Raw genomic sequence first — 72,089 nt, forward strand, 5'->3', positions numbered from 1 at the left:
TAGGATGTGGTAGCGGAAAGGCCCACCGAGCAAGTTGATAATGTGCCAAGATTTCATGGAAGGTGTGAAGCGAATCCCTGTACAGTCCTAAGTCGCCGCCCGAGAGTCCACCGGAACCGCCGCGGTGTGTAAGACCTCGGGCACAGTCATGGACTACTCATTGGCGTTAACAACCTCAGAGTGCACAATGATTCCCACATGGGCAGGGAACCATTTGATAATATGAAAACCAGCAGCCCCCTCGCTGCCGAGAATGGCCGCCGCCTCCTTTGAGATCGAGCTGCAGGCGAAGGCTCGGGCTCCAGACCTGGTGCCTGTAAAGATATTGGGACGTAGAGGATCCTTCAGTGCTATTGCTATAGGAACCTGCTCGGCTACTGTTGCAGATACCTTCCGCACGGATGCTGAGTTAATGAGAGTGCCATTGGAGTCAACCTAAACTACGGCATAGTGATCAGAGCGCCCGCACTGGGCGGCGTCAACGAAACATGCCAGATTCGCAGTGGCCGCAGCCACTTTTAACAGGTAACGAGCCCGGGCTACCCGGCGCCCTGCATTGTATCGAGGGTGGACGTTACGTGGCATGGGATCTACTTTGAACGTATCTCGGACCATGGGTGATAAGGTCACGTTGAGTTCCGTGATTTCCTGGTGACCGCATCCAACTGATTCGAGGATGCGTCTCCCCGCTCGCGATGATGATGATGATGAGAATCATATTATTTGGGCCACTCGTTGGGCCTCGATCACCTCTGAGAGGGTGTTGTACATGCCAGTTGTATGAAACGCGCGGTGCTAGTAGTGAGTGGTAAACCCGGCACGAGCTTGATGATTTTGCGCAAGAGGGAGTCCATTTTGGCCTCAACCCGTTTAGCCCAGCATAACGCGGAGGTTACATATTTAATGTGGCTCATAAGAAACGCGTGGTAGAGTCTGAGGAGATTGCTCTCGGTTAACCCCCCCACCCTGCGGTTCGAGACACTGAGGATAAGCCGTAGCATAGTCTCCGTCTTGGAGGTAATGCGGGCTATAGTCTGTGAGTTGCCCCCGCGAGATTCTAGCAAGAGTCCGAGGACCCTGATGGTATCCACTCTGTGGATTTGTTGTCCGTCCCTCGTATAGGGCAATGGGAACTTGATCCAAGGGTGTGGAGCACCTAACCTCCCGTCTGGTGGGCCTATACAATAGAAGTTCGGCCTTTGTTGGTGACTTACTCAGGCCCGTGTCTAGTAGGAAGTGTTCTGTGATGTCGAGCGCCTCTTGAAGCGCACTCTCAACTGCAGCGTGAGACCCTCTCATGCACCACACGGTAACATCATCCGCGTAGAGGGCATGACCTGTTCCTTTTACTATGGCCAGTCTGTCCGAGAGGCTCTTCATGGCAATGCTAAACAGTAGGGGAGAGATGACCCCCCCTTGCAGGGTGCCTCTCGCTCCCAATGCAAATTCCTTGGGTTTGATTTGCCCTATTTTGACAGTGGCCTTTCGATGAAGGGCTACTGTCAACAGTGAAAGTGGATGAAAAAATTTTCCGCCGGTGGGGAACTATCCCACGTCTTCGCATTACGCGCGCGATGCTCTTTCCAACTGAGCTACCGCAGCGCCGCTTTCCGATCCACCTTCTGTGGCATTTATGTTTTGCTACTAGAACCCACCCTGGGAGTGTTAGCCAGCGCCACAAGATATATATATATATATATATATATATATATATATATATATATATATATATACATATATATATATATATATATATATATAGTCATATCATGAGAAGCCAACAAACACTGACACCAAGGACAACATAGGGGAAATTACTTGCGCTTAATAAATGAAATAAGGTAACGGTAAATTAATGGAAATTAAAGTGGACGAAAAAACAACTTGCCGCAGGTGGGAACCGAACCCACAACCTTCGCATTTCGCGAAGGCTGTGGGTTCGGTTCCCAGGTGCGGCGAGTTGTTTTTTCCTCCACTTTAATTTCCATTAATTTATCGTTACTTTATTTCATTTATTAAGCACAAGTAATTTCCCCTATGTTGTCCTTGGTGTCAGTGTTTGTTGGCTTCTCATGATATGACTAATAAAATCGGGCCCCTCGGTTAACCCCCTTTGTTCTCGTATATATATATATATATATATATATATATATATATATTGTGCAATTGATTGCGGCCTTCTCTGTTGCACCGTCAGTTTCACTTTGCAAAGTGGAGCACAGGTTTTAAATTAGGAACCCTGGCCCTCATAAAGGTGCGACGGTTCTTTGGCATTCACCGCACAATCGCCACAGCATTTTCGTAGAGACTATGAGCCTTTAAACGCAAATCCTACTTTGTACTGTTGTTAGCATCCGCCTTTCCTTCTGGGTGCACCAAAATTCCTTCAAATTCGTTAAGCGGTTGTTTAATGAGATGATTTCTAAGTTTAACGTAGGTGTGAACAGAAAGATCGAAGTTAGACTCCAGGCCACTTAAGCCTGTAAAGTGGTAATCGCCAGCTTTCCCCTATAAAAGAGACACCACCACACCTTCATTGCATTCACTTGCGCGCAGTATCACAGCCACCGTTGCATCGTTTTCGCCACGAGATGCTTCCGCTGAGCGTTCTGAAGGTCCACAATTGACGCCGCACGGATTAATGACGACACACAGAGCATACGGCCGGCTGCCGAATTAACATCGGGACGACACACCGTCTTCTACATTTATCTGTGGCTTCTCATCGCTGACATGTTGTTGCGTTCTATGCCGCTTCCTCGCATTTCCGCCTCCGCCGACAAGTCTGGTGAAAATGAATTTGCTCAGGGCACCTGTTGGAGCTTCACATGCAAGGAAAGCCAGGTAGGCCAGCAGGTAGCTCCACGCGAGAACTGCGATGAAAATCATGGTCTGGAAAAAAACAATGGCGGTACGTGAAAGTGCGCACTTAGACGTGTTATATATTAACGTCTCAAAATTTTCAGCATCGTAGAAGCAATAAAGGCGCGGCAAGTAAGCGATATTTTGTAACTTCACTCTTGTAAGAAGGCAAGAAATTTAATTATTTGACAAAGGATGAACTCATGATCCACTTTGACTGAACCACATTTGGTGAAAGATAGCGTGACAGGGAACAGGAATGTGTTTTTTTACTAGTGCGCAATAACAATAACCTGTGCAACTGCTCTGGTCGAGAGTGCTGCTACGCCAGTTCTGTTGTAAGGTACTACTATACAAAATTTTCATTGTACGGTGGGCTAGATTACTCTGTGACAAGGGCTCGTGACGATGCTATCAGAGACTTTCAATATTACGGGTTCAAGGAACGAAATTTAGGCATCAATTTGTGCCTAAAATTGGCGTATTGTCTAGCTTACCGTTCATTTCGTAAGTTATTACTCGATATCGGAAACGTACTTTTTTAACCCACTATACCACACAATGCGCTTGACAGAATAACAAGCCCCACACGAACAGTGCGGCAAATTTAATGCCGTCACAGTTCCTTAGGCTCCAAATGAAGGGGAATGTAAAGCACTTGGCCCAATCTTCTCATAAATTTACTTTTCAAGAACAACACGCCAGTAAGGAAGCGCTGGAATATAGAAAATGATAATCAATCACAAATATGTCCGAAACGTTGACATACTGGCAATTCGAATAGAAATAAGAAGATAACCTGTACCTACAGCGAAATATGTACACAAAGAATGAATATAGCCAGCTAGCAAGCAAAGGAACCGAAGACTAAGATGTAGTGAACATAGAAAAACAAATACTGGCGTCAATCAATACTCAGGCACATCACTGATTGTTAATAAACGCGCTAAAATTTTCAGGACTGTGCTTCATGCTTGTAGAGCATTCCATAGTCCAAGAACTCATGTTGATCCAAACCGTCTTGTATTTATAACTCAGCAAACTCTTTAAATATTGAAATGGGGCGATGCATGAAAGATGCTCAAGTTTCTTCCATAAATTATCACATTACGATTAAACTGATACAGGAAGTCACCTTAGTGTGCGCCTTCCTAGATGAGCCGCGGTTATCCCGACTTTATGATTACGCCAAATCAATGCATGCTGCCATAATTCCTTTGTTAAATGATAAAATCTTCACTCCCAAGGCGCCTTTCAAACACTCCACTTCAAGTAGTTACTGCCGAAGCACAAGAAACAATCTGCTAACTCACAATTACAGAGAAAGCCGGAAATCTGACCAGATGATTTAGCTCATGCCTAGCACACCGTCTGTGCGCACACCGACTGCACTGTGCTTTGAAGTCCCATGCTAGGAAGGACTGATTACTGGCTAGTGTAGAGTTCAAGGTTCATGTCCCTCGAAGAGAGAATTATACCCACACATAATAGTGCTGCACGGAATTTGCAACAGCAGACAGCACAGCACCTTTGTACCTGCGATAGGAACTTACCAAATGAAATATTGACCAGAATACGCGCTCCCTGGAGGCATGTAGGTAAAGTTCGATGAAAGGTACATGGATCAGGTACACACCAAATGAGAGCTTGCTCAGCGGCACGAATACATTGCACGACAGAAACTTGCTGACAAGCCCTGAAATGAAGGGAGTAGAACATCATATAAATATATATATATATATATATATATATATATATATATATATATATATATATATATTCTGTAACAGTGTTTAACAAGAGTGCATCATCAGTGTTTCTAGCTGATTTTACGCGCAATTCACGCTTTGACAAATAGCCCTGACTAAAATTGTCATCCACCCGTATGTAGCACGAAGTTAGAAAGAAAGGACATGTGGGTGTCAAAGAAAGCTTCGCAGTTCCCGAAACATTTGATCTGGTCAGAGATTTGAATCCTGGACCAACGCCTTCCAGGAGAGGTCACCTTTAGCATTTGATCCAACCAAACGATGACTTGTCTGCGTGTTTACTCAGCCATCATAAAACAACTGGAAGACATGTGCAAGTGGCAGCAAAATTCAGAAGTCATTATCACCCCCTAGCTGTTTATAATAAGTCGACCAACGTATTCTCGACGACTCGGCACCTTCACTGCTACGGGGATATTCGAGATGCCAATGCACAGACGTCAACATCTGCACATTGCTTTTAAATCTGTTCGACCACACTTTAGATTGTGCACTCCGAAATAAAGATAAAAGCAAAACTTATTTATGTAATCCGCATTTTTTTTCGGTAATACCTTAAAATTTATAGCAATTGCCGAAACACAATTGCCCACCTAAAATGTTCCGTCATATTAATATGAAAAAGCACATTCTTAAACCCCGAAACCACTCCCCAGGACAATTTATGTTTCATTTCATTGCAGCAATTTCAAGGGTACCTTTTCGCAAAGCAAGGCAAAAGTTGGGCACAATCTTACTAAGGCCTTTGCCTCACTCATGCAGCACAAGTAACCGTTTGCGCGTTAAAAAAAAGGGTAGGTATCGTGTCTAATTCCACACGTTGAAACAGATCAGTCATTTTATTGTAAAAGATATTCGCCAGCAATAATCTGCATTGACAATACTTTGATAACACACGACAGCTTGATTGATTCAAACAGCTGGGAGGAATCCACAGTCACTGTTTCGGCTCTAGTTTCCTGGTCATCGCATTCACGTGCTTCAGCTTCAAGAAAACAAAACAATTGACAGAAGTACCCAAAGGCCTTATTCAAGCATTTGTGCTAATTATTCTTATCACATCTATCATAACCAGGAACATGCGCGATAAGCACAAAGCTTGTGCCGTATTAACTAAATAACATGTGCGAGGATACTTCCACTTTTGAGCCAGCTAACGTCATTCAAGTCGGCTTCGCGCGAATTGAATGAAGGTGGCTATGCTGACTTTGATAATAGGCGCACACGAAACGCTCGATCTTATAGTGGTAGCGAAAGAAATGTCACCAAAGGAGGTCAGCAGCGAATTTAAGGCCTCGTCATGGTGAAGACAATGGCGTTTTTTTTTTTAATTTAAATGTGCAATCACCACTTTCGCTTTCTTCCGTGAGAGTCATTGTATCGTTTGCGGTCGTTGCCATGATGCATAGCTGAAAGTGATAATTCTCGAGAATCTGACACAATACTAAGTGTTAGTGTAATCACATAGAAAATATGGTGCTCTAAAGGCATCGCGTGTGTTTTGATAAACTGGTACAATGAAATGATTATTTTTCTCCATTTTTCTTTTATTTTCAGATCATCGACGGCTCACAGAGGGCCGTTCCATGTAATAACAAGGGCAGTGTTCTGCTCTGATTACTGAGTAAGCGCGAAAACAACAACGTTGAACTAAATTTCTTTAAGTATTGCAGCCGAAGTCTGCAGTAAACGGCCCAGCATCTTAAACAGTGAGAGCTTAGCATGTAATTTTTTTTTGCTTTCCTCTGCGTTACTAAACGCCAATTGTCACTATTATGTGCGCGTGCGAATCGGTGATTGGAGGGTCCTCGACTCTGTATTCTTGAGAGGATAACAGAGGTGTGATCATTTTTGCCACATAATATTGTCGCGGGGTCAGTGTGCCTTTGGCCAACTGTGTAGCCTATACCTTCGAACAAACATAAAGCACGTATAGAAGACATGTGCTGAAGTATGTGGTAAGATATACGATGAATGCTGACTGCTTACTTCAGTAGATCTGTTCTCTGCCTCATACTGAATCGCGTATATTACTGATTCTAAAGGATGGGGAGCATGTGGCAAATTTAGGAGGTCTCAATTTTGGGACGTTATTCTACACAGTGAAAAGTTTAGCAGGGTGAATGAACATCTCATGATGCTTGGGTATACAAATGAACACATGCTATAGGTGTTCAAAAAGTTTGTCACCCATACTACATTATAAGTCCGTTGATGGTATCAATGTGACGGGATTATGCCAGTATAAAGTATTCACGGTGACAAACAGCAACCGAAGAAGAAACTATTCGAGCAGCCTCACCGCCTCTTCCAGAAGCGCAGGCCAATGTGATCCAAATGAGGGACACCGACCACAGGATCCGATCAAAAAATGCCGCGAGCAGCTTTACTGCTTCCGACGTGGGGTCAGGGCTTCGGTACCAGGCGAGCTTCATGAATATGCAGAGCAAGGCGCAGCTCACATAGACGCACCAGCCTGTCACCTGAACGGTCTGAAAAGAAAAAAAATAAATTGATCAATGGGTGAAACATCATTAACTAAACCTTTTAGTGGTCATGGCTTCAGCAGACTATTATCAAATAAAATCTTCTGCCTATTCTCTTCGCAGTCGTCCTGGGCACGAATTCGAATAGAAGGCCATTGCAAACGTACGACACCGCATTTTTGAAAGGTAGAGTAATTCAAATACTCCTTACTTACTAGCAGTATTACCCACCGCGCTTCTTCGCGTTTTTCGACCCGAGGGAATCCAAGTCACCGGGTTCTTATTACATTTTCCCCCATTTACAAGAGTGCGCGTTGACATCGCAAATTCTAAATGGCACTAGCGTGCATATATACACATAATGTTACCGAGCGCATTATGTGATTGCCTATATCAATGTTTATTTAATAACAGAAACAGCGTGTATAGCGTCAGTGTCTTTCTCTAAATTTCACTTCTTTTCCTCTGTGGTTGCGAAAGTGTGTTTTAGAAACATTTTCTACTAACGGGTGTTCCATCACTTCACCCTTGTCTATTATGCAACATATATTGTGGGAATATAAGTCTTTAAGTTAGAAAGGACGCCCTAGTACCAGCGCTTTCCTAGTGAAACACATGTAAATACCGAAACCATTTCATAAATCAAGTGCGATGAGGTGATTTCAATTAAATTTGTGCTTATGAAAAAGCTGATGTAGTTACAGCAACCAAATGAGAATAATTATTTAAGCTTCAAATTTCTGCAAAGATTGCCCGAGATCAATAACAAATTATGATATTTACAAATCTTTAACTCAGCACCAACTCTGAAGCACCAGTTCAGCACCAGTTCTCTGAAGTGCGTTTGTTGGACGCACAAAAAAAAAGATCAATTTAATATATCACACCTTATGTGACGTTGTTACAGCGTTTACGGGTGTTTTGCAAAAGCCGCACTCAGAAATTGGTCGTCTGTTTGAGAACAGTGAATAATGCATGAGCTTTGCGCCCTCTAGATGTATCAAGAGGCGCAGTTGTCTCAATTGGCAGCTTAAATAAAGTATCTGCTTCCTACAATCCTTAGATTGAACCTTTTTTCTTTTATACGCATGAAACCTCCTCCCATTCAGTGCAGGGTATGTCGAGCAAAAGATTTCACCTTTTCCACGTACTCAGAAAAGGACTGCTGTGCTGAGGTTCTCTGCTGAAAGGCAAGTCTACTTTACCAACGTTGAATGAACGAAATTTGCTTGTCCTCTGCTTGGCAGGTTTTGTTAAGTTTATAGGGCAATGAGTAGCCATTGACAGCAATTTAGCGCATAATATCATGATAGTTGAGTTAATGATATGGTGTGCAGCATGAATGTGACTACCAGCACCACACTAGTAACTAAATGAAGTGGTGGCGAGTTCCTATATTGAAGCCGCGCCGGTCAATCTGTTCAAAAATAAAACGAAACGAGGCATGCACAGAAATTATATACGGTGCACTGCATTGTTATTGCATTGGCTTTTCATGTTGAATGTTATAAACGTTCATCAGCTTTTCAGGGTAATTAGAAAAAGCAATGGATGTACAGGAAAATGGAAGGACGTCCAGCTTGCTCTTATGCTAAAAAATTCTTTTTGTTTTGTTGGTCTGTCAGTTTTAAAGTGCAGACTGAAATAAATAAAGCTGCGAAGCTCTTTGTAACACTTCGGTGAATGGGCATGATTTCAATCCATAGAACACTCATGTTGTTGTCGTGTTAATTAACACGACAAATTTATACGGCATTCACCGCTAAATGTCTTTTGATGGAAACAAGGTACCTTGAAAAAATACGTGTTGATTGCGGACATTAGCAGACTCGCTGCTCGGTTCTTGCTGGTCGTCAATATATTTGCCAGTTTTTAAGCAAGCTTTTTAATTTTTCACAAAATAGTAACGGCGGTAAGGCCATTTCAAGCAGCAGCAGGTAATGACGATGTTGAATTCGTTACTCTCACGTCCACTTGTACGATGCCTTTTAATATTATTATTATCATTTTTGCGTAATATTTCGCTATACGTACTGTATTTGCATGTATCTGAGTAATGTCAAAGTTATCAATAACTAAACTACTTAGATGGCTCATAAATTACCTTGCTAATTTTTCGCTGCCTGAAGTCTTCCATAAGGAGGTATGTCAAACACCCGCTGAAGTAGCACACGGCGTGATAGTATGGCCGAAGGTAGTATTCGTTCACAGTTTTGGACATCACTCTGCAAGAAAGAAAGAAAAAAAATAACTCTTAGATCAACAAAAGTAAGTAGTGCATTGTTATACTTTAGGCAAGAAGTGTTGCGATGTCTTTTTTTTCTTTTTGGTTCAGTGGAGCAGACCGCAATACACCTGACATCCTAAAGTACGTTGAGTTCCTTAAAAATCCTAAACCGTGGGTGGTTTGCATAAGTAATATTTTCGGTAATTTAAAGGAACACTAAAGAGAAACTCCTAATGAGATTAGACTGATAATATTCTAAAACATTTATTTCGGTAATGTTGCTGTTTTGCTTATTTATGAGAAGAGAAACTGCATAGTTCCATTTCTTGATTAGAGTGCTCGAAACTCCGTGCCAGTATCTCATTGCAACGTAAGAAAGTTCAAAAGTATACTTTTGAGCAAAACAAGGAGAAGCTAAACGCGGGAGTCAACGTTTCGACAATTGGACTTGTCCTTTTCAAGGCGACATAAGCTTCGTCGCCTTGAAAGGGACAAGTCCACTTGTCTGAACGTTGGCTCCCGCTTTTAGCTTGTTCTCGTTTTGCTCATGGTCTTGAACTAACATCTCCCGACTTCCCCGTGTTTTCCCTAAAAGTTTACTTTTGTATGTTCTGTCGCGTCGGCTGAGTAAAAGTTCCCGAAACTTGCCACGTTTAACCCTGTAATTCGCTACGTATTACAATACTGCGCTGAGTTAGTGCTTAAGATGCTTATTTAACCGCGGCAGACTTTATACAATGCCTATAACTGCTTTATTTGTATGCGAGAGTAAAGTTTCAGCTGTAGGTAGATTAACAGACCAATTGGGAATTCATCAGTGCGCGCTCCATTGAAAACAAATAAATTTCCACCATTAGTTACAGAATCTCCTGGATGCAGAACTGTGTAAGCATCTTAGGGGTAATCGTCGTCTCTTTCAGAACACCATGTAGTCCATTTTTGCCGGTAAACAATTAAGTAGGCCCTGGAAGATGCCGTCAAAATAAATGATGTCTCGGCGAGAACGTACGAGAACGTGAACTGAGGTGAAACAGCGCGAAAAAGACGAGGACACAAGGAAACAAATACCACAAATACACAGCGCTTGTCTGTGGTATTTGTTTCCTTGTGTCCTCGTCTTTTTCGCGCTGTTTCACCTCCGTTCTAAGTATGAACCAACTAGCCCTCATCAAGGTCTTACTAATTAGAACGTGATCGCTGCGCAGCAGCCTCTGTTTTTTTGTTCTTTTTTTTTCGTCGCGTTTTCTGCCTTGGCAAGCGTCTTATTGCGGTAAAAGGGGAGTTTTGGGTATCGTAGAAGACCTTTTACTAACGCCAGAGAAATGATTTTTCTCTTTAGTGTCCCTTTATGATCTTGAAATCAGGGTTGCAAATGAAACACAAATTATAAAAAAAAAACTCTCCATTCAGGCTCTGTGAAAGTGGATGTCCAGCGAAGCTGCTGAGTACTACCACTACAACTGCTTAGTGGGGTATCCAATGCGTCGTGGCTTTATAGTAATGGCAGTAGTGATGTTTGACAGTAACGGTAATAATGGGAGCAATGCCAATTTTGACAGCATACTACCGTCCATAGCGGTGCTGCAACAACATTGAAATCAGTTGCTAGGCTGGTAATTTTAGATACGAAAGGCTGGGGACCTGATATCCCACGTCGCGAGCTGGCGTCACCGCGGTAGCTTCCGCAAGCGTAATCTTTACCGGGGAACGTATGCTACGTGCTTTGCATAGGTATTACGAGCACCTTATCACCAATTATGTGTTTCCGATGCTTGTTTTGAGCTTATTCTTTATTGAAAGGTATGCTGTTCTGTATGCTGTACGCGTGATTATAAAGAATGTATGCACTGTTCCGTTCTCTTTCCTAAGTGGTAGTAGCCTCGGCCAGATGGGGTATGAGTGAGTGCATTTTTTTGCTTGAAACTTAGTGGGGTTTGAACCGTTGATGTTGGTAGTTTTCGACACGCTGTTCTGCATGTTGTATGGATAATTGCAAAGAATCCAAGCACTGCTCGCTTCACTTTGCTGTGTGCTTGTATCCTCTGTGTCACGGGGCTACAGGCCATTGCATTTATTGCCTGCTTACGTGGGTATGAGTGCGTAGTGCTTACGGAGGTATGAGCCATTGATGACGATAGTTTTCTCTCGACGGACGCGAAAGAATTCGCGCGTACTATAGCGGCATCCAGCTTCGCTGTAAAAATGAGACATGGCTGCAACCATACTCGTCATGAACAATCAGAGCAGAAGCGTTGTGGATGGCTCCTTGTAAACAAACCACCAGACATGCGTCCTGTGCGTGATGCACAGGTACAGTCACTTGCCTGCGTGTGTGCAATACTAATTTTCGCACCTGTGCACTTTCTTCCTGTAACCTGAAGCTTTCAGGAGACCCTCCACCCACACTGCTCTCCCGCCTTTTATAGTAAGTGTAATTCATAAATACAATTTTATGTGCTAATCTTTCACTGAACTAGGCACGCGGCGAAAACGCGTTTAGGAAACTTGTCGCTTATATTTCGATTTGCTAGCGCCTGTTCGGCGCATTTAATATCATATCTGTGTAATTTTGTTGTCCCGCGTTCTACTGCACGTAATGGAGGTGGTCTATGCGGCGCCTTCTAATTGGCCAACGCGCCGTTATATAGGTACGGATATAATAAGCACTTCACTATTATTTTGCATCTTCTCTAGAATAAAGCGTCAGAACAAACGTCAATTATTTTGATGTTGCAGTCTTACCCTGAAACATTCCACACTTTTGCCCTCGCGCTAAGGAGGAATTGCGTTGCGAATGCAGTCCGTGTCTCAACTATGTCTCTTCAAAATGATTGTACTCTGTGAGGTAGGCATGCTGGAGATATTCATACGTAACATGCCAACTAATACGTACGAATTGTCTAAGGCCTTCCGGAGAGACTCACGGCGAAAATGCGTAAATGTAGACAACCCTTTTCGTAACTGTTACGAATTCAAACTAGTTACATTTTATCAACTCATTGTTGGCAATAAACATTTCATAATTTAGGCACTCCCCCTCGCAGCAGCCTAAGCAATGCACATCTCTGATAGTTCTCATCGTTTCAAAATTTAAATTTGGAAGCTCACCCATGGTTATAAAAAGTCGCATCGTACGCCGTCTTTGGCATGCATGAACTAAAATATGCGTTGTTCACGCACTGAAGAAAAACTCGATCTGAGTAACGTAATAACCGTGGCTTTAATTGCGTAGGCGGCAACGGTATGCTTCGACCTCAGGCTTTTCTGTGTCCCAAATGCGCACTTTGTTTTTTTTTTTCAACACTTACTGTAGAACGGGCCCGGGAAACACCATGAAAGGCAGCAAGTCAGAACTGGCCACTGCCCATGTTCCGATGGCACAGCCCAGGAAGGACAACAGAATGAATGCGCCCACGGCCAGCATCTTCCGACTGGACAGAGACATTATACCATAGGTACAAAGAAAAAAATTGCTGGAAGCTTGATAAGAAACTCTTCCCTACAGTTATGCGTCAAAGTGAGCCCTTTGGTAGAGAATTAGTTTCCCTAACAGAGCACGAGAAAACAGCCACACAAGAAAAGACAAGTTTATACATGCGCAAAAGCGCACAATGCTCCTATTGACGCTTTTCATGCGTCTTCTTTCGCTCTTTAGTTGTTCGCGACGTATTAAGAAAACGAACAATTTGCCTGAAAGCACAACATAAACAACGAAGGAGCTGCTTAGAATGAAATAGTCAGTTCGTCTTTTTTCACCGTTGATGCTATTACCAATTTTATCATTTGTCAACACGTGCTGAATAGGTTCAGTTATGCTCGGTTCTAATGGTTGATTGATTGCGTACATTTCATTACGATAGCAAGTATGTAAACACTCCTGGCGAATTGTTGCCTTAGGCGTCAGCGTCGCCATCTACGCGATATTTAGAACATATTTATGTATATGTAGGCAACATTTTTATCCATTCCGTATATGCCGAGAACACGCGATGCTATGCAACCGCCAAAGTCGCTCAAACCGAGATTATATTGATTATATTACACTGATATACTCCTTAGAATTTCTTTAAGAGTTGCAGCGCGCGGACAAAACTCATAAGAAACTAAATCACAGCGCATGCTTTTTCTACTAAATATTCTTAGACTGTAAAAAGTGCAAAACAGTGTCACTGGTCACAATCTAAAACTGATGTAATTTCGCTGACGCCGCTTTTACTCGACTACAATGGTGTTTGTGTGATTCCTTTACAGGAATTTTAAACTAGGGCTCTAATGCTTTACAATTCAAAGCTTTTAACGGAGCCAGAAATATGTCGCATCCGTCTATATTCGCGTCCGTGTAAGTTTAAAACACCCTTTCCCCTTCAACCCCTCCAGAGGAATTCAGGAGCAACTTTACACTTTGCTATCGCTCTCAGCGCTTCACACTTTTGGCGAAACTACCATTTTTCGTTTGTGTCTTCTTTCACATTTACCAACGCTCTCAAGTCAACCTTAACAAAGGAAGTGTTGTGGCCTCTCTTGGTGAGAATAGCACGTTCTCGCAAGTTTGACTACTTTGCCCAGGCTTTCCTTGTACCCACGGACTTAGAACGCCCGTTCGACAGACTGAACGTTCAAGCAGAGCGAACGCAACCAATTGGAAGGCACGATAGTTCTAAGAAAAGGAGTTATAAGTTGTCCCTGTTGGGACATTCTCGATTATAAATTCTTGCTTGCGTTAGAGGAACATCTTGGACCTCGAAATCCAAGAAAAAATATTGGTAATTAGGCCTCATATAGCACCCTACAAAATTTATTATGCGCCATTTATTTCGATGAACCACTTTCTTTTTTTTTTTCTAGGAGTAGCATTCCTTATGACGTCATACAGGGACGTTTGTCACGTAGGAGCAGAAAGTCCCGACGTTTTGGCATTCACTCCTTCTAGCTGGGGCTTTTGCGTAGCTTAATCTAGCAGTGTGGCAGACTACACAGCGTGTGCTGAAACACGGCGATTTTCTATTTCCAAGTGACTGGCTGCTGCGTCGATGTTGCGATAGCTACACCTCCTACAGAATTAAATCGAAGCTGATTCGTGGAAAGGCTATTATAGTGATTTACGTTTACACTTTGAGGCTTGCGAGCATCTTGATACAGTTCTGACGCCCAAGATCTTGATTTCGTGTAATACATTCAGCGAAAAAGTATGTTCTTTCAGCACCTCCATGAGTGTGGGAGAAGCGCTGACTACCAAAGAGAGTTAGCAGCACAGCCTGTCTATTTAGTGGGGTACAGCTCGTGGTCGGCATGTATATGACTCACCTTTTGAAAACTAGTAGTATCACAAGGGAGGTGCTGAAGAGCTGGAAATCCGTGGACAGGTACCACGTGTGCGGAAGCATATCCTGTAATCACGAAGAAGTTCGTTCCTTGCAGCAGATTCAGTTCAGTCGCTATATTCTTGGCAAGATTACTGCACTAATACTTGTGCGCGTGCAGCAGATGCAAAAGCTGAAACTTCGGAACATTTTTAGTGTTGTCTTGGCCACAAATTTTTTTCTTTCATCTTAGCTGTGTCTGAAATGTCACGCATCAGTAATGTGGTCCATTATACAACGGGAAAAAATGTTTTGTGTATTTAATCGTGTTTGGCAGCTACAATATGCACATTATAGAACATATAACAGAATAACGTCTGCAGCCCTGAAAGTCTCCCATCTTACGCTCTCTTGGCCAGAGGTTCTGAGCTGAGACAATGCAAAAATAACGACCTCACTCACATACATGTGAATGTGTGACTGTTGCTTCATTCAGCATTACAAAAAAGGGATCGTAGCGCTGGCATTCGAACTTGCCCTACCAGGATAAATATTGTCTGATACATAAATACGAGCGCCCACGCATACACGGCATTTTCTCCTCTACCGCTGGGCCATACGCGCCGGAAATTTACGCAGAGCAGTAGCGTTATCCAATAATTTCTGCATATTACCACGTTTCTGACCAGTGTACCGGTTTCATGCACATTCCAGTCAAAGTGGGTGCCGTCTGTCGCTATGCCACTCAAAACATGCCGATTTCACTGCAACGGAACGATTATGCCATCTGGAGCGGCTACGGTGAACACCGTGGTTCTGCTGTAGCAGCGTCACACATGGTTCATCGTTCCGTCGCAACCGCGGAGATTGGGAACTTTTGAGCAACATTGCCACATGCAACACCCCCTCCCCTTCGTAAATATTCTTGATTACACTTCTGAGCATAATACTAGCAATTGGGATAATTAAAATAAGTTACTGTGCGCAATTCTAGAGCAAACAACTTAGTAGTTTAGCTTCACCAGCCCTATGTACACCTGGTGCTCTTATTAATGCAACGCACAATATAACGGCCACAATGACTCCAGCACTGAAGTGGCGCTCGTAACCACAACAGTGAAAAACATAGCATGCCTCACCCACGCTGTGATCTCAACAAAATTCCTGATCATCAGAAGCAGGTGCCACCAATGACTGCCGACATCGTTGTACAGCTTGAGGAAGAAAGCCTTCGTGTCCGGTCCGAATACGATGCGTGGCATCAGGTATAAGCACATGATGATGAAGAACAGTGGAATGGCAGTTCTGCAGGTATTGAAACACAAACAAAAGGGGTGAAGGGGTATTGAGGTAATTAGCAGTGGTAGGCGTACATTGGCCGCACTTTTGATGCGAAAACGTTACACGGTCGTTTGAGCGGAAGAGCCGGTATCTGTCATCTGGACAAGCGAATAACGGCACATAAATTCTTATTTGCTGTGAGGCCACGTCACGAGCTCGCCTCAACGGAACAGAACGGGCGAAAGCGAACACCTACTGCTGTGTTAGCGAACCAGGGACTGAGTGAGGGTAGAGGGCATCGCCGCAACGGCACGTCATACTCGGTGTCCGGAAGACTCTGTTATCCGCACGTTGCTTGTCCACGCAAGCCCTCGCCTACGTTCTAAGTGTGCCTTGGTAACTGCTAAAAAGAAATTGTTGTTTAAGAATACAATAGATTCGAAAGAAAAATGTTAGCGGTAATGAGTTTCGAGGGTCCCGTTGCAGTCATTGACTTTGGGACACTCGTCTGCATACTATTTGTTGTTCACTCATTATTTCTTGAATGACGAATAAACTGAATCTGTAACTGAAACGGAACCTACGAACCGCGGATGTGTTACTTAATGCAATAAACCAGCGCCTCTTAGATAGCTGTACTGCGCTCTCTGCTTTATGACGTCATGCTACTTGGACCAAAATTTCCTTTGCCAAGCCCGTCGTGATGAAAGTAATGGCGTCAAAATCACTGCGGCGTACTCGGGGGACAGAAGACAGAGAAAGATAGAATCCACTCATATAGACCGTTGACCCTTACATAGGTAAAATACAGGTTAGAAATGGAAGCAAATAAATTAAACCTGCAAGCATGGGCAGGAAATAATGTCATTTTCGGAAAACTTCAGACTGCCTTCAGAATAGGTAGGCTTCTGGATGATAACTTATTTGTCCTTACTCAATGTATTGAAATATTCAGAACAGAAAGGAGACCATTAGATTCGGGCTTTTTAGACATTTCAGGAGTGTATGACAACGTAGGCCGCAACATTTTGTGGGATATTCTGGATGGTGAAGGCATCGGCGGCGATTCTATACAGCTTTTGAGAGAAATTTGCCTAGAAAATACCGTTTGTGTGGATTGGGAAGGGATGAGGAGCGAGGAGAAAATTGATATTGACAAGGGACTGAGGCAGGTGTGCCCTTTACCCCCCTGCTGTTTATGATGTACATGGTGAGGAAGGAGAGGGTGCTAGGAGGAGGTAATATCGGGTTTCACATTTTATATAAACAGCGGGTACAGTAGTAGAGCAGCAGCTTCCAGTTTTCTTTTATCCGGACGAACTTGTGTTGCTAGCTAATAAGCAAAATGATATGCAACGTCTTGCTAAAACATGTGGGCAGGAAAGCGAGAATTTATCTTTGAAATTAGTGTTAAAAAGTCAGGTGTTAGGATATTCAATGAAAACAGTGCACCGACAATGTCCATATGGCGCCAGGAAATACCTCGCGTGAAAAAATATAATTACCTTGGTACATGAATAAACTAAAACAATAGATATATAGAAATGCAGTAAAGGGGAAGAGAAATGCGGCCATAATGAAACATAGAGCGCTATGGGGATAAAATACACAGGAAGTGCTCCGGGGTATGTGGAAAGGTGTATTGGTTCCAAGACTTACATTTAGAAATGCGATTGTTTGCTTGAAATGAGGGGTACAATCAGGACTTGATGGCAATCAAAAGTCAGTAGGACAATTCGCAATGGGCGATCACAGGAACACCACAAATGAAGCTGTGCAGGGCGATCTGGGGTGGAAAAGCTTTTAAAGGAGAAAAGCTCACAGTAAAATTGATTATAAAGAACGACTAAAGAAAATGGAAGAAAGTAAACGGGCTGGGAGATTCACAGCGGAGCAAAAGGACTAGGAAGCTTACCAGCAAGTATACGACCTGTAGAGTGAGCAACATGGCTACAAAGAACCTCAAGCACAAAGTCAGAGAGGCTGAAGTAATCTCATGGGTGGCGGCAATGGAACAGAAATCTGCTATGAGTACCTACTTAAGAGGAAAAAACGAAACAAGGAAAGAAACAAATTATGATAACTCAAAGGGACGCTCATTACTTTTCGATGCGAGGTTAGGATGCCTTAGAACGCGCACTTATAAAGCGAGGTATAGGAAGGAAGAAGAAGCGTGTGCTTGGTTGCGGTGAAGCTAGTGAAGCGATGGAGCATGTTCTGTTAGAATGTGAAGATATCTGCCCAGCGACTGATTTAGGCACTTCTGGCCTTCTTGCAGTCCTTGGGTTCAGCAAAAGCAGGGGGAAACTAAACATGTCCGCAATAGCGTTTAGTAAGAGGAAATTGGAAGATTGCTGGAAGAAAAGTAGGTAAACGACAAACAACGGAGGCTTACAAAACAAAGTTCACAATAGGGGTTAAGAAAGTTTGGTTGTGGCAACTCATCTTGGTATTTTTTTTCCTTCTTTAACATAGCTAGGACATTAACCAAAATATTAACAAGAGCTTTTGACGCAACCGACCAGCATGTTGCAAAGCGGACGCTCATAGAATCCATCCATGCATCTATTCGATGCTATGCCTGTCGGGCAGGGTAGCATGAGGTCACGGATCGAAATGCATCGTCCTTGTGCTATTTAGGAGGCTTTGGCCAAGCGTCTCAACGCGCTCGCTTGCCCGCGAGGAGTTCCTAAATCGAAGGACCGCTCAGGGGCGTTCAAGTGGACATTATTGCTTTCCCAATCGCAGCTCCTAAAAAGTCTTAGGTGTCCTCGGGTTTTCTTCTTCCTAGCCTTCCCACTTCCGGATTTTCATTGCCGTACCGCTTATATGGATCAAAAACCTAATGCCCAGCCTTAAGGGATTACCTATGCTATGCGAAAATGCACGCGGTCGTAACACTGCGGTTTGAAGGCGGTAGTAATTGTAGCGGTGTTGGAGCAGGAGGGTTTAACCTGGTTTGCCTCACCGATAATTGTTCCGCCTGAACGTGTTGCGCTATCACTAAGGGGCGAGTATTGTCGAAGCCTGAGCATATCTTACACTAGTAGTACGTAATAGGGGATCGAATTGCTATTTTTTCGTCTTAATATTATAGCTCACATAATACTGGGCAGCGAACGAACATATAAAGAAGCAGGCTTTTTTTTGTGAAAGCTGGATAACAGCCCAGTGATAGTGCGTATCTAATTTTTAGCCAGCCCATTAACTATGGCTATATTTTACCGATTGTTCTTGCACAGCTACGTGCACATTCATTGATGTATATTTGCTGAACGCGTCCAGTATAGTCTCCAGCGAACCTGAATAAATTCACTCAAATTGGTGACTAGAGACATGAGGCGAAACCTGATTGTGGCTTCATGGATGACATTTTTGAATGTTTATCATCAGAGTGTTGAACTTGCTTTCACCTTTGCGCATCCCTCTTGCTATGTCATCATCATCCCTCATCATATCTTTATGTCCCCGTTCCCCCTCCCTCTGTGCAGAGTAGCAAGCTAGAGCACCTTAGCTCAGGCCGACCTCTCTGCCTTCTTTCAATTAAATTATCTCTCTCTCTCTCTCTATGAATAAACAGCGGCAGCTGTCCACTCCGGGTTGCATTTATGTAATGTCCTAACAGCCGCTTCGCCCGGTCGGCTTTCTAGCTCTGAACGGCTCCTCGTGGGCATATAGACATCAACCGCTCCTCTGCTTTGTTGGGAAGAAGTCCCTGCTATGGGCACTAGCTCAGTCGTGATGTTATCCCAAGCCGTATTTTTCAAAAAAAAAAATGATTACATCAGTTTTTTTACGTGTCAAAACCACAATCAGGCTAAGACGTGCGCCGTAGAACTGTAGGTATGCCTTAGCGGATTAATTTTGAACACCTGAAGTTCCTTAGCGATTTTGAATTACGCTCTCATGGAAATGCGGCTGCTTCGGCCGTAATCAAATCCGCAACTTGGAGTTTAGCAACGCAGCGCCATGCCCTCTGAGCTATAGGGCATTTTCTCTCGTACAAATACTGAGGTATCTTGTACAAGAGCCGTAAGTGATGACGTAAGGTACGCGTACCATCGATAACTGAGAACCATGCTAGCCGGCGGAGAGCGCTTTCTCATAGCACTGGCCAAATAACCTGAGCCCGAGGGGTACAGTATGCTCATACTCATAATCGTATCGTCGCCTTTTTTACCTGTTTGTTTTGATGTTCAGAATAAAAAAGGCCAAATCATATGAGTGTGCGTGTTGTCGGTCACGATCGAATAATGTCCGGTGCTGGAGGTTGGACATACAGCCTTTATTAAGAAACAGCAGTAATACAACCAAACGGCCTGGCCGTTTTGAGGAAAATATTGATTCTTTCCGGCGATTATTATGCGTAAATCATTATATATATTCAGTTCATGATTACGTTATTTTGTGAACTCGACAGATATAAACATCAAAATAGTAAACAAGCAGAAGCCTACTTAGAATTTGCAACATTTTGGATTTGGAGCTTCATCTGGCGCAACCTATCTGGCGGAACCTCGCCAATGGCATGTGGAACTAGGCCTAGGAACTTTAAAGGCCTCGTGTAATATCAGGAGAGAAGACAGTGTGTTTCGCAAACGCTGCCGTTAAAGTGATACAGTGGCAGAACACACTCAGCAGAATCAGTGTTGTGATTGTAGCACGCAATGCAAGAACATCGTCCACTTCATGGTGACGCGAGCAGCTGCTGCTTACATGAACACCATCACGCTTTCCTGGTCAGTGTGATTGCAACATTGCTTTCGTTTTTCCATTCTGCTGATGGCAAAGCATTCTGCCCAGGTGCATTTCAGCTTTCGTTGCGTATAGGCGGGGGGGGGGGGGGGGGGGGGGGGAGCATGACGCTAACACATTTATGAAAAACACTTTAAAAAAGAATTCGTGGTTTTTGCGTCACTGTTTCTGCTCGGTCAGTAGACGATGGTCACAGTTGTTACTATCTTTATATCTCTAGTAAAGCGAAGCACTGTGCAGGTCACCTGATAAGTCGTTGTATAAGGCCAATGATGAAAACGATGGGCCCGCCTCTCTTCTCCCTGCTCATAGTGAGGCACAAGAAAAATCCACTGCAAGAGAATTTGACGAAACCGATATCTGAAATCAGGGTTATGAAAACCTCGCCATGAACTAATAAAGGCCAACGAGAGACAGTTGCTTATTTTTCAGTTAATTTAATGAGAGCCACTAAGTCCAATGCAACCGATTATAACGTCCTTAAAGAAAAGGAGAGACTATGTTCATGTTACCAATAATGTATCTGGGCTTGGTACTCTGTATTGTACACTCTCCTCGACAATCAGACAATATGCAAATGCGCAGACACAGTTTTTTATCCGCATCTTTGGAACTTTATCTCTTTTGCACAGGTCTCATTGCAGTGCGTATACAAACAATTACAGTCGCTTGCGGAACAGCTTTCTTGCTTTATCTGTAGCTTGTACGTCTTTAAAGGTGCATTAAACACATATAATAATTCAAGCTGTATCCGTAACTTGCGCATATCAAAGACCAAATTGCTATACCGCCTGAGCATGGTTGGTAAGCAAGAAACAAAAGAAAAGCGAGAGTTATTTACTGGCGGTGGCCTGAACTTCCCGCAATCTCTCGGCCTAACTAGATGTACTTTTACAGTGCCTGCTTGGACTTAGGTTGTCGTTTATTATTAAATTAACGGACGCGTTGAGTGCGCATGCGCCAATGGGAGGGGTGACGCCCGTACTCTGCGGACCACTACCGAAGGTGATTCTCGGTTACAATATTCAAGCCATAGCACGAGAGCCACTCTTGCCTGTTTATGCCAGCTGCAGTACATGCATAGCAGGCTTTTTTTTTTTTAGCTATGAGGTGGCGGTGCTATCGCGGAAGCGCGCACATCAGACCGAAACTAGGTTGTAGACAAAAACGAAGACAGGAATGTAAGGACCAAACTAAGAGCGCATTTGTAATTATCCGTGTCACTTTCTTGTGTTCCGAATAACCGAAAACGAACCGCTGTGTTCGTTTTATGATATATAAAAAAAAAATATTACGACTCCCTTGCTTTCTATGTTACCGATACCAAACTAAGAGCGCATTTGTAATTATCCGTGTCACTTTCTTGTGTTCCGAATAACCGAAAACGAACCGCTGTGTTCGTTTTATGATATATAAGAAAAATATTACGACTCCCTTGCTTTCTATGTTACCGATATTTCATAAATTTGAAATAAATAAATGCAATTTCCGCTTCATTCGGTCTCTACAACTATGGCTCCACAAAACCGTCGCATTCAGAGAATAGTACACCCATATGGTTATATTGTCATTCAGTATAGTAATATTACGTCTCTACAGCCACATTTTGGAATTTTTGACGGTTTGACCCACCTACCTGAGGAAAAAGAAGGTTCCAACGCTGCTGAACCCGGCGCTTAGGATCATGTATGACCATTTGTCAGAGGCGATGAGCAAATTCAGGTAACGTGCTAGAAAATGATATAAAAGTTTGGCTTCACCGCTACAAGCAACAGAGCAATACACTATTCATTTGTGGCGATGTTCCGTGCTGAGGGAATGGTAGCATAGAGGCATAGACACGTCTACAGATAGAACGCATTTGAATTTAATCCCTTGAGAATTAGCCAGTAGAATGAAAGTGCCCCTATGCAGCTTGGTTCTTAAGGAATGCGCAAAACATGCCTCGAATCCGTATAATTTTTATTTTTCCACTCGTGGTTTTGCTTTTTAAGGAGTGAAAAAGGAACTGACACAAAATATTTGTCTCGCTTTTCTTGCTCTTTTATATAGCCGCGTATTCCATCATCGCGGTAGATGACTCCCCAATTCCTCGAACGTTCCATGAATAATAATTTATAACATCTTTTATTCTGATGAAGTCAAAATTCTCTGGCGTAGGGTTCGTTTAAAAGTGATATGCGTGTGTCACAAAAATTTAAGGTTCGGAGAAGGAGGGGGGTGTCACGTGATATCCCTGGTGTTTGCGTTGGTGCAGTAGTCGAAGCCGCATTGTGAACTTCACGACGACAATTTTAGAGGAAGGAATAATAGAGAAGAAAAGGTGAGAAAGATGAAGGGTGCTGCACGTTCATACAGAAGCGACCGCCAATTCCCCATAACTTTTATGAGGCATGAGTTCAGAGGATAAAAGCAGCAGGTCACCGGCGCCGCGATTTTGTAGCGACGTTTCTTCCGGTGATACTACCTTTCGCGCTTCGTCAGTGGTCAGAACGACTCTACGCCCGCGTTATCGTTAGGATCAGCCGCCAGTGAGTGGTACACGATAAAAGCGGCATATAATCGAGTGCAAGGCATTACTACAAAATCACGGCCTGAGGTTATCCTGTGTGGAATGCGGAGAAGCATGCTGTGATAGACGAAACAATTGCTTACGTGGCACGCGTACAGCTTCAGGCAAGACGTGATCACTGTCCAACTTCCTACCACTGGGCCAGGTTGACCCGTGCATGCTTCAGCGGTTTGACACCACTACCTTTGATTTTCATGACGCACTAGAATAACTTGTACACAAGCCCTACACGAAAAAGCTGTGCTTGATTTCTTGCTTTGGCACACATTTTTAAACGGTCGCCTTAAAGGAGGATAGCATTGGTCATTATTTTTTCTGTTCAAGGATTCTGGACACGACACCGTAGTTGCAGGGCCGGCAGCTATCGTTTAAAGTAACAGAAGAAAAGCGGGATAGGAATCTTTTGTGTGAGTGTCCTTTCAAATAAACACCAGTGAAGAAACGTATAATTCTGGCTCGAACTTCAACAGGCCTCTGACCTGTTTTTTATCGGTTGAGCTTTATAGTAGCCCATTTTTTATCACTTACGTCACATGGTTAATAGTTGTGGAAGAAAGTGTCGCGCGGAGTTGTTCGCTGTCAGTATAAGATCCTTTAACTCTAACGTTCAAGGATACTAGAAGACAAGCGAAGTTTGTGGTTAAATAATGTTTCTAGACAGCGTTACCCGCGTAGCACGCAAATACATGAGACATACAAATTTTCACCACTGTTGCTTACAGATTACAGGGAAATCAACCGCTTGTCTTAGCAGTTTCTTACTAATGTTACGAGACAGCGCTTTCGACTGTGACTTTTAGCCGCCATAGTTTTTATAGGACATGCCTCTTTATTCGGAATGACTTTTTGAGGCTTCTTGACACCACACTGGGGCATCTTTTAAGTTTCATTCGCGTGCAGTTTCATCAAACGCCACATATTAAATGCTATCACCGCTTTTCAAACTTTAACATTCTGCAAACATTACTGCGAAATTTTCAGTGCAATAAATAAATTTAACCTGCTTATTATGGACAACATTAGCTAGGACGGCCATGACCATTGGTGTTAATAATAAACATTTTAGGAATCATTTCTTTCCTGCAGAAAGTTATGGAATCAAATTGAAAAGAACTACCAGCAAGGCTAAAGCAAATTGATAAGTGTCAGGCAGCAAACTTTTAATGAAAGTTTAGATAAACAATTCTATTGCAAGAATCCACAAGGAGTTAGAAGTCAAGGCAGACTTTTCAAAAATTACGTGCAATAACTATGGCCATCAGGTTATTAAAATCACCGCAGGCATATTAGTGGACCCTTACAGATTACCTTGAAGTTTCCCTGCAACAGTTTCTTGAACGGCTGTATCGATTTCTTGAGAAGTCATTAAAGCCGGCAGTGGCACCGACAGCAGTTCAAGGCTACCGCATGTGCTTAGTTAAAGCAGTAAAGATATGCGGTTACAAATTTTCTTGTTCTCGGAGAACCGAGCAGAGCTAAATAAACGATAGCTTTGGTAGTAAATTATGGTTCAGCGGCAAGAACTACGCAGAGCAACAAACATGACTTGAAAATGCGTCATTTGAACTTCAACAACCAACAAGTGGACCTGCTTTACAGAAGAGGTATGGAGAACGTTACAAGTGCGAGTGAGATCCCTTCCCGTGTTAGGCCGGCATGCAGCTCACACTCGCGCGCGGAAGTTGTGACAAGTGTGGTGTACGCTCTGGCGATCACAACTTTTGACGCATGCAGAACGTTACTTCTGTCGACAGCTGTTCTCGGGTGGCACGCCAGGGCCCATGCATCCGAATTCATCTACAGCGCGTATCATTTTTTTAGACTCAACTCTGCACGAATCGCCACCATAAAGACAATGAACATGCACGGTAATGTCGATATCCGTGAATAACGGATTCACGAGATGACACATGGATAGCTCATCTCTTTTTCTGAGGAATGTGTTCGCGTGGGTGGGGTGCAGCACAATTATTGCCGATCGTTTAGGCCCAATTTGTGGCAGTGTTTTAGCACTGTGATCAACAGTTATGCGCAGCTTTGCGATTGCGACAATCGTTTTTTTCTTCGTGATTGAAGTACGAACTTGGCATACATTGCTACATAACCATACCGTAAGGGCCAATCGACCCTTACTGCAATAAGCTGAGATGCGCAAGCACAACGAACGCATACACACAAAAAGCAAGGGTGTCCATGCCATGTCAAAATGCATGCGCCAGATACCCCTGCGGCTATAGATTTTGACAGATTCTGTTTGACGCTCTACTTAGCTTATAACAAAAAAAAACTGTAGTCACCTTTAACACAAATTTAGTTTAATACTGAACATGGATACTATAGAACGCACGACAACATCCTGACGTAAATGGTGAAGCTCAAACACTGAATGTTTGTCTTGATTTCTTGGCTCATAACCTACCCTGCTTTTCCCTAAGAAAGGCAAATGTAGTTTCCTAAGTGCAAATGTGCGAAACCTTATTTCGGTATTCTATTGAGCATCCAGTTAACATCGTTTCTTGTAATTCTAAGCTACACTATAGCCGAAAGCTGTGAAATTGAAGCGTGCACAACAGGAAGAAAAACGAAGCATGTTTGTAATCTACTCACACCAATTGTCGGACATCGTTTGACCGCAATGGCAAAACACTATGTGGATGATGGAGAAGAACCTCATGCCGTGCAGGAACTGCAGGGCGTAATGGTCAGTGTTTGACTTCTCGGCGACTTTGAGCAACATGCGCGTGTTTGACGTGGCGGAGAAACCTCTCACAAGATCACCAAGCGCACCTAGAAAGGAGGTGCCAAATAATCATTGCGAAAAGTCAGTGTTGAGAAATTGATTCTGCAGTACGTGTGCATCTCAGTACGTTTGAAAGATAGAAAGCTGGGCAATGCTTGAACATGAGAAAACCTACGCAAGCTTATCGCGTGCAAGTGCAGTATTAATGAAAATTCGCCATTTGCTAATAGAACATGTAGTAGTGGAGCAGAATCACAATCAACTTTCCTAGCATTAATAGGGGTTGTGATGTCGCGGCACACAGGAATAGAATGACCTAGGGCACATGAGGGCACTACTGACCGCATTCACAGCGTAAGCAATTAAGCATTCCTGAGATTGAACTAAAGACCATAACTTCCCACTTTTCACACTGAGAGCTAAAACTGAATAAAATGAACGTGCAGAAGTCAGAGAAAAGAGTTTTTGCTGTGGTACTTTCTTTTTCATATAATCCGTGCTATTCTCCTTTTGTGGCTCATTTTTCAGAGTATGCACATTGAAGCCACCAATGTTTGCATTTAGTCAATTAGTGGCACCTCGGTTTTTTCTTGCTGGTTACATAGGAAGATATAGCGATTTGTCGTTTTGTAATTTGCATATTCCTTTAGGTTATTTATTTCTTTTCAGTGTTTGCTTTCACAAAATAAATTGTAGTTACCTTAGAATTAGTTGCCTTAAATGCGCATTGAACTGAAACCAGTAATACGTGTCAGATGAAACATAAGGCCACGTGCAATGTATTGTTTTTTCTTAAATTGTCGTCTGTCGGCGCTTTAGTTAAGCTACTTTATTTCGTGCCAAGTAGTGTTCACCGCGAAGTGCTGCGTTTAGCAGCCGCAGCCTATTTTAGGTGCACTGCAGGACGAAGGCCTCTCTCTGCGATCTCCAATTACCCTGTCCTGCGAAAACTGATTCCAACTAGCGCCTGCGAGTTTCCTAGTTTCATCCCGCCACCTAGTCTTTTGGCGTAATCGACTGCGCTTTTCTTGTCTTGGCATCCATTCTGTAACCCTAATGGTCCACCGGTTTTCTAACCTGCGCATTACGTAGCCTGCCCAACTCCATTTTTTCAGCTTAATGTCAATTAGAATATCCGCTATCCATTTTTGCTCTTGTATGCCCCCCCCCCCCCCCTAATTGCTACGCCTAACATTCTTCGTTCTATCGCTCTTTGCGCGCACTTATGTTGTTCCCGAACTTCTTTGTCAATCTCGAAATTTCTGGCCCATACGTCTTACTCAAAAATATTTATCCTCGAAAAAGAATGCTTAGGATTTGTTTTTCGCCATGTGTATCCTTCTATGAAGGAGCATAAGAAATACAAAATACAGTAAACGAAGAAAGCAAAACTAATGGCCCTTTTTTGAAATATGCAATTACGTAACCTAAAGAAGTACGTAACATGAAATAAGTGTACTCAATTGCAATACGCTTACCGTGCTTTTCCATGAGTTTTGGCTTGAGCTTCATTAAATGGTCTGTAAATGTAGCGGCAATAATGATGACTAGAAGGACGCACAAAAACATCCTGAAAACCGTAAAACAATAGAAATAATAAAAACAGTGTATATGTACGTCGCAGTATTTCTCGAAGGACACTAAAGGGGAATATGTAATCAGTTTGTACTGATAAATCAGTAATTAAAAATGTTACCTTTGTTTATTTGGTGGCAGGAAATTCATTACCAAAACAAAAGAACCATCAAAGCAGAGCTTTCGTTTTTTGAATGTCGTACCAGAACCCGAACGCCTGTGCGTCAAAGTGGCGTCAAATATTTCAATGCGTTTTCTCGTGCACGGGTTGCTGCGACAGCAGTAAATGCTAGTGTATTTTGAATGCAGTTTGTCTCCCAATAAAAAAAGAAATTAACTTGGCCGGAGTAGACTGTCAGAATCCGCGACGTCTTTTGCGTTATTTCTGGGTTATCAAGCCTTCTGTCATGAAGAGGGGGGCGCCATTGGTATTTTAGAAGGTAACTTTACTATTTCAGCAAAACACAGTTTTTTCTCTTTAGTGCGCCTTCAGACATGCCTTGGGCTGCAAAGGAAGTTGACCCTCAATGCTAAATTTTTTTCTCCCAGGGAACTCAAGATACTTAACGCAATAAACCAGTGCCAAAAGATACCACAAGAGGCCTTCACCTTCAGGTTTTGAGACAAAGATTTTTTTTTACATACCTAAGTTAATGATGTGAAACGAGCTTAGCCCTACATTCTTATTAGACAGAAGCCTCAATGTACATATATATGGCCGTATACCTCCATACAACCAGCTCACAACTATTTCAGCTGGATACGTTTTCAAAGAAACAACTCCTTACATAAATTTCCAATGATTGCCTGTTCATGGAAGGTCCGATGATTTTCAAACAAAAGGTTCATGAAACGGCTACTCTAAAGCTAAAACTACCACGAAAATTCACAATAACAGAGAATAAAACTATAGTGTTCTCGATTTGCACCCTAACAAACGTAAAAAAATTTAGGCAGCACTACGATATCTTTCGGCATATTTGTAGAGGAAACATATGATCCGTACCACCAGCACGCCAAGAATAGTCAGAACAACTTACATAATTCCAATTTGGCCATTTGTCCACGGTTCCACTTGCGCTGTCACGCAATTTGATACTTCCAGACGTACCAGCGGAGGCTTGACTGTGAAAAATAGGAACACAAGAACAATATAATCACAGAGTTTCTTTGCTCTCTCACAAAACTTTCGGTGATTGAAGGGGCAGCTACAGCTTCCGTCAAGCGATCCTCTGAGAGACGTGGTGTGGTTATTGTGGCACACTGTGGGCGTAAGAACTGTGTGGGACGCGACAATTCGCATAATCGTACCGCAGAGTGTTTATGCCAGTTGTAGCCTTGACTACTGTCTCCTGCTAATATCTGTAGGCACACTGTCTCTCTGAAGGCGGACACATCAATTGTTCTCTGGTAAATGTTTAAAAATGTGACTATAGCCAGGCTGTATTAAAAGGGCGCTTCAGGAACCTGCAGCCTGGGGCATTTTTGGGATACCTGAATCGCACCAATTTCGTGGTATGAGCGATCAGCACCAATCAGCGAATTTCGGCAATTATTCCCATCCTTTAGTGTTGCGCGGCGAAACCGCTATCTGATTCTAAGGCACGCCCTAGTAGGAGACTCTGGATTAATTTTGACCAATTGGCTTTTTTTAGTGTGCACATAAATGTACATGAACGTTTTTGCAATTCGCCTTCGTCAAAATGCTGCTGACACATCCAGGATCGAAACCACTACCACTAGCTCAGCACCGCAGCCCCAGAACCACTAAACTAGCGGGGTGGGTATTATGCACAATAGTCAAAGCTCTTGGAGCCAGTCATAGGAGTCATCAAGTGGAGCGTTTGTTGCTGGTTTTCAAACAGGCGAAGCAGAGGATTCTTTCTGAGTGCTCGCCGAGGTCGGCACTAGTCAACGCTCCTTCGATATACATCTTTAGCGCTCGTATCTTTATTAAACCATTATATACACAGATGGCCAGATGACGTTTAGAGAAACGAGAACGACTTCAAAGCAACAGAGAAGGCACATGTGCCTCCGCCTAATGACATTGAAAGAAGAACCGAACTCTGATATGTTCGTAGATTGAGCGAAATAAAAAAAAGAAAAGGCATGGCAACAGTGTACTTCTAATTTTACAGTACCACACAGCTGCTACGAAATTATAGCGCAGGAAATATCATACGAGCCTGATCATGCCTGTATGAGAGCAGCCAACTTAACGGCCACTCAAGCGAGTCTTCGCAATGTGAAAGTTGCGAAGAATCCCACCTTTTTAAGCTACTAAGCTACCACTTGAACTTATCCTGCACAGGTTGAAAAGACAATGTTTCAAACAGGATTCGCTGATACTGACACCTCCTTTTGTATTTCCCCCCAGGAACTAGTTCTACGTTTTTTTATTCATATTTGCATAGCACCAATACCTATGCAACGTTAAACCAGTCTGCATGCGTTGACGTCGTGTTTTCTTACGGGCTTTCTTTCGCTGTCTAACTCCTAAATGTTACTTCACAATGGTAGAAAGTTCCGCCATATTTCTGCTTAACTCCTAATGTTTAACAAGAAAACCCGCATTTTTGGGACTTGGATTAGGAGCAGTCAACATTCAATACTGAATTTTTACAAACAATATCCGCCGTTCGGTCCGCATGGCGCTTGTCAATACAGTTATGTAAGTGGACATTAATTGTGTTCAAGGCTTACCTGCGTCGACTAAAGCTTGCAAATCTCGTTGGTTGCACTCGTCTACCGAGCAAATCGCCATGCGCATAACGGGAAGCTCTTCGACGGAGAAGTAATTGCTAAAGTATTTGAGCTGGAAGAAAAAGAACAAAGATGAACTGAATACGTGGGTTCTAAAGCATGTCAGACAGAGAATATTATTTATTTAAATTTCCACAACAGAATTCCCGCTTTCTTAGGATGACATACGTAGAAGGACCACAGACTTCGCCGAGCGGCTGACGCTTTCGATACGCCTGCAGACACATAATCTACCAACTAATCTGTCTATCACTCGGAGATGATTTATTTCCTTTGGAGAAACCAGATCCATTTAGCTTTTAGCAAGAAAAATCTCTTTTTGAGTTTTTAAGCCTTAAGAACCTGTGCTTCTTTAAATGTTGTGAGCCAAATATCTCGACCTATATCACGTTTGCCCTCTTGTATCTGCCTGCAGGTTGCATGGTATGCGAAAACACTTGGTAAAACGCGTGAAAACTGGTCGCCCACTCTTCGCTTATCTCACACCTCACTGAGTACCTTCAGGAAGAGGACTTTAATGTCACTCACCTTGGGATGGAGAACACTGGAGAAGGTCTGGATCTTTCCTGCTGATGCCGTGGAGTTCTCATTGTACACTAGAAGATTGCAGTACTGGCCACGCATGAGCACATCCCCGTAGGTGTCGTATATCTCTGTCTCGAGGCACTCATCGAAGGCCCCGAGGTCAACACGAGAACCCTGCAGCAGGCCTGAAGGGAACTTTCCGGAAGCGTCCAAAACTGCAAGTAGACAAAAATTGCCCGAGGACGTGAATGAAAGACGAATAACGAATGCTAGCTAAGAAATGTTTCATGAAATGGCCGATGCTGTTGTATTTATATCAAGCAAGCAAAATTCACAGGGCGGTAACGAGTGTCTAACGAATATGTTTAAGTGTTAAGGTGCGATGTAAGCTAGAAATTTTTGGCTTCTGATCTCTAGCGTGCCAAATAGCTTGGGGGACTGACGGTCTCGCTTCTTCCAGGACCTTTCATTGTAAATGATGTTTTATAGCGTCCTTGTTTAAACTATTACGCCCATTTTCGACGGTATTTCGGTCACGACACCCTTCGTAGAAGTTACGGCGTCCGGTGGGGACAACCTTCAGCGATTCCTTCGAAACGATTCGCCGGGGTTCAAAAGGGAGTCGCTAGCAGCCCAGCGACTTCTCAATCATTTCTCAATCACAACGTTCTTCATCACCAATGCTCCCCTTCTTTACAATTCTTCAGCCTTCTATTCCAGGCATTTTCGTCGTAGCGGACCCGCGCCCTATCTGAGGATCAGTAAGCAAGCAATAAAAATTCCACCCGTTTTTTGACCCATCCCCTTGAGTGGGTAGGTGACAATGCCTTTAAGTTCACCATCAAGGTGGTGGTCTCGACTGTGAGTGCATGCTGCTGTCGCAGTAAATTATTCCGAGGCGAAGCAATTGATGAACTCTACTGTTCTAATTTTTGTCAAAATCCTTACGGTTTGGTGCCGTCGGCAATTTTCGTTTGCTTGTTCGATAGGCAAACCGACCATACTCAACGACTGGCCGTGGAGATTCGTGCAGTAAGCGCTCGCCTGTTTTTCTTAATCAAACAATGTTATGGCGTTGACCCTGTACCTCTTAGATATGCTGATAAGTGCCTGTATATAGTGCACGCAGACCCCCTAATGGACGAACACATGATGCTCAATGGTATGTTTAATTTTCTTGAATTTCTTATGGGTTACTCTACCCTTGGGCACGTTGGTATCACCGTCTTCTCCTTCCTATATAGCAAGAAAATGTGACCGACGTAGAGCCAGTGAGTGCACCTACGATTCTGCGAAACAAAGCCGGACATCATCACATAAAACGTGTATTTAATACTGTCGGCTCATACGTATCTCAACATTACACAGACGTAGTGAAGCAGTGAAAAAAATCCATTGATTCTTATATATTATATAAGTCGAGTACCTTCTTCTTGAGCCGTCGGCCATGTGCCACAGAGTTTGTACCACTGGGTACGTACGTGCACATTCTTCGCCGATACTCCGGAATAGTTTTATGGTGTATAAAAACCTCAAATTTATTTAGACATCTGTCATATTTCTCATTGGAAACAGTCGTGATTGTTATGCATCACACGCCGCATTCATTCTCGTTACATCGCTGCGTGAACGTTCCATACGAGACCTATTCCTGAATTGGTTTTTTGTCTGTATAGTTTGTGAACGTTGCAGTGTATAAATATACATATTACGTGCCATTGTACGTTCCATATGAAGAAAATAAACGAGGCTGTAAGCGCTGTATTTTGTTGTACGACGTCTAATTAGTCACTTCACAAAAACTTCAATTCGCATATATTCGAACATGTGCGCTCGATCTGCGAATTTCTTTCTCTCGCTCTCTCTTCAAGCAAGGCGAACATTTGTGCACATTTTACACCATCCTTCTTATTCTTCATTTATTTACTGAGCTTTAAGATCACAAAAGAATTGAAGTGCTTCATCAAATGGGCTGACTCCACCGAGACTTCTGAGTTTTTCTTGCAATGAGAGAAAACTGCGCGAAGAACGAGTATCTACAGCATGTGACAGCTCAAGTACTCCAAGTGACATGCAATGAGGGTAGCCTAGATGCGATGGGACAAACCGTCACCGACTCTCTGAAGCACGCCGTCACAACCCTGAACTCTACGCGGGTGAATCACAGTTTTGCGTGGACTCGAATAGGAGCATGCAGGAACTGGTACAAAATTATATATTCTACACTCGTTTCACGGGCAAGCACCACGTCTGAAGTGCGTCCACTGCGATGCGACTCTCGCATACGTGTGTCGACTCAAGGGGGAGCAACGTCTAGGCAGAAATACTTTACTTAGATAACCACAGAATTGATTTTAATAAAGTTTGTTATAAATAAGAGGGAAAGCTTTTTTCTACGGTTTAAAAAATGCAATATCTTGATTTAGTGGTTGAAAAATTTTGCGACAATTACCGAATATTAGTACAAACAGTTTTCAAGCAGTAATCATATGCATATCCGCAGGCCTGTACCCAATATTGTTATCGCAGTCTGTAAATTTCATCTCTAAGATAATTTGAAGCGGACAAATCTTATATGTCAGTTTTCAGTTTACGTGGAATGGTTACAGTACTTGTGAGCGTTTTTACAGACGTGCTGCTCATGAATTAGTAGACAGTACGAAACGGCGTATACTACAATTTGAGCGCTTTAAATGCCTCAATATGTGCCGTTTACCGAATAAAGAAATCGCACGTTAACACTTGGTTACAGATATTGGTTCGCTTTTGGATTTAGCGATTTTTAAGTTATTCATAGCACAATTCCGAAATCTGCTTACTACTCCACTTTCCCCACACCTTCCTCTTGTTATCTTTTTCGGTGCGAAAAGCCTCATCAAAGTTGGTGCACTGCGTGTCCAACAGTTAACTGCTATGTTGTCATGTATTTAAAAAAGAGCTCCCTATGTATAACTTCCTCTTACTGGCGTTCTGGAATAAAACATCCCATGTAATTTATGATGCAGCGCTAGTAAACGGCCAGAACCGGCTTCACAGGTGTCCTTGATAATCTGCAGGCCGACTAGGAACGCTGTCGACACTACCAGTCACGTTAAAGGAACTCGTTATAGTAGGGATGGTCGGCCTTGGGGTAAATTAGAGCTGTCGTACGTCGACGGAGTGCGCGTGCTATCGGCGATTACGCGATGAGGTTTTGAAAGGCCACTTTACGCTGTAGGAGCGTACAAGAACAGTGGCCATGGTTACTAGCCTTGTCTGGCGCTTATCCGAGCAGAGTGCAAGGCCGCGCCTCGCCGCCAATGAAACACTTCCCTATAGACTTCGGCTTACCTGTGCGTCGGCTACTGTTGCAGTACAATTAGGAAGCCGGCCAGTGTAAAATGAATTATATGACACCCCTTACAGTTGTGGCTAACCTAACAGACAGCAAAATGTCTTGTGCCTTCATCCTACCGAGGAAAGTCCCTTCTGGGGCTGCCGTCCTTTCCTCGGACTGCAGCGCTTGCACCTGTTCGTCTGGCATCCTTGGACCTTTGAAGGTGGCCACATTTATTTCGATTCTACCCTACACCCTACCATATCGGTAGTCGAACAATCTTAAAAAAGGTTTATTGGGCCCTTCGTAGCTTAAGCAAAAGTACCATTTTAAACCAACTGTGTGCAAAATATTAAAAGCCAAATGGACCAGCAATAAACTTCCCAATTCCTGGGACCTGTAGTCATTAAAATATGTTAATTTTCAGCGCACCTCCTCTTTGATGGACATTTGAGGATAAGCATTTTCTAATTGGAGGGCAATGCATACAGACAGCCTATATTTGATGGCTTACAAAAAATGCAGTGTATTACGGATCTCAAACTTCAGCGCGAATGAAATAGACGGAATATAGTTCACCATTGTAGCTAGGCGTTGGCATAAAGGCCCCTTGCACCACGAACCCCCCCCCCCCAGCACTGGAGTTAGTATTCAGACTGCCCAATATCCCCTCTCACCCTCTCCCCCATCCGTCCCCACTCAAGTGCACGTCCTCTCCTCTCATATTATTTTCTGCCTATGCCAATGATATTGTGATCCGTTTTCAGACTGCCTAAACGATGGCAGTCCCACTTCTCTGCGGGGATTGACATACAGCAGCTGCCTGGACTTAACTTTTGTTTCAAGATGCCTCAGTGCCAGTGTAAAATGCTTCACGAACAACGAAACGCATGGTAGTGACCATGTTCCAACATATGTTAAAATCGAAAGCATACGCAAGTCACACTCTACTACAGTTCTTCATCACATCGACTGGCCTAAATACACGTTCCTCATGGAGAAGAATTGCCAAGAGATCCAGGACTGTCTACCTGGCAACATCGAGAAGCTAATTAACGCCGCTGCTCAAGAAGCCACAGGATCTTTTAGGCCTATTCCAATGTTTTCTGAATTCGAAGTAGATTTGGAGCGGCTTCGAGCAAAACGCCGTCGCGCGGAACGAAGGTACAGGCGCACCAAGTCCATCTACGGCCTACGGGAGGCGAGACGCATACAGAAGAAGATCCAGCGTCGGATCAACTCCCTGCAGTCTCTAAGATGGAAAACCTTCTGTGATTCCCTTGATCCGCATAAACCCCTGTTACATATATGGAGAACAGTACGTGGTCCTCGAACATCACCGCAACAACGCCACCCCTTCAAAAGCCTGGCTCTCTACCAATGTCGCAGAGAGATCGACGTAGCGGAGGACTTCTGTTTCAAGGTTGCTGGTCTACCGCTATCATTCACTACACGTGATCCCCGTGATGTTCCAATCTCGCGGGATTCTCGTATGGACAATCTGTTTTCCATCGAGCAGCTGCAGGCGGCGTTGGCAGCGTGCAGACATTCCTCATCGCCTGGGCCTGACGGGGTGACATACGCAGCTCTTGGAAACCTCGGTCAAACAGCCCGGCATGCACTTCTAGATTTGTACAATTATTCATGGCGTGAAGGAGTAGTTCCTGTTGCATGAAAGTGCAGCCATTTTGTGCCTCTGTACAAACCAGGTAAATCACATCTAGACTTGGCGTCTTATCATCCCATTGCTCTGGCCAGTTGTCTAGAAAAGGTGATGGAGAGGATGGTGCTGACGCGTCTAGAGTGGTATCTAGAACACTGCAAGTTATACCCTGACGCTATGGCAGGCTTTCGACGTGGACGCTCTTCTGTAGACAACGTCATAGATCTTGTCTCGTCTGTTATGCACGAAAAAAGTCTCAGGTAGCTGTCAGCGGCGATGTACCTGGATGTTAAAGCGCTTATGACAACGTAACCCATCAAGCCATCCTGGACGCCTTGGGCGATGTCGGCCTAGGCGGCCTTGTTTTTCGATGAATATCGAACTTCTTGAAGGACAGGTCATTCTTTGTGCAAACAGAGGATGGTGCGTCATCACAACACAACACCTACCGTGGCGTACCACAAGGCGGAGTCTTGAGCCCCACTCTATTTACCGTCGTCCTCATAGACCTGGCGCATACCGTTCCGCAATCCATCCATGTGTCCATCTATGCAGACGATATATGCATTTGGTCATCAGGAGCGACGCCTCCCCAGGTGCGCGCCAGTCTTAAAAAAGCCTCCACACAAACATCAGGTTATCTTCGAGCGCGAGGTCTGGAGGTGCCCTCCGAGACATGCTGTATAGTCGCTTTCACGCGCAAAGCAATGAAACCGTACGTTATCAGAATTAATGGACAGCCGATTGCCTACGCGAAGACACACCGCTTTCTAGGAGTGTTAATAGATCGAGACCTCTCCTAGAGTTCTTCTCCTACCTAAAAAGGAAATTAGTCATGATAACCCACGTGCTCAGATTTCTTGTGGGAAAGTCATGGGGTGCGTCTGTGAGCGCGATGCTCCAACTCTATAACGCACTGTTCCCCGGTCTCCTGCGCTATAGCTTACCTGTACTGGGTGGGACCGGTAAGACCAACCTCCGTGCCCTCCAGTCTGTACAAGCTCAAGCTCTGCGAGTTTGCCTTGGTCGTCCCAGATGTGCATCCACGGCAGCAACAATAGCCATCGCGCATGACCACCCCATCAATACGTATCTTCAAGTCGACGTTTTAAGGATGCATATCAGGCACTTAGCCCGACTTCCATCGCATCATCTCGCCTCCCTTCCTGCCGCTTGACCTCGTTCAGCGTTTAGCAAGATTATTGCCGCCAACCATGGAACTTCACCGTCAAACTTCACGCCGGCAGCACGGCCATCTCTAGCGCTGTGGTGCCTCCATCCACTCCAGGCTCTTCTTGTTATTCTCGGTATCAAAAAGAAAATGGAGGTGTCAACTTTCATCCTCAAACAAACCGTGCTTTCATTCCTACATGACATGCACAAAAAACGCATCCACATTTACACGGACGGGTCTGTCTCCTCGAAAAGTTCAGCTGGAGCAGTGGTGATTCCCGCAGAGTCTGTCACCCTCATGTTCAAGACGTCTCACAATACATCATCGACGGCTGCAGAACTCGCAGCTATCCGTGCTGCTCTGGAGTTTATTGTTCACAAATCATCACATTCATGGTCCATCTTATGTGACTCAAAGGCAGCTCTCCAGTGTCTGATGTCCCCTTTCAACCACGGACCAAATGTGCAACTATTCACAGACATCCGACTACTCCACCATCACTCAACCAACAAGGGGCACAACATCATCTACCAGTGGATACCGGGTCACTGCGGAATTTCGGGAAATCACAGTGCGGATGACGCCGCCCGATCGGCCGACGATGGTGCCCATGTTATACCAATACCACTGTCACGAACAGATGCAGCCACACGTCTTCGCTCCCTCGCCCACGAGCTTACGCAGAATCTGTAGAACAGCAGTGAATTCACGAACGCACGTCTCCACAGAACGGGATCCACGTCTGCAACTCCGCCTACCACCAGGGTTGCCACGAGTGGAAGCAACACTTCTGTGCCGCCTGTGGCTCGGCGTGGCATTCACGAACTCCTATACATTCCGCATTGGAATGGCCGACAGCCCTACTTGTGACAACTGCGGCTGCGAGGAGACGATTGAGCACCTCCTTTGTGACTGTCCTCGTTAAAAAGTGCCAAGAAAAGTGCTCGTGACCGCGCTCGAAAAACTGGGCAATCGCCCCTTTACATAGGAAAAAGCTCTAGGACACTGGTCCAGACGGGCTTCGGCACTCAAAGCTTTAAGGGCTTTGCTGAAGTTTTTAAGTACATGTGAATTGTGCGACCGCCTTTGAATGTTGTAGCGCGTAGTATCGCGTTACTGTGTGAATTTTCTGGCTTCCATTCTTTTTCTTTTTCTTCTTCTTTCTCCTTTTATTCCATTTACCCCTTTCCGCAGCACAGGGTAGCCAGCCCTGGCTAACCTCCCTGTCTTTTTACTGGATAACCTTCCTTCTTTCCTCCCCTTTGTCTCCTCCTCCTCCTCTTTCATTCTGCATTCTCGTTGTTACCGTGACCGCAACCGTCCTACACTCTGCTCGGTTGGCGGCGGCAGCGACCCGTGGAGTTGGGGATGACGGCGCCTGGCCTCGTGCAAAATCGAGAGCCGTCTTCGTTCCTTCGGACCTCTTAGCGCCCACCCTATCCGAAGCTGAACACGTCTCTCCTCAAACTGCCGTTCCCAGACCCGCGGTACTCCGACAACCGGCCGCGGTGCGGTGTTTCACTTTTTCACCTATTTCTCCTCGAGAAGCCCTGTGCCAATGCAGCTTTGTTTCAGTGTGTTTTTTGAAGTTTGGCTCTCTGGGGACGGTCATCGAAATTCCGTCGGGTCGTCCGATGTGACTGTCTGGTTGCTGCTTTGCGGGCCAGTATTCGGTGTGTTGCGGAGAAGTAGACCAGTCACCACGGGGCTATTGTTCAACAAAAACGAGAACTTCTGCTTAGATGGCCGTTTCCAACATATGTTATTCTGTAATCTCGTCACACGTATTTAAAACAAAAACGAAGCAAGTTGAGATGTTGAGTTTTGCTGGTGCTTGTCGAATAAGCAGCTGGGGTGCTAAACACACAAAAGAAAGGGATTGGGAGCGTGAGGTGAACAAAGGCGGAAGAAAATTCTCACAGGCGTTCAGCCGTTTTATTTCTGTCTTGATTTCAAAAATAATTCTTGTTATAGTTACGCTGATAAAATGATGTTTCTCGTGTGGTTTCTGGTAGCCTGAAAGTGCGTTGAACTGCAGTTTGCTTATGCTGGCCTAAACAAAGAAATCTTTTGCATTAAGAACAGGTAATGAGATTTATTTGCAAGAAAATATTGTAAAGCATGCTTAGCGATGACGAAACATGATAGTGCTTGGTGCAACTAATCTTCGAGATAAACGTTTTCTCACTGAAATAATAAAAATGTTCATCTCAAAAACAAACACGTTTTATACATGCTACACCAAGTGTCGAGTTAAGAGCAATATGTGAAACTTGTATTCTACTACAATGCCGCTTAGTCGTCGCGAAATTTTGCGAATGAGACCTGCGTTCATGCTTCACTTCGAAAGCTGCATAGACTCTCGTTTATTACCTTGGAGTGATGTTCTATCACTCAGTCATGAGATTGTGTCCATGCCTGCCAGGCCGCTCACTATATGGAAAAAAATTTTCTATATAAGAAGCAGCCTGCGTGTGAAAAATTTTATTGAAATGAGTTACGGAGGCTCGACTTTCTAAGCCAAGGCGGGCCGCTCCCACGTGGGTTTTACGGGCAAAAATCAACATACAGTTATAATGGACACCGTAGTGGAGGAATGCGGGTTAATTCTGACCACCTGGGGTTCTTTAACGGGCATATAAATCTAAAATATAGGCTAAAGTTTTCAATTCCACCCTCTTTCAAATTCGGTCGCCGGGGCCAGGGTTGGGTCGCTCACCTTAAGCTTAGAAGCGGACCGTCATATCCACTGGGCTACGACATAGTGCGCTTGTATGCAACATACATTAAACATATAATGTTCGTTGTCATCCTAATGCTTGCATTTCTAAAACTGATACTAGAAAAGAAAATACAGATAATAATTTGAGAGTGCCTTGCTACGCGAGAACGCAGCCAGAGCACCAACAAACGCGTGAAAACTTAGCTATACTGGCCGCAGCGTAGCAAATGCGATTCCCTCGGCTGACGCCACCTCAGCGCTTGTCGCAGCACTGCTATTGGTCGTGGAGGAGGCTAACAGGTCAGACAGCGCGTTTGGTTTGTTCAGCACATGCTTTTTTTTGCCTTCACCGTTCACAGGACTAAATTTCATACTTTTTTCACTTCTCAAAACAAACGTCTCAGTATAAAAAAGTAAACCGCGATAAAAATGGTTTTATGTTATAGCATGTAGCAAATAGCGGCAGGCGCAGAAGTTCAGTCTACGACATATAGGGACCCTTTAAATTATAAAATAAGTTGTATAGTCTCATAACTGTAAAAAAAAAAATACATCCAAGTTTCGCGAGGCTGTTATTACTGTTCAAGGTAAATAGAGCTGATGACTTTCGCAAACATGTGCCTTGATACTAGTGTATTTAGAGTGTAAAGGAAGTTCTCATCATCGTCCCATTTTAGTTAGCAGCAGGAAGAGGGACGCTTCAATTGATATCCAAATTAATCATGTCCTGCGCCGACTGACGCCTTCTGATGCCTGAAAAATTTCTGACTTCATCAAACCACCTAGTTGTCTGCCATCCTCGACAGCGTTTCTTTGTTCTAGTCGACCATTGGTTATCGGCATTTTCAATTACCTGGCCCGCCCGACTACATTTTTCCTCTTAATCTTAACAAAAATATCTGCCAGCCCCGTTTGCCGTCCGATCCTCAACGCTTTCTTCCAATCTGCTTAACGTCATTCCTCTCATATCCCGTTACATTGCCCTCTTCATGGCCATTATACTTGTATCACGTCGTTTTGGTTAACTCCACTTTTTTGCAGAATTTACAACGTGCCATTCGCTGAAGCATAGAGTACTGCCTTCTCTACTTACGTCTCAGGGCCCATGGCTCGAGATTCTGCATGGCTCGCATGAAACGCAGCAGACCCACGTTGCACTCGGGCGTGACGTCAGCGCTCAGGAGCCTCCTCCGCAGGGCCACCGGCATGTTGGCGAAGCCACCGGCCACGGTGTTTCGGAACAGTTGCATGTAGTCCAATTCCTCATCCGCGCTCTCGATTGCCGTCGGACCGTCGTCTTCGCCGGCGGCACCTGTCACATTTTCCTGCGCTCGCGCGCGTTGAAGCGCGATGCGTAGTAGCACGCAGACCACTGCGAGTGTGAGCCTCATATTCAGAAGACCTCTGCTATCACTTCTCGCCTATGCGTCTGTTGTGAAGATAACGGATAGACGATGGCCTCGCAATTTCACACCGCCGATCGGGGTCACTCACGACGCGTCGGCCTTCGTATCTCCTGAGGAGACTCGCTATACGATTATAAGTCGTTGTTTCGGCTTCAGCGTCTCGTGTCTTGGAGGAAATTCGGGTGCGTCAATCAATCGCTGTCGCGCCTTTTCGGTGCGCATCGAAGGGCTTCGCTTTCGCTCAGGGAAGAAGAACCAACACTGGCAACGCGCGCAGCTAACGAAGCGTAGAAAGCGCCAGCAGCGAGGCTTTTTCTGAGAGTTCACCAAACGTCGACGGAAAAATGCACCGTGCAAATGGGCCGTTTCTCTTAGGAGTGAACGGAAGCTTAAACGTCGCTGAACAAGTACGACGAAGGCCGACACTATTTTCTTCTTTCCCACCGAGTAGAAAAGACCGTCGGCAGAAAAAAGGTGTCGGGATAGCTCCTCGCGACACAGGGTCCGCCGCAATTCGGGGTCGGCTCCCGCGCAGACCAATAGGCAGTACGAGAGGTTTCAATGCGTCATGGTCGACTGGCAGCGGCAGGCCTCGATACGCGATACACACACAACAGGCAGATATTCGAGAGAGCAATGGAGAGAGCAAACATGCTGCGTCTAAACACGGAGGATAGCCTTCCACACTCTCTGTAACCACCCCACCCCCCTTCGCCTCCCTCTTCGCCTCCCTCTTCAATGCTCTCCGGATGTCAGCATTCTCTTCGCGTTCATATTTCGACGCAAGTGCGCGTTGAAGTGTATGGTGATTCAATATATCGTGCCGGGATTTTTTCCTCGTGGTGCCCTCACAACCGCTTGCGCAAATGGCTGGCTGTCTGACCGGTCGGATGCACCTCCTCTCCGCCCACTCAGCGTATACGTCGAATGTTCGACTCCACTTTTCTTTCCGCCTATAGTTTTTCGAGAAGGAAAAGTCACAAAGAGTAAAACTTCTTCTAATCTCGTTGTTCGCCTTTATTCTTCCTTTTAATACGTACTTGTTTCACCATCATGCATTTTACACTTAAGACGAAGAAAGAAAAGGGCAGCATATAAATGTGAAACTACACTTGAATGGAGGCTACATACATAAACAAGAACGGTTCATGCCTGATCCATAATGCGAGGTAATACCGTTGCTTCAATTCCTTGGATTTCAATTTTTGTTATTTTGCTTCACGGTCACGTCAAATGTCATTTTTACGCAATAGCACACCTATCAACTATACAAAAGAGCAGAATTATACAATTGCCCCGGTGTTTCTGTTCCTCTTTAAAAAAATGTGTTAGATGTAGCGCATACGACACGTCGCGGTAGTTAAGTGGCTATGGCGCCGTGCTGCTGCGCCCGAGGTAGCGGGTTCGAACCTAGCAGTGCGCGGCCGACACATTTCGGTGCGGGCAAATCTCAAGAAACGCTCATCTCTGAAGATTTAGGTGTGCGTTAAAGAACGCCTAATGGTCAAATTACTACGGCATGCTTCATAATTAAGTCAAGATTCTCACTCGGAAAACCCCAGTATGTATTTTTTTGTCTTGCAAGTGCGACGTAGTTATCAAGAGACGTGACGTATATTTCGCCGCACTCTTTCGCAATAACGACGGCAGGGCAGAATTATTAAGATGCATCGCTATGTGCAGTTCGGAAATGTGTACATACGGCAGAAGCATAGTGCTACCAGCTTCGTAACGGCGATCTCTGCAGCACTCGGAAAGCCCAATTCGTTTCAAAGAAAAGTTATGAGAATCTCGAGCGTATTCTGTGCCCAAATTTGTGCACGTGTCAGGGATGTTAGAAAGCATATGTGTAAAGAAAAAGCCAGCTTTTTGTGGTGGTTTATAATAGACCCTGACTTGCGGCATCAAACAAAAAAAAAAGAAGAAAGTTCCCAGAAGCTTAGCGCTAGCCGCAAGGCTCCCAAGTACTGAAATCCCCAAGAATGCCTTTGTGATTAGTAGACAGTTCTCGAGTTATATCAACGTTTACGACATCAGCAGCTTGAGACAAGTTGCCGACGCGGTGTGGAGCCAGTGGTTCTACGTTTCCGTCTTTTTTGTAGAGATACCAGATAGGTGAGCCCCGCTAACTTCAACGTGCCTCGAGCGGCCGGTCGCATGGCAATTTTGCGTGTATTCGCGGGCTTCTTTCACGCTCGGAAAGAAATTTTTACGTAGTACGTATTTAGCAACAAAAAGGTGTATAGGGAGTTTCTCATATTCCTCTGCAATTTTCTCACTGACGCATTTAATCTAAGTGCAGCATTTTAGAAGTTGGATAAATAGTCACACTAATCATCTATTTAGGCCGAATGAAAAAAATAATAATTTGAGTATCTCCAAGCGACGGTAAACAACATTAACTCGGTTCTGTCCAGCTAAGTGGCATTTGCATATTTTTAATGTTTCGCTCAGGTTACGTGGGACACCCTGTGTAGCCCTGCAATACACATGCACGCTGGTCAAGCCGAAGGTTGCGAGTACGATTCGGCGCATAGCGATGTGGGCAGCATGGGGTGGCGATCGTGCATTGCATGTACTGGCCTTATCACGTGTATTGCGCGCTTGCGGTGCGTTAAGGAGCCCAGTAGGTCGTCAAACTTAATCCGGAGGCCTCCACTACAACCTACGTCATAGGCGTTATTTCCCTTGCGTGTTCATCCATCAATAATCCCTTTCAACGCCTGCATGTGTTTACCCCCGAAAATGGGTCGCCAATGGTACGTACATTATTTCCTATGACAGTGGCGGCTATATGTAGTTTTAATTCTGACGGAAGCCACGTATTGACGCCGGGGTTTGCCTAGATTCATCTCTGAACCTTCTGATGGGTAGGACACGACTTTTTATCGCCGCAGAGAGGCTTCCTCAGCCTGAGATAGGGAATATAACTTGCAACGCCTCTTTCTTTTCGTGTAGCTGCGTGTCACTGGCCTCAAAATTTAACAGAGTGAACTCCTGGCTGGAGGCCTTGGTGCAACTGCGCCTAGTATAGATCTATCTTCCCTCGTCTACTACCGAGCAGTGTGTTTAGGGACGTGCGCCGATTGGGTATCTTGCGGCACGCGTATCATAAGACGCGCTCTACTCTCCGGATTAACTGTGGCCACCTTCGAATCTTAAGTGCGCACCTGAATCTAGTGTGCTAGGTGCGCGCTAAAGAGTCGCAGGTCTTTAAAACTAATCCGGAAACTGCACCGCGTGCCACATGATATCCAAGCAGCGCCATGAACGTGTTCTTTTTTTTTGCTTCATTTCGGCCCCGTTTAAATGCGGCCGACATGACATGGATGAAATTCGCGAGAACGAACTTAGCAGCCGAATACCGCAACCACTAAGCTACAACAGCAGACCATGACAGAGGAATTCTGTATGTTGTATAGAGCGCTCTGCAGAAAATGGCGCCTTAGGTAAAAAGACGCAATAGCGGTGTTTATGCACGCCGTACAAGCTCATAAAGCAGGACGGAAGCCTCAAAACGTAGATGAAATGCTCATTTGTTAAAGTGCTGTTGCCCCACCTTTCGCTCTCTGACATAAAAAAAAGAAAGCACTATTATCCTCTTTTGTGTGTGCAAAAAGAAGCGTTATTTCATTGGAGGCTGCATTATCGGTTGGCTGCACCGGGGGCGCTTAAATTGTTTGGCTTAGACGGCGCGCAATAAGGTGCCCTGTACATTTCGGTACAACCCACGGACCTCCTATATATAATTCAATGTTACGGGATGTCGTTGTCATAGGTCAGTGCCGTGGTCGGCAGTGTCGTCATAAGGCACATTTGTTTACTAACTGGGAGGGGCATGAGCGCAGCATTGCATCCCATCGTGCAATTTAGCCCTGAATCCCCAATTCCTCGATGTCTGACCGCATCGCCAGCGCAGTCCTATTCTCCGTCGTGATTTCGACGTCAGTTCTTTCCCAAGAGCACAGCGAAATTCCGTCGAGTTTGGCGATTAGCCCCTAGAAATTGCAAGACCATGTTTTGTAATTATTTTTGTTCACTGCCGATGTCTGAGTATATTCCCGTGAGGTCATCCGGGACGCGCAATCAGCCAAGTGTTCATGAACGGTTTCTGATCAAAGAAAACCGCGCGCTTTCTTTCCTTTTTGCACAAGACTTGTTGCCGTTTACGACCTTCAAGCCCTCATCATAAGCAAGACGTCTGCAAGCCGCGTATTAGACACGTGGACGTTGCGCCACGACCTGTTGTATTTACGCTCACTCAAGGTCACCCGTGCGCCGGGAAGTTTCTGGGCATTCTTCTCATTTGCGTGATTTGGTTTCCCCTTGGTCTTGCCTCGTGGAGTGGTGGGCGGTTCGGAAAAGCGATGGCATTCGATAGCACCAGCCGGCGCCAATGCCACCGCTGAGTTTACGATCACGACCTCTCGTAACCGCATCAGAGGTTGTGGAATAGTAAGTGATAAGCACAGCACACTGCCGAAGGCACAATGTTGCGTGCACACAAAAGGTAACAGCTACCTTGCTTGTGGCAGACGAGGGCGTATGCATGAAAGCCGGTTGAAAGTAGAGTACTCGGTCACGAGGCTGTGTAACCCTGCGGCGAAATCCCCTTGTTGAGCTTTTAAGGACAGCTTTCAGCAATGCTTGCTTGATTGATTGATTCGTTGTCTTTCACCTCCCAAAGCGACACCGACGCTATTAGGTGCGCTGTTGTGGAAGACTGCGAAATAATTTTGACACCCTGGTATTCTTCGACTTGCACCTGAATCTAAGTGTGCGAGCACTTTTTTTACATTTTATTCTTTATTTCGGCACCACAAAAATGGCGGCCGCGCCGCGGCCGCGAATGGAACAATCGACTACGTGCTCAGCAGCAGGACCGCATTGTCAACGAGCCACCAGGGCGGGTGTTCAGCGATGCAGTTTTGTTCCGTAATGTCAACTAGATATGCAGGTAATTTTGGGTTTGCTTAGCCTCAAAGACTGGGATTTATGTCTCGCAGCACACTTTTTTTTTACCAGATAGCAACCTTATTCTGGTAGAATATACTCCCTGGCGAGTGTGCCAATGTGTGTTGTCGCGCTGTATCATTATTTTCAACATTATTTTGACGTATACCTTGCCGCAAATCTTACGCGATTCAGTATTGAGCGTTATATCATGATGCGTTGTCGCTACGCAAAACAGACCCGGCGTGGCATGGCCAAGAATCCAGTGACACGTACCAAGTGGTCTGAGTTGTTGTGTACTGGGAATGACATCAGCAGCCCGCACCAGCAAAATGGGGAGAGGAGGCAAAGAGAGACAAAGAGCTTTAATGTCGGAAAGCCGGAGAGTTCAGAGAAGGAAGCGGGAAGGGGGATTCGCTTAGAGGAACGCCGCACGCGTCCTTGTGTCAGACTGAAGGGCATGCTAATAAGCCAAAGAAATGTTTCGCCTTAACAGGCATCCTCTTCTGGGCGCAAAAAGTGCTTGAACCATGGCCGTGCCCCCGCAAATACAGATTAGCTATTATTGCTGTACGGTATTTTGTCCCGGTCAGCGACTTCACAAATTTCTTGTGAATAGTAGTTTATCTACGTGTTTAATTTGATCTGCGTTTCTGTAACCTGCTCATGCTTGTGTTGTTCTTGCAGTCTTATCACCTCTTTTCTTTATCTCTTGCTATTTCCGCATTAATCGATAGGCTTTCCCTAAGTAACTTGATGTTTCGTTCCAATACTTTTGTCAGAGTTTTGTAATTTCATACCTTTCTTTACTAGCATATATTTTGGTTTAGCCGGCATTTTCTGTAGCCGAACTTCTCAGATTTTACATTTAACACAGAAGAAGAAGCTGCCGGAAAAGTGTTTGCCTAATTGATTTGGGAGCAACAGAACACATTGTTAACTATCTCGTTATAACGGCTTCTCTGAAAACAATAAATTCCTAAATAATTAAGGAGGGACAGCACGCCTTTATAATCAACTGAATCTAAAGAAATATTAAAAAAGCAGGAGATAAGCAGGACGAAAACAGCACGTTCTGCAGTTTCTATGATTCGGCGCCACGTGCACTTTAAACGTGGTGATAATTTCCAAGTATTGCGGAATTTTTAAAACTTCCCTGTGCGACTGTAATATTCGAAGAGGTAGATAATACTAACAGGTGAAAATGAAACACACATATAACCATCTGCAGAAATTCACATGGTAACTTCTCAATTAATTAATTTGCTGCCCATATTGCAATTTGCGAGCTGTAACCGGTGAGTTTCCTGGCCGAATCAACTGTGACTGAACATCCAGGAGAACATCTTGCAGCATCTGTCCTAGACAGTGAGATTGCTAGGCGGCTGTCTTCTGCGTGAGCTAAACGAGCAGCTTGATCAGCACGTTCATTACCGGTAATACCACAGTGATTTGATAGCCACTGAAAAATTATTTCGTGTCCTTTCTCAGTCAGGTGGTATATGGCCTCTGGAATTTCTAACACCAACTGCTCATGCGGACTGCTCCGTAAGGCTAACAGTAAACAGGGCAGTACTTTCTTCGAGTCGCAGAAAACAAACTATTTGTGTGTTCGTTCATCATTATTAAAGTATAGTGCGACTCGAAGCGCTGCGAGTTGACGTTGACGTCGACGTTGTTACGTGAGACGTTTGCAACTTGATAGTGGTGGCTTTTGCTGGGATGACGACAGCTGCGGTAGAGCTATCCAGCAGGGCCGAGCCGTCCGTGCATGTACGTGTGTGGAATGCCCGTACATGTCATATGTAATAGGAGTGAGGTAAGCCGTTGAAGAGCCGGTGATGACACCTCTGTTTTTTTTTTAACGCCAGGTATTGTCAGGTCGATCTTTGGCTGAATGAGCCACAACGGAGGAGTCGAAGTCGTCGCGGTAGGTGTTAAGCCAGATGGCAAGATGGTATATCCTCACCATGTGCGAATAGCCTTTGGTAGAACGAGGCACGTGACCTCTCTGTAGCTAGAGGCTAGATGGTGGCAAGGAGGTGGGTAAGGTGTCTTAATAATCCAACTGCGATGTGACTCTTGATGAGGTGGTCTGTGGCGTTTGAAATAGTTTCTGCCATGGAAGCGCTTCGATGAAGACCTAGACAACTCCGGAACGCTTGGGCCTGAACACTTTGTATAGTACGCAGGCTTGTTTTACTTGCGTTAGTTAATGCTGGCAAGTTGTACCGCAAGAAGCTGAGAAAAAGTACCGCTTCTGGACATTCACGAAGCGACTTCGAAGGAATGCCCGCAGATGAAACAAGAAGGTCGCATTCTTCGAAAAATGGCAAGAGACCAAGCTTCACGTAAAGATGCTGCTCAATATGTTCACCAAAGTGACCAACGCTCATGACAGCGCCACAAAGCCATTTCAGAAGAACTACATAGCTGGCTGCTGGCGCGACGACCACATCTGCCTGTGCGTGCATCGAGGATGGTAACCGCGCCTACTGCCAATCCGAGGTCGGTGAGAGCACGCCGCGAATATTCGCCACCGCCGGCTGATACAGGCACAGAATGGCCTTTACTGTCCGCTAGACCAACGTTCTTGACAGCGTAGCATAGTGGCCTTCTGCACCATAAAGCTAATAATGACAGGGCCATTAAAACCGGTGACACAATGGGAGGGAAAACGTTGAGAAAATGCTGAAGCACCTAGTAGAGCCAATCCGCGAGATTCTCGGTGGTCTCCTGACTCAGGCGGCTAAAAGTGCCCTGCAGATGTTGACACTAGAGCCGCTTATCGCAAATCTTTACATGCTGTAAAGGTTATGATTGACGCTTGTGCTGCTCACGCAGGGGAGGCCCACACACCAGCTTCGTCTTAGCGCCTTTATCTCTAGGTTCACTTGAAGTAGTCACTAGAGCCAATATACGGAACCCAGTAGTGGCTTCATGGATGAGATTTCTGAATGTTTATCATCAGAATTTTGAACTTACTTTCACCGTTGTGCATCTCTATTTCTATGTAATCATGATTCCCCATCGCTCCTTTATGTTCCATGTTCACCCTCTCCCTGTGCAGAGTAGCCGGCTAGAGCGCATTAGTTCAAGCCAACCTCTCTGTCTTCTTTCAAATAAATTCTCTCTCTCTTGTGGAGATTTCCCAGGTCTTTTTTTTTATTTATCACAATACCCACATCACCCGTAGGCATTACAGCGGGGAGAGAAGGAAACGAATAACAAATAAATAAAGCAGGCAAAACAAAACAAATACCCGGAACGCTTTCGTACTCGCACATACACACAATAACACTATCTTACTTCAGGGGGCGTATAGAGTTTGAAAATACATCATTTGGGAGAACCGTTGCGACATCGGATGGTAGCTTGTTCCATTTGCTTATGGTTCTGGGGAAGAATGACATTTTAGGCGCTTCAGTTTTGCAGGCTATTTCTTTAACCTTATTTTCATTGTCCAGCCGTTGAGAAACGTAATCAGGCTTGGAAAAATATTTTTCGGGATCTATACCTGTTCGAGAGTGGAATATGTTGTGAAAGAGTTTCAGTCCGAGATATTTCCTGCGTTGCTACAGTGGCTCCCAACCGAGGCTTTCTTTTGCTCTTAAAACACTGAAATTCCTGGTGTAATTTCAATAAACAAAACGAATGGCTATGCTTTGAATTCTTTATAAACTGTTCACGTCACGTGCCGTCCAAGAATCCCACACTGCACAAGCATAATTCAGAACAGATCGGACATTTGATTTGTACAATAATACCTTTGTCTCCAGTGGCAACTTTCTTGCATTTCTGCGCAGGAAACCTAGAACGCTTCAAGCTTTAGTTGTGATATGATCAATGTGAGGGCTCAAAGAAAGAACAGGGGCGAAATAAATGCCGAGATGTTTGTGCTCCTGAACCGATATTATCATGGTTGAATTTAAAGAGTAACAGAAGTCATGAGTGGTTCTTTTCCTCGAAAACCGCATATGAACGGGGTTTTTTTTTTTTCACGTTAATGTACTAGTGCCACTTGTTGGGCCACTCATTTACCTTGTACAGGTCGTTTTGTGAAACATTGCAGTCATCGGTAGTATGAATAGTCCTGTACAAAACACAATCATCGGCAAATAGCCTGATTTGTGATGAAATACCGGAGCAAATATCATTTATATAGATGAGAAATAAAAGTGGTCCTATGACTGATCCTTGCGGCACGCCAGAGGACACATCAACTTCACGGGATGTTTTGCCATTAAGCACAACTTTTTGTTTTCTTAAATTTAGGTATTCTTTTATCCAGTTAACAACCGTACTGTTTATATTATACATTTCTAATTTTTCTATAAGAGTGAGGGACAACATCGAACGCCTTCTTAAAATCTAGAAACAAACAGCCAACAGAAAAACCCCTATCCAAAGCCCCTGCTAAATCATGCGTCAACTCAAGCAACTTTGTTGTACAGGAAAATCCACTGCGAAATCCATGCTGCTGGGGGCTGAGCAAAGAGTGCACGTTCATGTGGTTCATAACATTACTGTAAAGCACCTGCTCAAGTATCTTGCATGCAACGCTAGTAAGCGAGATAGGCCGGTAATTCAAAACACTACTTCGCGGTCCACCTTTATGCACAGGGACGACATTGGCAAGTTTCCAGTCATCTGGTAAAAACATGTCTAGTAAAGATTTAGTAAAGATTAGGCACAGATATTTGGACACCTCCCGTGGGCACAATGAAAGCAGTGCTGGTGACAAAGCATCAGGCCCAGTTGCTTTAGACGCATTCAATGTTTTGAGAGCGGCCTTTATTCCTCGTTGGTCGATCATGATATCGTCCATGGGCTCACCCAACACTGGGGTGGATCGCGCCACAGTGTTTTGAGTGTCAAGACGAGCAGCATACACAGAACTGAAAAACGAGATAAAGCACTCGGCTTTTTCAATGTCGTTATGGATGGTAAGCACCGTCCCTATCAAGAGCCGGTATTGATAATACATCTTTACTGTTCATTTTAAAGAATTGCCACAGTTCTTTCGGTGCTTTCTGTATACGCAGGTGGAACGTGCTAAAGTATTTATCTTTGGCTGTCTGCATAGCTACCTTCATCTCTTCAGTTTTGTTTTTTGAGTTTATCTTTAAGCTTCAACGAGTGGGTGGTGGTGGTGGTAAAAACTTTAATTCGTCAACAGAAAATGATTTATGAGTTTAGATGTGGGAAGTCATGATGGCTTCGTGAGGTGGCCGTCAGACCGTGTCTTACGGCGACTTCTAAAGCCCAGGTCACGGCCCGCAGTTGAACCGCGGGTTCCGAGCTGGTCACCGCAGCCTCCCACTGCTCTCGGTTGGATAGCTGCCATTCGGCTCTAGGTTTGAGCTCAGGGCATCCGTGTAAGATGTGTGCTAAATCGGCTTTGTCGGCCTCGCATAGCGTACATTCGGGGGAGTGTGTCCCTGGGTAGACTATGGATAGTTTGTACGGGTTGGGGAAGGTGTGTGTTTGGAGTTGCCTCCACGTCGCCTGCTGGTTTTTGGTTAAGGAATTGTCAGGGGGTGGGTATTCGAGTCTTTCGTTTTTATAGTATTGCGTAATTTCGTGGTAGGTTATCATGCGCTCTTTTGCTCCTCGCAGGATCGGTTGGCTCACTGCCCGGTTGACGAGTCCTCGGGCGAAATTGTGAGCCGCTTCGTTCCCGGGATGGGACGAGTGCGCAGGGATCCAGATGATTTTGATCTGGCGGGGCGTGAAATGTACTTTCTTTAGAATTTGTAGCGCCGGTTCGTGGGTTCTGCCTTTGGCAAAATTACGCACTGCCGTCTTGGAGTCGCAGAAAATTATTCTGGCTGCGGTATTTGTGATAGCTATTGCTATCGCGGCTTCTTCCGCTTCTTCCGCGTGCCTTCCAAAAATGGTGACCGCGGTGATTGGTTTGAGGTCGTTTCCTACTACCCCTGCGGAGAAAGCGTCGCGTTCTCCGAGTTCGGCTACGTCTACGTATACCGCCTCCTCGTGGTTTGCATAGTGTTTCTGGAGTGCTTTGGCCCGGGCCTGTCTCCGTTTGCTGTGATACTCCGGATGCATGTTCTTTGGGATTGGGTCAACCCTGAGGCGATTGAAGATGTCTCTGGGTATGGGCCCGACGTTTGTTTGAGTGCTGTGGTACGGGATGCTTAGTTTCCTTAGGATGTGTCTTCCCGCAGGTGTCTTGGTTAATCTTCCGTATTGGGCTGTTCTGTGTGCTTCAACTAGTTCGTCCAGCGTGTTGTGGACGCCCATTTTCAGAAGTCTCTCGGTGGATGTGTATCTCGGCAGGTGGAGCGCCGCCTTGTAGGTTTGTCTTATCAGGCAGTTTACCTTTTCCTTCTCCGCTTTATACAGGTTGAGATATGGGAGGGAGTACACGAAACGGCTGAGCACGAAAGCCTGGATTAGACGCCTAAGATCCACTTCCTTCATCCCAAAGTGTTTGTTGGCGATGCGTCGGATCAAACGGTTGGTTTGGTTCACGCATGCCGTAAGTTTGCTGATAGTCACTGTGTTTTTGCCGTTGTTTTGTAGGTGCATACCTAGTATCCGGATCGTTTGGACCTCGGGAACTAGGGTGCCGTCCACGTATACTTCTATAGGGACTGAGGTTTTTGTATGGCCTCGTGGATTATATCTCATGACTAGAAGTTCAGATTTTTGCGGGGAGCACGATAATCCTATCTTTCTGGCGTGTTCCGAGACTACGTCTGCTCCAGTTTGCAGTAGGTGCTCGATCTCTCCGTCGTTCCCTTTGGTTACCCAGAGTGTAATGTCGTCTGCGTATAGGGAATGCGATAGGTTTGGTATTCCTTCGAGCAGCTGTGCCATGGATATGAGCGCGACATTGAAAAGGAGGGGTGAGAGTACCGATCCTTGCGGCGTTCCTCTGCTTCCCAGTGTGAAAGGGTCGGATGTGAGTGACCCGAAGTGTATTTCTGCCGTCCTAGCGGATAGGAAGGCTTTGACGTAGGTGTGGGCTCGCTCGCCTACTCCTAGATTTGAAAGGGCTTCCGTGATAGCCTCGTGCTTGATTTTGTCGAATGCTTTGGTTAAATCCAGAGCTAGGATTGCTTTGGTTCGTTTGCTGTGCATAGGGTTAATGACCTCCTCCGATAGTCTAAGCATGAGGTCTTGTGTGGAGAGGTGTTGTCTAAAGCCCAACATTGTGCTGGGGAAGAGTTCGTGCTTGTCCATGTGTTCTTGCAGGCGACCTAGAATCACGTGTTCTAGCAATTTGCCCAGGCATGAAGTGAGGGAGATAGGTCTCAAATTTTGTATTTGTAGGCTCTTCCCTGGTTTCGGTATGAAGGTTATCTTTGCGTGTTTCCACGCTGCCGGCAGCTTGCCCTTTTCCCAGCATTGGTTGAAGAGTTGTGTGATAGCTTTGATTGATTCCTCATCCAGGTTTCTCAAGGTTCGGTTTGTGATTCCGTCCGCTCCCGGGGCAGAGGATGTGCGGAGTTTGTGTAGCGCCGCCCTCACCTCCGCCGTCGTTATTTCCTCGTCCATTCCTGGATTCGGAGGTCCTTTGTATTCGGGAAGCGTTTCCTTGTCGGAGGTATCTACATATCTACTCCTGAGTTCGTCGAGGAGTTCGTCGTCTTGAAGGGGGTGTTCGTGTATAATGCGGCTGATGTTCTTGTTATGTGCCGTCTTACAATTTTCAGGGTCTAGGAGGTACCTGAGTAGGTGCCACGTGTCTTTTAGACCCAGTTTTCCATTCATCTGGTCGCATGTTTGACCCCATTGTTGTTTGACCAGCTCCTGTGCGTGGTGTTCTATTTCTTTAACTAGGCGAGTAATTTTGAGCTTCAGTCTTCTGTTGTGTTTTTGTTTGAGCCATCTCTTTTGAAGGCTTTCGTGTGCTTGCCACATGTGTAGTAGTCTGTTGTCTATTGCGTGTGTTTCTGCTGTGACTGGTATGCTTTTGGTCGCGGTTTTGACGTCCTTGCCTAGCTGTTCAACCCATTTGTCGAGGTCGTCTATGGTGGTGGGTTCGTCTCGTGCTCTAATGAGTCTAAATTTGTCCCAGTCGGTAATCGTGATCTCTTTCCGCCCTTTCTTCTTTAGCGATGTGGCCGGGATGGTGGTTTCGATTATATAATGATCGCTGCCTAGGCTACAGGCGGTGTTCCTCCATTTCCCTTCTCCCACGTTCTTACTGATCGTGAGGTCGGGGCTGGTGTTCATCTGCACACTGTTTCCTATTCGCGTGGGTTGTAGCGGATCATTCAGTAATGTTAGGCCTTCGTCTTGTATGTAATTCCATATGGCGGTGCCCTTCTTGTTGTTTATTTTGTAGCCCCAGGCCGTGTTCCTGGCGTTAAAGTCGCCTACTATTAATAGTGGCTTGTGTCCACAGAGCCTGAGTGTTTTGTTAACTGCCTCTATTATCGGGGGGTGGTTCGATCTGGGGGCGCTATATATGTTGAGAAGAAATAGGCTCGCTTGTCCTTTTTTCTGTGGAATTATTTCCACGAGGAGGCAGTCCGCGTCCTTCGTGTCTATTTCGTGTTCGACAGCGGTCAGGTTTCTGTGGACCAAGACGGCCGCACGCGGGTTCTGCGCTCCCGTTTTTTCGTACGTTTTGTAGTTCCTGAGTTTGGCTTTAGTTAGCGTTTCTTGCAGTGCTATGATGTCCGGTATTTCCGGCTTGTCTAAGTTTTGGATGTGGAGTTGTAGGTTCTCCCGCTTTGGGCGGAAGCCCCTGCAGTTCCACTGCCATATTTTGATTTCCTTAAGGTTTCCCTCCATATTGGTTTGATCTTTGTACCTGAGTGTTGATGAGACCGGATTTGGATAGTGAGATCGCTGCAAGTTGCTCAGCATGATCTGCGAGTTGAGTCTGTATCGTGGCTACGGTAGCCTCTGTTTGGCTTAGTCTGGTCTCGAGGGCGTCCATGCGTCCGTTTAGCTGCGTAGCTAATGCACCAATTTGTTCCTTCATGTCTGCCCTGATTCTGTCTTCGGTTGCTGCCATCTTCTCCTCCATGCGATCAAGTCGGGTGTTCATGCCTTGGATTAGGTGAATTACATCGTTTAGGGTGGGGCTTTCCACGTCTTTGACCGTTTCGATCGTTCTCTTTTTAGCCGGGGGGCTTCGTTGTGGTGACGAGGCACGCGAGGATGCCGCGGAGGGGGGTACTGAGCTGTTGGGTATCGTAGAAGGGGTGCGTTGTTTTGAGCTTTGTGTTTCCTTCTGGGGGGAGTTTCTACCCTGTAAGTTTACAATGATTTCCTTAAGCTCTTTGATTGTTTCATTTTGTCTTTCAATCATAGCCCTGAGCTCTGCGTTGCCATCTCTTTCTCGGGAGGTCTGCGGTTTCCAGCTCACCTGTTTTGGGCGTCCTTGACTGTCGGCTTTCGGGAGGGGAGGGAAGGAGATGGAGCGGCTCCGGCTTCTCCAGCTTCTTTGGCTGGAGTTGGACCTTTCCCGGCTCCTGGAATGGTGTCTTCCGCTGTCTTGTTGTCCGCGTTGCCATTGGCTTTCGGTGGGTTTTCTTGCCCTGTAGTGGGGTCTTTCGAAGCGGGCCTTGCAGCTTCTGGTGCCCGTGAAATGATCTCCGTTGCACAGGATGCATTTTGGGGTGCAGTCCGGTTTCTCCTTTGCAGGGTGTTGCGTCCCGCAGCGGTTGCATAGGTTGGTCCTTTCCCTCGGGCAAACGTCGGCTCTGTGTCCGGCCCGTCGGCAGTTAAAGCAGGCTTCCGTTTTGGCACGGAAGGGGTAGCACGGGTATAGTCCTCCGAACAAACGGATTTGGCTGGGTACCTTTTGGGTTCCAGTAAAGGTTATTAGTACCGATGAGGTCTTGCCTAGCCTTCTTGCTTCTGCAATTTGGCACCCTTTGTTGAGGTCCTGGATGTCTTCGAGGATTTCCTCGTGGGTTTGGTCTTCGAGCACGTTGTAGGCGATTCCCTTGATAGCTTCGTCCGGGGCCGCAATGTAAGCATTGACAGGGTATATCTGGTCGATGATTCTGAGGTTTTGTAGACTGACATATTTCTTGACTCTCTCCGCCGATGGAGAGCTCACGGTGAAAGAATTATTGGTTGGGTTGACACGCACCTGGTCTTGCTTTCGAGCTGTAGCGATGTCCGTGTCGGACCCCTGGCATACCGTTTGCAGGAGGGTGGTGGCGGTGTGTAAACGGAGATCGAGGCCTCCTTTCGGTCTGAAAACCACTTTATAATCCGTGGCCGGGAGGCGAGGAAGCGGTCTCCTTCTTCTGATTGTTGGTCGGCCAGCGGCCGATTTCTCTTTCTCGGCGGCCTTGCCGTTGCCGTCGTCGGTCGTGATGGATGACGCAAGCGGCGTCGCATTCTTCTTCCTAGGGTGGACGCGGTCGTGGGCCTTGATGGCAGAGGTCCAGAGCTTTTCGTTGTTGTATTCTTCCGGGGAGATATCCTCCCCATCCACGGTACACTCCATTCGGGCTCGGCGCCGGCGGCGGCGGTCTTCGCCGGCGGCGGCAGGGAGAGGCCCTAGTCGCGTTAGGCCTAAAGTAGGCCCAGCACGACTACGTGCGGCTCGGGGGAGAAGTGCCCGAAATCTGGCTATGAGCAGGTCTTGTCTCCAAAAACGTAGCGGTTAGGTGCACAGCACCCTCACTGACCTCGGTGTGATGTTCCCGGGTCGTCGTAGTCCGTAAAGTTGCCAAAAAACGGTCGAAAGTCGGCAGCCCATGCGAAACACGTCCGCACTGCTCGGCGGCAAGATGGCGACCCCAACGAAGGCTTTTTCTTATAAGCAGCGTGAACGTGCGCTCTCTGCCTGGCCTTGCATTTCACCTGTCGTGAACACCACGGCTTACTTTTGCTGCGCCGTGCATTGATAACCCATGATGGGACATATCTTTCACACATCTCGAGCAACTTGTTCTTAAATATTTCCCATAACTCTTCCATATTTATGAATTCAGCCTGTGTCGAATATACATCATACTAGGAATCTAGAGCCGGGGTCATGTCACTGACACGTGCTTTTTGATAGCTATAGATACGCCGTGGACCACTGTTAGCAGCTCTCACATGCTGCAAATTCATATCCCACAATACAGCTTGGTGGTCGCTTATGCTCGGCAGCACTATTGTAGAACGCACCGCCTCTGGCGTGTTAGTGAAAAATAAATCTAAACCATTTTTTGCTCGTGTGGGCTCTAGAACTATTTGTGTTAACTCGAAGAGGCGACATATTTTCAACATTTCTTTACTTGACTGGCTGCAAGCGCTGGAACTGGGATCTGCCAGTGACCAATCGATTTCTGGAAGATTAAAAGCACCGCCTATAACTAGATAATCGGTGCTGACTGTTTCCATTGCGGCGGTCAGCTTACCTAGAATATTAACTTTCCAGCAAAGAACTTCAAAAGGTGGCAGGTGGCTGTCAACCGCTTTTTCATGTCATTGCAATACATGGGGCCTCCATAATATGTCTTTGTCAATTATGATGACCAAAAATATGTATGAGCGAACACATAGTATCATATGCCGATTGAGGACTACACTGTAGTGCACCATGTACTTGCGCGTATTTGCCATAATTGCACATTTATCGGAAGAAATTGACAAGCCTCGAATGCGGACGTAGAGAGGAGTCTGAGTGGCCATATTTTGGAGCCTTTCGCGCACTAGCAGGCATGTCACTCCTGGCGCACAGACACCTATGTGATCCGCGTAAAATGATAACTTAACTGTGCTTGGAAGGTGATCAAGTATATCAATCAGCTTGAGCTTAAACGGCGTAGGGCTCAGGGTAGGACGAAATACATGGGCGTTCCAGTTACTTCCATGCTTCAATGCTTAAAATAGCCTTGTGTTTGGAAAGTGGGAAAAACAGCACATTTGGCAGCGAATTTGATGGCACGCATCTCGAAATTGGTGTCATTCTGGAAATCCATTCTAAGTGGATACCCCTTTCAACCTCACCGGCTACAATTCCTCAATTGCTCTGTACTAATATGTGCCGTAAAAATATTGATTTCAGAACTTCATGAGTGAATTTTTGATAATTAGTGAATGTTTGTTTACATTTCCATTGCGAGTAATGCCCGTCTTTCTGATCCGTCCAGCTGAAGGACTAGAACTAAGTTGTATACGACAGGCAATCTTGAAAAAGTCAGCAAACTAAAATTATCCCCCCGTATAAGTATGTGTACGCTGTGGATGTGTGTACGGTCTGCCCGCACATAATCTCGAGTGTGGAGCATTCTCTTGGTCTTGAAGAAAGAAAGGCCGCGCGACTCGGGCAAACGTAATAGGTTTCAAATGACATCGCCCAGCCCCTCACAGCTGGAGGTCAGAAGACTCGAAGGACGACGCGGAGATCGCGTGGAGCCAGTGCACGCTGGAACCACCTCTAAAACACAGAAACAACAATTGCACGCAAGCATCTCGTTACCACGAGGTCTAAGCATGCGGAACCTCCTCGGTTACGTGAAGTAGCACGCAATCCGCGCCTGCTAAGGATTCCGTTGTGTACCGGCCGCGTTCTATTGCTCTTTCCGTTTTTTTTTTTTTTTTCTTTCTCGCACACGCTTTACGTGACAATGTCCCTGAAAGAATATTACCGATCCGTGCATCCTGGAGGCCCGCTCGAGAGGCACATAAATGTCGTGCCGAAATTTCTGGCCTTTGGTGAAACAAATGATTGGGGAAGAATTCTCAGTGCTCAGGGCCTGTCATTTGTAAGTACGGTGGAGCTGAGAGCACTTAACGCACGCGTGTGCTCTGGAAAGAAATCGTGAGCACCAAGTCAATGCTCCAGTGGCTACCTGACTGCTGCGCACAGCGCTCAAGCTTCCTCTTATTTATCTTGTTACTTAGTGTTTAATATGCATGCCGCTACACATAATATATATTAAGTTTTCTCAACCATTACGTGATACGAGTCATTCACCATTTCATTCTTTTCCATTTTATCCACGATCATCAGACTTTGCTTTTTGTGTAATTTTGAACAATACTAGCGCCTTGTGTCTCGGTATAGACTGTTCTCACAGTAAGAAAGGGATTGATTTTATATGTGCAGGAGGGATGGAGAGGCCAGCTTCAGGGAAAGGAAAAATGGTACACATATTGGAACAGAAGTAGATGATGAGGGCTCAATGTGACAATAAAAATGCATAATATCCCGTACAAGCGTTAAGCACGCTTTATAGGCTAATGGGGAGCAGCTAGCTTTGTCTCCGCAGCCTACATTGCTCTTCCCATGTTTCACAGCAATTTAATACTAATCAAAAGAGAGCCTTCTAGCATTTCTTTATTCAAAGCGCAAGCAAGCAAGAATAACAAAAGATAGAGTACCATTAGCTGATATGACGAGCTCTTAAATTTTCCTGTGCAGTCTGGCACGTTTCAAACTTGTTTCTATCTAAAAGTAAACAGATGAATTGTTGCTGTTTTTTTTACTTCGCATAGATGCAGGAACGTACACGTTAAGCACATGTTAATACATTACTCCTCCGATCCATAAAATCATGCGTGCTGTATACAGGGTTAAATTAAATATCCATTTTTGTCCATGAGAATGATAATAACTAAACGAGTATAACAAGAAGAACCAGACAACCAAGGAGCTCCGTTTTTGCTAGCAACACCCACTTCGTACCTGAATTTATGTGCCATGATGTAAACTTTTTTCTGTACTCTTTTGTGAACCCCACATCACTGTACTTACGAAGTTCGTTGAATAAATATTTCCCTGACCCACTTTGCATAGGCATCCATAAGAGAAATTTCGCACAGCGGTATACGTGGATCCCTATAGACACAATACCATTTAGCTATTTCCTATTAGACATTTTACTTTTACAGGTCTGAAGAGTGAGGACGGTGGGAGCCTGGATACAAAGGAGCACAAGGCAGATATCAAGTTTCTCGTTCTCGAATGCAACACACCCCTACAAAGTTTTTATGAAATGTCGGCGGTGTGTGGTACAATGTCTGCATTGTATGACGTCATGAAGTAATGTCATCAGCAGTACAAATGCGAACGGAACTCGGTTTGAACGACCACGATTCCCGGTTGACCTCATTCGGGACACAGCAATAAAAATGGAGGCTGGAATATCAGACTATTGCAGCATAACAATGCGAGAAATACCTGAAAAATATCAATGTCAGCGTCGGTGGTTTATCAAATATTATTCGGAAAAATATCCCATGCAAGAAGTGCCAGCACATTGGTTTCCTCTCTTGCCTTCTGTTTTCGCAAGGAGAGCAGACAGACTGCAGCCGTCAACGTTTGAGCACGTGCCTTAAAGACTAAGGTAACCTTATTTTTTGAAAGATTGATTGCACAGGGAGAAACATGAGCTTATTTTGGCTCAGAAACAATCTGCTTTTAGGCAACGAGAGCACAGGGAATCACCATCACTCTAAATCACTAGCGTGGAAACTTAAGCTAGCAAAGTGATGCCGGCAGATTTGGGGGTCAGCAAGGGTTGTTGGTGCGAGATTTCCCGCAGAAAGGTGACAGTGTAAACGGGGCACATTATGCTAATTTGCTGCCGAAATTAACGGAAGCCATCATAATCAGCAGCCACGCTGAAAAAAGGCGTCCTGCTCTTGCAAGACAATTCTCCGGTTAGCAATCAGCACGTTGCACAAATGGAAGCAAGCTTCAGTGGATATGAATTTACTCACCGTACCCCGTACTCCCCAAATTTTTGGCCCTCAGACTGCAACCTCTTTCCATCCATGATGTTACTTTATAAAAATCGGGTAGTTTCGTGATGGTTGCACGCTCATCGCCGAAGTCAAGTAATGGATCCAAGGCCAACGAGAGGACTTCTTCAATATTACTATCCACACCTATGCAAAATAATGACGCAAGTCTGTGGCACTCGGTGGCAGCTACGCAGAAAGAGGAAAAAAGAATGCGCCAACTTTCGTGCTCCTCAGTCAAGAGGAAGTGAGCCAGGAGAAATCTTTATTTCACACCCCTCGCATATTATTGTATTTACCGTTTCGGCGTGTATTATGTCACATTTCTGACCAGCTGTCTGTAGTGAAATTATGCGACGACGTGGATGTTGCGTGTGTTTTCGTTATTTATGGGTCAAATAAAAGGCTGTATACACTCAAAAAACAGTCATACAAAATTAATAACACCATTTAACTCTGAAAAAAGTCAAAAAGATTAGAATCATAAGCATGCATACGCGTATGCGTACTAGTCGCCTTCAACGTCGTATAAGCATTAAAAATATATTTGGGTGAATGCATTTATTTGAAATCGCGGGGAAGATGTACAGCAAAAAAGGTGTAAGTTTTAATATAAAAAATATTGTGCCGTTATAATGTATAATAAGAACATCCCTGAAGAGACGAACCTCCGTACATATTTAAATTGCTTTAATGACAACTAAAATTGAGTTCACTTCTTAATCCAAATGGTGCAGCTAATAAAGAAAGACGCCTTTTTATACTTTACGTGTAGAGGAAGGATACCTTGTATTTTTGGCGCCTCAGCAATGTGAATTTGCTGTACGTCTTGCGGATTGGTGAAATATTCTCATATTTACCGTCCATCATCGAGTAAAGTGGTGTCATAAAGCAAGTAATTCTCCGCTGTAAGGCAAGGTTCATGCTACTTTACAATATATGTGTACCAACTTAACAGATTCCATTGGAACAAGTTTCAGTGTTTCCCAGCGTGGTAACCGCAATGTTAATGCGCAGTTGAAAGGAAAGGCTCGATTAAGAGCAGATACTAATTGAGACAGCCTTCGTACTTGAAGTCAAGGCAGTCAACATTATACGTTTGGGCAAAGTGGAAATTAGAGATTTCACTACCAAGTGACGAACACATAGCAAACGTTGGTTTCTTTCACAGATCCAACGGCCCAACAATGCGTGCAGGATTTAAACGAAGAGGTCTTACACAAACGTTGTTTCACTCCATCAGGTTTATTGATTCACACATGAGCCACCGTTTACGTGGCTGTTAGGCGATCAACATTAGTCGCCTGCGACCGCGGTGCGCAACAGGTCAGCGTTTAAGCAAGGATAGTGTACAATTTGCTAAGGCAATGAAAGGAAGGCTAAGAGCTGGGTCAGAGACATTGTGCGTGCCTTCTTACTGTGTCAAGTATTCTGGCCGCGTTCGCCAGACACTTTGGTTTCTTAGAACAGGCTGCGAATAAGCGTCACTTCCACATGGGACGATTTCGCATTTGCCCAAACGATGAGAAAGAGAAAAGCGGCAATATTTGTTAAATTTACCACTCAGTGATCTGTTTTGTTGTTGTTTTTATGAATAAAATGTTTCCACGTGTTCTTTTCCAGCTAGAAGCCACGCTGATTAGAATGCGGGACCTTTCTTTTCAGGAGCGTGCTTAGCCTCCATTGCAGTCTCTTCATTGCCACAGTTTGTTGTCCGTCAGTACGTATAGTTCTCTATACAACGTCTATATTTAAACGGCCGCGTAAAATAAAGTGTCCTTTACAACGCAGATTACGTACGCGGCACGCGGTGTTTGCCACCCTCGTCAGTCAAGGTCATCTGATTGAGGGTATGGGATTTGATTCGGAAGTAACGACAGTTGGACGGTGTAGAGAACGAGCCGGGGTGAAGGGCATAGTGGACAGACGACGTGGCTTGCCAAAGAGCAGTGCCTCGGGCCAAGCCCTTGAAGGCTTTCCTTGTTCGACTTGGTACACGGCCAGAATCGAAAGGTGGTGCGAGATACCGGTAGTCTATTCTCTGCATAATACAACTCTCCGTTCACTTTCTTACTGTCGCTCCCTATAGAATTAGTCTGCATCTATAGGTTCCAGAATAGTGCACAATCGTCGCATGCAGCAAACTAAAAAAAAAAAAAAATCCCAAGCGTCGTTAATAATCACTCTAAGTAGCATCATAGAGCGCCCGAGATCCGTGCAACAAAGTGCCTATATTAGCGCCCAGAACGAAATACAGGGGCGCTGCAAGCGCCGCACGGGTGACGTCAAGGCACAGACTCGCGCCTGTCGTCTGCTGCAGTTGGGGCTGTGTTGGGGCGTTTTCGTTTGCTCGCCCTCGTTCCCTATGCTTGTATGCTTATGGCGGTCGTCTCAAATATGTTTTTACGACGTCTTCGTTCGCGAAAATTTATTCAAAGAGCTTATTCCTTACACAATACAGTTCTCAACGGTAACGCTACAGTGCCAGCGCAATGAGCGCACACCCGCTCATTGCGGGTTTTTTTACGCGCGGTTCGACACCTGCAAGTACATAGCACATAAGAATCCAGCTATGATACCATACATGCCGCAGTGCAACAAGTATGTCACAAACGCTGGCTATATGTGACTTCTACAACGGTTACCTTGATTTTATTGCGCTAAAACATGTTTTCTCACTACGAGTAGTTCATGGTATAATATCGAATTTTTTTGTTTCTTCACAAAAACGCTCCGCAGTAACACGAGAACTTAACAGACCCTGCAGTTTAGATTCTAACAGCACCACTTGCTTCTTTAACTGTGTCTCAACATTAGGCGGTTCTTCAAGTGTTTAAATTAAGTGACGGTAATCTGCAGTAAAGCTAATTGATGCTTGCAGCTGTTAACAGAATACGGAAAAGGAATGTTCACACACACACACGCACACACACATCCACATATATATATATATATATATATATATATATATATATATATATATATATATATATATATATATATATATATATATATATATATATATATATACCATTTTCCGTGCAACGCGTTCAACTCACTTGAGCAATGTACTGGTGCTTGTAGTTTGAGGAGCATACTTGACGAATCTGTTTGGTGAACTGACACAAGCTGCTCGGTCCAAATCTTTTACTGAAATACGTCTTTTGGACCGTATGGCGGCAGCCCAGAAAAAGCCGGAGCGTTAACCATTAATAGTACGGGACATATTGAAAATATTATAATTCCCGGGTGGAAGGTAAAAAATAAAGTGAAATATGTAATGCTTGTGGTGTCTTCGTAATGAAGGCTTGTGAGATTCTCTTTTATGTACCGACAAAGCGAATAGTTCCCAGTTTGTATGATTAAACAAAGCTGGGTCGAGACATGTCGAGGCAGAAGGTGCTTGAATTTTTCTTTTCTGGGCAGCCTATAAGCTGCGCTGTAGTACCTCGAGTATAATTTAGGCATTGCCTTTGGCGCTGTATGAAACGGCTTCATGGTTTCGATTTGAAGTCGTAGTGAACTGAGGGGTTTCGTGAACAATGCACGCCTCACCATAACAACACGGTTGCTACCGCTGCGGGAGAGGTGCGTCATATAGCCGATAAAGGCTGCTGAGGGCCACCATGACACATTTTAGCGCTTCCAATTGATTGACTCTCTATTTTAACCACAAAACTTTTCTTTCAGCGATTGCTACTACGGTATTTGTGAATTAACTATGTAAATAATCTACGTGACGCGCCGTCATCTTTGCAGCATGTGCCCTTCGTTTTATAGACACCTATTTCAGAGAGCGGTGAAGGTAGCAGCAATTTTTTTCATACGAAATGTGCGACTATTTCTTTTACGCATTAATAAAGTGGCCACGTTTGGCTGGAACAACACACAAGAGCAGTAAGAAATATGATAACAGCTTCGCTGGGCAATGTCTTTCTAACACAGATAGCATGTTGACACCAAATACCAACATTTTTCTTCCGTGTAAAATGTAATATCTTTCATAGCTAAGTACTAAGAGAATGTAAAGTGTTCATCGAAGCCTCATACACAGCTTCGCGTGTTAAATTTGCAGACATTCTTTTTACGCAAAATTTATGGACAGACACGGCGCATATACGCATAGCGAAGCCAGTAGAACCCTTCAACGCTACATTGCTTGCCATATCAATTTGCAAATTTTCTCGACTCACGTGCTTTTGAAGAAGCATTTATGTGGTTCAGGCATGATAACAGAAAGAAGCCGACATCTCCTCAATAAGCACGGTTCGAGCCACACATACTCCAAGCATACGCGAAGCTAACGGGCGCGCGCGGGAGACGAGCGAGCCGAGCGAGCCGGAGCGAGCGGTGTCCTGGCCGTGACGTCACTCACAAGGGGCCGGTACTCCAAGTTCTCGCCGCTAATAGCCAGAGAACTTGGTCGTACTTCAGGTAGACAGCGCTTCGGCGACATTACTTGCATCTCGCTGTCGACAGTAATTATACGTTGGCTGTCCCAATTTTGATCTGTATTGAACAGCTATACAGGCTTCATGACGCGAAAGGAGCGCCAAAAACAAAGTCGGTCGACGAATTTTATCGACATATTTTCTGATGACCGAAAGCTAGCCTGAACTGCATACTCAGCTGCACCATCATTTCACATTGGGGTCTAAGAAATGGGGGATTTCTGGTACCATAATGGAGCATTTACTATAGGGAAAGGCACTTACTCTTTTAGAACTATCTTTCTCGCGCTAGAGTACGAGCAAATCAGCCTTTGCAGCAAATACTATATCGAGTACTCAAAGACGTTCTCCTCAAAAGCAACAACTGTGCTATCATCTCGATGATTAATTTGATTTTGCGTGGTAGAGCAGCTATCGATAAGGCTGCCCATTATTGTCATAGCTCTCTTGGGTGAAAGAAAGACGTGCTCGAAGCAATCTGCTTTACAACTGCTGTTAGGACTTCAGATACTCGTTTCTTGTAGCTTTCGTCCAGCGTTACAAAATAGTACGTGTCTGAGGTAGACGCGCCGTGGGCATCAAGAGTAGAGCACTGCACGGGCCCAGGCCGGGCCGTCTGAAGCGTTCGCCGGTAGGTCCGGGCCGGGCTCGGATTTTATTTCACAGCCTGGGCCGGACCCACTCATTAAAAAGTCTAAGTTGTACATTCGAGCACGCGTGAACATTATGCATTGCTTGGTCCAAGGCATTCTGTTCCCAGCTGAAGTGACATGTGCAAGGAGCTGGCTCTTAGTGCACCTTAGCAAACAAAATAGAAAAGCAGCTGAAGTTCAAGTTTTTTTCCACAGATCGAACATTGTTTCTTAGCAAGGTTTGATGCAGCGAAACCCAAGACACTTCAAAAAGAAGGTATAAAACGACGAGACGGCGCTTCTTATTTTGTTCGTGTCTTGTGTTGCGCTGTAACGAACATTACTATGAATCTCAACCAACTGGCCCAACTTTCCATCTTGAACATTGTTTCCCCGTAAGGAAAAATACATTACACAAAAAACCGCTCTTCACATCATACCCCTGATACCGCGCTGGCGATTTCACTATTACAACTCTCGATCAGTGCTGGGCAGTATCGAATATCAACTTGTCTTAGATAATATCTTAGATACTCTTTGGGTATTTTGTACCTGTATCATGATACATCTGATACGTCGGGGCCATGACACTTGCTCGTAGCCCCCGTACTGTGCTGCGTACGCCAATGCGTGCGACGTCTTTCGCCCCAATTCTGATGCTGCTATAGTGCCGTTATCTAAGTTTCTCTTGCGTTGTGTTTTGCTACAAAGTCTGAAAAATGTAAGAATGGAGTTGCCTTGCGTCCAGTGGCTTTCACACATCAGCAATCTCAAGGATCTCGTGGATCCTTAAGTTTGACTGTTGCGAACCAAAGCGTGGATGATGCTGCTTCCGGGAAACTTCGACATAAGACGGCCATTTTATGTACGTGAATGCTGACCGCAAGCGCCAAAAGTAATTTTTTGGACTACGTTACATGCGTAAATGGTAATACGGTTACGGTGAAAGTAAAAATCCATAGCGGTATTTGCGCCATCGGGCAGATGGTTGTCATTGGCGTTCTTGTAATTAGATAGCGACCCACTACCTGGTCCGCAAGCTGAGCAGTGACTCCCATCATTTGCAAAAGCGATAAGCAAAAACCGCTGACAGCGCAGCCTATAAAGAGCTTTGATGTTGAGCAGCTAGAATAACCACAATAAATTGTTTCGGAATGAAACTATTATACTTTGAGCAAGAAAGACAAAGGTTTTGATACTGACAGTCATTTCATTCAAATGAAACAAGGTTGGTCAGAGTTAAGAAATTTCCAAGCAAACATTTGTGTGCATACGCGCTTGCTGCTACATTATATATATATATATATATATATATATATATGATGATGAGAAATTTGCGCATGTATCAAAGTACCTCAAGATACAGATGGAAAGTATCGTATCTAATACATTAATTGCGATAGTGGTCTGCATCTGTATTTTCAATACTTGTTGCCCGAATATCTTGTGCGGAATCATGATACAATTGCAAAATATCTCAGCGCAGCCCTGCTCACGATGCTATTATATTATTTTAGCGCTAACGTAAGGGGTGTATCTTTCTACTGGCGCAATTCTTTAATGCTGTATGCTTTCGAATTCACCGGTTTCTATATATTGTTAGAAAGAGGAAGTCCGATGCATAAATGTATTTACAACTATTTACGTGGGGAACACTTAGTGGCACCACACAGGCTGGTACAGAAGGTCACATCTTGTTTTGTCTTGTGTCCCAGACAGTGGCGCATACCCACTATGGGGGATTGGCCTAGAAGCAGGCGGTTTTTCGTATGCTTAGAAGTAAAGCCAAACTAGATTTAAATTGTGGAGCGTGAGACTAGAACTGTAATTAGACGTGTGATGAAAATATTGTGAAGAATTTTGATAAAATAAGTTAACGTAAATAAATTAAATAATAGAAAATATTGATAATTTTAGAAAGTCTGCAAGGTACTCTTTTTGTAGGAGGCAGACTACTACTTCCTCTTCGTCTCGCTGTTGCGTGCACGGTCCTGTCCAAATGCACCAAAACATAACCCCTGGAGCTGGAGCGCCATCCCGATGCTTTTTAGAATAATAGCAAACTATATGAACAGTGTGGCTTTAAGTGGGCTAGGTGGACGACGTCAGTTCGTAGCTGGGTGACGATGGAGTGTCTTCAACAGGGGGCACTTCGTAGTTTGTCACTTAATCATCGCAATTCCCGGTAGGACGCGTTATAGCGGGACAGCAGTTTTTCGGACAGGCCGACATAGCAACTTGGAGTCTACAGCAGAACGAGGTTTCCGGGAGAGAACTGATGGTCCCGGTGGCGACTGTCGTAGCGAATCTTTCGTGACGCCTCAGCCACCGTAAATCGATCACAGGCAATCTGGCGAGCCATACCAGCCCGATCAACGGCGTCACGGGCATATTCCGTGGTATGTCGCTACCCAGAAGGTAGCAAGGTATCAAAAGGCCGAGTGCGATGGCGATCAAACAAGAGGTAGAAAGGCGACAAACCCTTGGTATCATGACATGACGAACTGTACGCAAATCTCACGTAGGGCAAAGTGCTGTCCCAATCGCGATGGTCTTCTGAAATGTGCATAGACAACATCTCTGTAAGGGCGCGATTCAGTCGTTCAGTCTGCCCGTTTGTTTGCGGGTGATATGCGGTTGCGAGCTAGTGTTCGGTGGAGCAGGAACGAAGCATGTCTTCGACAACTTGGGACAGGAAGTGGTGGCCACGACCTGTAAGTAGCTGCCGTGGCGTGCCATGGTGAAGAATCAAGTCTTGAAGTAAAAAGTCTGCTGCATCTGTAGCGCAGCTGGTGGGCAGAGTTCGTGTAATGGCATAGCGCGTTGCACTGTCTATGGCAACGGCTGTCTATTTGTTTTCTTTTATGGATGCGGGGAAGGGGCCAAGAAGGTCCATGGTGACACTGAAGAAGGGCTCAGTTGGAGCATCGATTGGATGAAGTTGTCCAGCCGATTGCACACATGACATCTTTCGAGGCTGACAGGGGTCACAAACCGCAACGTAATATCGCACAGAGCGGTAAAGGCCTGGACAGAAGAAGGGACGTCGAATTCTTTCGTAAGCGCGGGAGCTGCCAAGGTGTTCGGCAGTAAGTGCATCGTGGAGCTCAGCAAGAACAGTAGAACAGAGATGACGAGGAATAACGAGCAGTAAATGTGGTCCATCAGAGCTGATGTTTTGTCGACAAAGAATGGTGTCATGGAGAACAAACATTGTGGTTGAGTGATCTGATTGTCCTGAAGTCAAGCGCCCAATGATGGACCGGAGAGAGTCGTTCTTTCGTTGCTCAGTAATGACGTCGCGAAAGTCAGAAAAGGCCAGAAGGCAAGTGTCGGCAGCCTGTTCGTCGTTTTCAGGAGGATTGACGGGATGACGAGACAGGCAGTCGGCGTCCAGATGTACGCGACTAGACTTGTAAATCACAACGAAAGGATACTCCTGAAGTCGTAGTGCCCAGCGACCAAGGCGGCAAGTCGGTTCTTTCAATGAAGATAGCCAGCACAGGGAAGGGTAGTGCGTGATCAAAGAAAATGGGTGGCCAAACAAGTAACGGCAAAATTTAGCCACTACCGACAGCAGAGCGAGACACTCACACTCGGTGAGAGAAAACTGCGCTCTGAAAGGGACAAGAGGCGACTGGTGTAGGCACTGGCGCGCTCAACGCCATTTTGCGTTTGGGCGAGGACAGCACCTATGCCATAGTCACTGGCGTCTCTGCGAACTTGAGTTGTTGCAGATGGATCAAAGTGGCCTAATATCGGAGGCATTCTTAACAAGCGGATGAGGTTGCCGAAGGCGTTGGCTTGTTCGCGGCCCCAAAAGAATGCCGTGTCCATCTTGAGAATATCAGTCAGTGGCCAGGCGATATGCGCAAAATTTCAACGAACAGACGACAATAGGAACATAAGGCCATGAATCTGCGCACATCTTTTGTTGAGCAGGGTACAGGAAAGTTCTTGACTGCGCGAATGTAATCTGGATCAGGATTTATACCGGCAGCACTGACAAGGTGGCCAAGAACTTTGACTTCGCGCAGTCCAACATGGCACTTAAAAGAGTTAAATTGAAGGCCAGCCTCCCTAAAGACTTCGCAGTCTAATAGCTTGAATACCTATTGTAAGCATGCAGTTAATACCATTGAAGAGATTGCGCCACCTTACTTGACCCCTCTCACGACAGGTAATTTTCTGCTTTTCTTGGGCAGGACCAACGCAGCTGTGGACATTACGCAACGCCTCCATGACTGCTGGTAGCTCTACTGAATTATACTGAATTAAATGCATTTTCATAGTCTATGAAGGTCATATAAAGATTTTGATTCTACTCCGTAGATTTCTCAATTAGCTTATTGAAGACATGGATGTGATCCATTGTAGAATATACCTTCCTGAAGCTTGCATGTTCTCTTGGTTGATTGGAAGTGAGCATTAATGTGCAAGTGAACATAATATTAGTGAACAATAATGCGCAAGCATTATTTGGCGAGCTCCCGAGACCTGTCAAGCGGAAAGTGTAATCCCTTGTACCTGAACAAAACGCGTAATTTCCAAAGTTAAGACAGTGAATTTTTATTATAGCGTAAATGTAAGCGATTTGAAGCTTTTAGGCGATAAGCAACAGCTAAAGCAAAAAAAAAATTAAATATGTACAAAATACCCATAGATATACATAGGGCTTCTTAGAATATGCATGGGGAGGCTTGTAGTAGGAGTTGGCCACCAGAAATTTTGGGTTAGGTCAACTTGAAATTTTGAGGTCGGCCAACTTGAAATTTGGGGATGGGCAATATGGAAATTTCAGGATGGCCGAACCTAAATTTTGGACTGGAGCAACCTAAATTTTGGGGCTGGGCCAACTTGATATTTGGAGATGGACCAAATGAAATTTGGGTGTGACAACTTTAAATTTGGAGATGAGCCAAGTTGAAATTCGGTGATGGGCTAAGCTAAATTGAGGGGCTGGGCCAACTAGAAATTAGAGGGTGGTGGAACTTAAATTTGGCAGCACGCCAACCTAAACATAAGGGTGCGCCACCTTGGAATTCGCATGTTGGCCAAGTGAAATTTAGGGGTGGGTCAACTTGAAGTTTGTGGCTGGGCGATGGCCCAACTGAAAATTTGAAGGGCGCGAAGTCACATGTGGGGATGGGCTAACTTCAATTTGGGGGTGGACCTACTTGAAATTTGGCATTGGCACAACTTAAATCTGCGGATGGAAAACTTGAAATGTGAGTGTGGGCCAACTTGAAATTTTGGGGTGGGCCATCTTGAACTTGAACGCTGCTGAGCGTCCTTCGAATTATGAACATCTCGTGGGTAAGCGAGCATGTTGAGAGATTTGGCGCGTTTTCATTTTGACTTTCCAAGGAAAAGCACAACCGCGTAATAGTTAGTGCAGCTATTAACACTGACATTTGTAGCACCATTCACAGATATTACACGTATCTTATGGAGACTTACAGCTTCCGAAATTTTATTTCCGAACTTACCCGAATTACTAGCACATCGGCAACATTTCTTGATTATCAGCTTAGTAGCATCACTGAAAGGATTCAGGCTGGCGCATACACGGAACCGATCTCTGACCATTTCTTGATTTTCTTTTGCATTGATGACAAGATTAGTGCCATTCGTCCTACTGCCCAAATCGCAACTAAAATTGACTTCGACACGCTGCGCAACCACATTCTATTAACAAATTTTGATTATGTATATGATGATAATATTGAAACGGAGTTCTGTAAATTGATTTCATTGCTTAAAAATGCAATGAGTGTTAGCACTAAAATATATGTCCTTGGTTGTACGACGAGTCGGTTTGCCCTTGGATAACGAAGCAAATCTTGAACGCGAAAAAAAATAAAGATTATTGGTATCGAAAATGGACACACAAAAAAGAAAACAAATTCTTGTTACAGTAGAAAAATTGTAACCAATCAGTTTCAATGATGAGAGCACAAAGAAAAAAAGAAATTTTACTCGCGTAAAGTTCAACAGTGGGCGATACAAAAAAGATGTGGAGTACTGTGAATGAAGTTATTGGTAGAGCTCGCAAAGAAAATCTCCTTCCGAAAAGTAATAATGAAGATACTGTGGAGTGTTTTAACAAGCACTTTAGTAGCGTAGGGCCGTCCTTAGCAGCCCAGCTTCCAGATACGGACAGTAACCCTTGTTTACCTGTCTCAGTTGTCAATACGTGTGTATTGTATGGTATTGGAATTAGTTAGCTACACTC

General features: G+C 44.9%; 1 protein-coding gene across 1 annotated transcript; it reads right to left on the reverse strand.

The window, feature by feature from the left end:
• Positions 1-2,148: 2,148 nt before the first annotated feature.
• Positions 2,149-41,575, reverse strand: LOC129387319 (nose resistant to fluoxetine protein 6-like). Its single transcript, XM_055076236.2, has 15 exons — positions 40,827-41,575; positions 30,862-31,073; positions 30,274-30,385; positions 28,608-28,692; positions 27,471-27,562; positions 25,860-26,039; positions 22,317-22,410; positions 20,926-21,012; positions 15,784-15,949; positions 14,649-14,731; positions 12,653-12,775; positions 9,222-9,342; positions 6,934-7,123; positions 4,416-4,558; positions 2,149-2,892 (listed from the first exon to the last, which is right to left on the reverse strand). Exons 1-15 carry the CDS (start codon positions 41,122-41,124, stop codon positions 2,677-2,679), a joined length of 2,202 nt encoding a protein of 733 aa, XP_054932211.1. The 5' UTR covers positions 41,125-41,575; the 3' UTR covers positions 2,149-2,676.
• Between the last annotated feature and the right edge of the window lie 30,514 nt (positions 41,576-72,089).

The sequence above is a fragment of the Dermacentor andersoni genome, chromosome 3, assembly GCF_023375885.2.
Source record: "Dermacentor andersoni chromosome 3, qqDerAnde1_hic_scaffold, whole genome shotgun sequence".
Taxonomy (NCBI): Eukaryota; Metazoa; Arthropoda; class Arachnida; order Ixodida; family Ixodidae; genus Dermacentor; species Dermacentor andersoni.

What these genes read in the sequence shown, in the direction of transcription:
- LOC129387319 (XM_055076236.2), bottom strand. Translation starts at nt 41,124, where the DNA reads ATGAGGCTCACACTCGCAGTGGTCTGCGTGCTACTACGCATCGCGCTT. An exon ending in GCAAGCTTTAGTCGACGCAG is followed by an intron (nt 28,693 to 30,273) that starts GTAAGCCTTGAA and finishes TATTTTTCACAG; the next exon opens with TCAAGCCTCCGCTGGTACGT. An exon ending in TTTCCCGGGCCCGTTCTACA is followed by an intron (nt 9,343 to 12,652) that starts GTAAGTGTTGAA and finishes TCTTTCTTGCAG; the next exon opens with AGTGATGTCCAAAACTGTGA.